At 45.6% G+C, this 72089-nt stretch overlaps 2 protein-coding genes across 3 annotated transcripts in view; both read left to right on the top strand.

The window, feature by feature from the left end:
* The first annotated feature begins 5420 nt into the window (after positions 1 to 5420).
* LOC119449371 (F-box only protein 6) lies at positions 5421 to 48144 on the top strand. 2 transcript variants are annotated; one of them, XR_007466663.1, is made up of 6 exons: positions 5421 to 6037; positions 10698 to 10787; positions 20443 to 20569; positions 22042 to 22177; positions 39130 to 39356; positions 39855 to 48144. XR_007466663.1 is itself a non-coding variant. In XM_037712541.2 (5 exons), exons 1-5 carry the CDS (start codon positions 5695 to 5697, stop codon positions 39301 to 39303), a joined length of 870 nt encoding a protein of 289 aa, XP_037568469.1. In that variant the 5' UTR covers positions 5421 to 5694; the 3' UTR covers positions 39304 to 48144. The 2 variants fall into 2 exon arrangements, 1 of the variants encoding a protein (XP_037568469.1); XM_037712541.2 differs by having other exon boundaries at positions 39130 to 48144.
* A 23412-nt stretch (positions 48145 to 71556) lies between these two features.
* Positions 71557 to 72089, top strand: part of LOC119449372 (uncharacterized) — a 98193-nt gene continuing 97660 nt past the window's right edge. Inside the window, exon 1 of the mRNA XM_049666751.1 lies at positions 71557 to 71648. Coding sequence (XP_049522708.1) covers positions 71634 to 71648 — 15 coding nt within the window. The 5' untranslated portion in view covers positions 71557 to 71633. The remainder of the gene's footprint in view (positions 71649 to 72089) is intronic.

The following is a 72089-nucleotide window of genomic DNA, read 5'->3' on the forward strand; positions in this document are numbered from 1 at the left end:
GTACGATGTCAGTCCGACGACCGAGTGAGGCCACGCTAGAGTCACTCTAGCCACGCTGCGGTCGATCTCGTAGTTTACAGCAGAGATTTTGCGTATGATCGTATACGGTCCTTCCATTATTGCACTGAGTTTACCGCGGTTGGGGTGCCAGGGTGTCTCGTATAGAACACAGTCCCCCACTTGAAGCTCTGAGGGAAGAAATTTCTTGTCATATATGAGCTTGTTTTTCTCGTGATATGCCAGGGAATTACGGACGGCGTTCGCGCGAGCTTCCTGCAGGCTCTCGGTAACGCTGGAGAGGAGCGCTGGGGATAGGATGGTGTGCCATACATAAGGAAGCAAGGTGGGTAGCCCGTGACACGGCCGCTGGGAAAAAAAAAAAAAAAAGTTTTTTTTTTTAATTTTTATTTTTTCTTTTTTCTTTTTGTAATCCATCGGCCGTGCCCGTGACCTCGTGGGGTGTTTTGGCGTCCATGGTTTCGGGGTTCGTCGTTGGTCTTGCAGCGAAGGCCAGTGACTATGGACTGATTAGTGCGCTCATTTAAGCCATTACACTGTGGGCGTTGTGAGCTTGTATAAAGCTGAAGAATGTTGTTATGTTTTAGGAATTGCTTGAATTTGCCAGCAGTGAATTCTGGGCCGTGGTCGGAAAGGAACTTCCGACGCTTTCCAGCAATGAGAAGACTCTTCAGACAGGTAATCTAGGCGTCGCAAGTCACATTTCTGTCTGCAAAAGCCCACACATAACGGGTGGCGTGGTCAACGGCCAAGTGAATGAATCTTTTGCAGGACCCGTAGTTGGCAAAACCTTCGATAGTGTCCATGGCCAGAAGATCAAATGGTTGCTCCGTGGGTGGTAATGACTCGTAAGGAACCAAAACGTTTGGTTTTCGTCTTCTTGCAGCGCTGGCAAGTATCGCAGTGTCGAACGCATTCAGAAACGTCGGTGACGATGTCAGGCCAATAATATTGTGGAGAGAGAAGTCGCAATGTCTTCTTTACTCCGACATGACCGAAAGCGTCATGGGCCTTCCGAAGAAGAGAAGACCGGAGAGCAAAAGGAACGTATAGACTTTTCGTATCCCTCAGCGTGTCACTATGGTCATTCCATTCTCAATAGCATGCTTGCAAGGCGGTTTGTCATGGTGGTGCTCTCGCAGTTGTTCAGCAGATAGGAGCTGAATAATAGGGTTTCTAGACGTTACATCGGCTTCGATGTTGTTAATGCCCTTTTGGTGCTTGATGTTTACGTCGTACATGGAGATCTTTAAGGACCATCGGAACAGACGGCCTCGAGGATTTTTGATGTTCTTAAGCCATTGCAACGCCGCGTGATCGGTGATCACAGTGAAAAGTTTTCCATGTAGATAACAATGCCATTTATCTATGGCATCAATAATTGCTAAACATTCAAGTTCTGTGATGGCGTAATTGATTTCATGATTTAGCAGCTTGCGTGAATGGTATGCAACTGGATGCTCTCGACCTTCATCATCAGCCTGCTTCAAGACAGCGCCGATACCTTTGTTGGACGCATCGCAGTAGAGCACACGAGGTTTGGTGGCATTATAGTTCACTATAGTGGCATCGTAGATGGCAAGGATGGGTTCTTCCGTTACACATTTTTTAAGCCGAGTGAAAGCCAATGCACAGTCAGGGTCCCAGTTCCAGGTGGTGTCTTTGTTGAGTAGGCGTGTCAGTGGATGAGCAATTTCACTGAAGCGGGCGATGTACCGACGGTAAACATTGATGGTGCCCAGAAAACGCTGTAACTCTTTAGGGCGTGATGGCGTGGGAAACCGCAGAATTGCCTCCACGTTGCTTTGTTTCGGAGTGACTGCCATTTGAAACCCTGTGTCCCAGGTACTCAATGGAAGTTTGTGCGAACTGACATTTCTTCAATTTCAGTTTTAACGCATTCGCTTCTAAAAGCGTTTAGAACGGCATCTAGACGCTTCAAATGGTGTGGGAACGTGTCAGAATAGGCGACAATGTCATCGAAGTAGTTCGTGACGTGCGGCAAGTGGTGTTTAGTCAAGATGGACTTGACAGTTCGTTCAAAAGTGGCTGGATTGTTCCGGAGACCAAAAAGCCATGACAAGCCATTCGTGACCGGTACGTGTGACAAAGGCCGTTTTCGGGATGTCTCCCGGATGCATCCTCATGTGCCAGTAACCTGACGTTATGTCTAACGCCGAGAAGTACGTTGATTTTCAGAGAGAGTCAAGAATGTCTCCGATACGAGGGATGGGTTGATAGTCGGGGACCGTCACTGCGTTTAGCTTGCGGTAATCTATGCAGAAACCCGTGCGTCCTTCTCCTTATTTCTCAGCCAGAAGCGCCGGCTCAGCGTACGGTGACGTAGACAGTCGTACAACGCCTTGCGTGAGAAGGTCGTTCATTTGTCTGTCCATTTCGACGCTATCGGCTTCTGAGCATCGATAGGAAGCCCTGCGGATGGGAACATTGTTGGTTAGAGAAATGTGATGCGTTTCGCTAGTGATGCACCCAATGTCAGTCTGTAATTTGGAAAAAAATATTTGTCCTCGTACTTAGGGACAAGCTGCTTCAATGCCATCCTCTGAGTTTCATTTAGATGCACAAAATCACGAACTTCAACTTCCTGCAAACAAGCGTCCATGTTAGCCGTGGAATGGTTTTGTGGGCGAGGGTGGAGGGTGTCACTCCCTTGGCGTAGAGTCATGGTATAAAGATCCAGAGACAAGTTACAGAGGCAGGCACTGTCCAAGCCAAGAAGTAGGTTGCTCTTCATGCCTTGTAGAACATGTGCCTGAATTTCCTTTGTGATTTTCCCCATCTGTATCTTTAGATTGACGCGACCCAAAGTTTTGGTAGATGATGTAACTTGTTGAGCATTGATGCGTGAATCTCATTTTTTTTGTAGGTGAAGAGCCGCCAACACTGCTTCGCTGACACGGGTAATCGTGGCTCCCGTATCAAGAGTAGCACTGACAGGGTACTCGTTAATGAGTGCATCAAATTGAATTAACAGAGTTTTGGGTCGCCCTCCTCGTTTCCCTGTTCTGTAGCGAGGGAGGAAATGCTTGCGCGTCGTGGTCATTCATTGTGCCAGTGCATCTGTCGGGGCAAACCATGCATTGCGCTGTGTCTGCATTCGGACGCGGGTGCTCGCGTATCCGCGTATTAGGTGGACGCTGAGGGGCGCTGCCGCTTGCTGCGTTGATCTGCGTGTTTCGACTTGGTAGAACGCGCTGTGATTTAACTCGCTGCATAGTTGTCTCTACTCGTTGCGCAGCAGAAAGCCACATCGCTGGTGTAGATGGGTTAAGCCCAGCAAGAGCCATCTCCATATCGGCTGGAAGGCCGTCGATGAGCCCTGATATAAGGTGTGCGTTCTTTAGGTGGGCAAGACATCGCAGACACATTTTTTCATTGTCTCTGGCCCGGTTTTTGCTTACAATGAATGAACTGACGGAAAGGATCCGCGATGGTGCTTGTAAAGCGTTGCGTCATGCATTGAGTAAGGGTCTCCCAAGATGCATCAGTGTCAAACACCTCGGTAAGGTACCATCGGAAGGCCTCACCTTCAAGGTAATCGGAGAAATGGCACAGCTTGTCTCGCTCCGTCCATGTAGCGGCCGCAGTCTTCACCTCGAAGAGCCGGAGCCACTTGTCAAAGGAGACGTCCTCGGGTGCTCCCGAGTATATATACTTCGGATTGTTGATGGCTTTCTTGGATGTTGTTATGATGTAGGGCACGGTAAATACTGTCGACTAGTGTAACGCAGGAGACATGGCGGTCGTGATGATGATGATGATGATGAACCTCTGTCATGGCTCGCACCCACTAAGCGGTCGTGAGAAGCTCTGTTTATTGGGAACGTCTTCTTTCTCCTTCACCACCACTTCACCGTCCTTGTGCGGTTCGTCACACACACACACACACACACACACACACACACACACACACACACACACACACACACACACACACACACACACACACACACACACACACACATATATATATATATATATATATATATATATATATATACTATCATGAAAGCATAATATATCATATAGAAACCTCTGCGTCAGCTTACTTCCGGTTATACTGTTTTTTTTGTTTTTTTTTTTGAGCGCCTTGCACTAGATTCACACAGAAACCGCTCTCTAGCTATATACTTGGGATATGCGCCTTTTCGCATTGCGCGTTCGGAAACTTTTGGACCGTAGCTGCTGAAATCCCAGTCCAGCTGCTCTCTGTGTCCATCAGCTGGATCAGCTCCGTCGCTCTACGCGATGCATATGGTTTTGGGAGAGTGCAACGTTTTTACCTCAGACTGTAGAATTACTGTGAGCTGACTTCAGGATTATGAACATTATGCAACGAACAGCCTTTTCAAAGCATTCATTATTTAAATAATCTCTGTTTCAATCAGGGGAAATCAGCAGGAGGCTTGGCCCGGTTCATTTGAACCCTTTCAATCCTAGATAATCCGCCCCTGGTTGGGTGCCTGTGTTTTGACCACCTATATATGTGTACGTGGCGTCGGCTTTCTTTTTTTCTTTTTCTTTTCTTTTTAAATCCACCTAGATATGCAGCCCAATCGACAAAGCCCCTGCACTCCAGGAGCTTTAAATCCACTTCAATCGCAACGCCGTCACAGTATTTTTCGTCGTCGTGCGCCTCGCATGCGCTCCGCCGGCCGCTCCGTCCCCACTCCAAGGTCGATTATCTACCTTGCCCACTCTACCTTTTTCTAATATGCGTTCTACTCACCAATCTAGTAACGGTGCTACTCACCACACTACCCAATACATTCTGCGAGCGAGAGCTTGCGTTATCGCTGGCCTGCACAGTGTAGTTACAGTGTACTAGTACGTACTAGTGTAGTTGTTGTTGCCTCAAAACATGGCTCGTACCCACGAGGGGGATTGGCCACACTGGATAAAATAAAACATACACCCAACAATGAACAAAAGGGGTAAAGGCGAACAATCAAAATTAAGATTTTGGCAGCTCCTTAACACAGATTTTGAGAGGTCCTATGCATAAACTAACTAAATAAAAAATTAAAAGAAAACTAACTTCAAAAATAAACATAAAATAACATGTCCCACGGTCGGTACCCTAGCAGCGTAACCTTCCGGATGCTTCAATGCACAGTGTACGCCGGTCTACACTCGCATTGCTGAAGCCATGGAGGAAGGAATACCTCCATGAAATAAGCTAAGCGTGTGCAGATCGTGTACACCTTTGGACGCCACGAGGAAAGTCTTACTATGCGCGGCATCCCAACCGTGCTCAGTTTTGCACCGCTGACGTTTTAGAACAAACAGGGCGACATTTTGCCAAAACCGAAACTATCCCAGCTGCTCCTTGTGTCATCATCATTACCACTCATGGGGTCACGTCATAACGTCTGTAGCGCACGCCCCAAGCAACGCTCAGCGAATTTATTCCATCATTCTATGAGGTCCCGGCGTCTGCATCGATTACTTGTAGAGCAACATCCCTGCCTTCTTTTTTATTTCTCATTCTCTGATTGCAGTTAGTACTAGTAGACTCTGGTTAGTACGGTTTCGGTGAAAGTCGAGCTTTCAGAGCGTGACAGCCTGAACCTTGCCGTACAACACGAAACGTCACCGCTGGCCTGCCACTGCGCCACTGCGCGTGTTCGCTCGTCCGCCTGTAATCGCTAAATTATGAAGCACATCAAGCGTTTCCTGTTTTCGGCGCCGAGTGCTGAAAGACCGATGGAACCCGTCGATCCTTTTCCTCTGATGAACCTTCCCGAGCAGTTAATCGAATACGTGCTGTCTTTCGTCAGCCACACGGATCTGCTGAAAAGTTGCCGCAATACATGCAAGCTTTTCCGAGACTTGATCGACAGCAACAGTTTCTGGAAGATCAAGTGCCTGCGGGACGGCAAGGGCATTCCCTCGTTCCACCTGGAGGAGCTTCCACCACGCTACTACCAACGCATTTACATCGGGAACCCGTACGGTAGGAATTTGCTTCGGAACGGCCACGGAGATTCCCCCAAAGGTGCGTAGGCGGATGTCCTACCGTGAAATTTCAGTTACTGTGCATTAGCACTTAAACTTACTGTGCCGGGAAAATCTTGCGTGGCCCGTCAAAGGCGTCTTTTTTCAGCACGATGACTCCACTTTGCCGAGCGGTGACAGTACTTTTCCGAGCGGCACCATCCATGGTGTTGACACTACATTTCTTCATCGGATTCGTAGGCGAAACTCCACATCATACTCTGGGGGGACGTAGTCGTCGTCTGACGGGTACCTGAAGTGTGTTGCATCTTATTCGTTCACGAACGCTAGAATGTATGTGCGGGTGATGGCATCATGTGTCGGATAGCCGAACACATGCAGATGTACAAGTCGGTTAACGCAAATATACGTGTTGATTGTTAGCGGGGCAACCGCCCGCGCGGCAGTGCGCGACGACCGCCTTCCGTAGTAATCATGGATTTATTTTTGTTTTGCGCCTGACACGGTGGAAAAAATGAATATATATATATATATATATATATATATATATATATATATATATATATATATATAATAAGGAAGAGGTGCGAGAAAAGGAACAATTTTCACGTTTTAATTTATTGCCTAGTAGGTTTGTCACACTGCCACGAGCTTAACAGCTCTGAATATACACCAGACATTTGGCTACAATAGTACAGTTCTTTCCTTGAGGTTGTTCCGGGAATGTTGAAAAAATTATTTGCAAACAAATTGTGTCCAATTGCACCTTGTTGGGAGGAGTGGGACAGATTACATACGACCTTAAAATTCTGCCTACTTGAGCTTATATATGCGGGCAGGTCGGCATTGAACACAGACAAGGACCTTTGTTTGCCCCTGCCACTTGTGGCTCTGGCGTCTTTGATGCAGCTTTGACGTGCTGTTATTGCTGCGCATATGTCAGGATGGACAGGAAAGAAGAATGCCTCTCCTCTTCTTTTCTTGAGCTTCATAGCTATATCCATGCCATCTGTGGTCTTTATCGTGCCCGTAAAAAATGTAACTGATATATTCCTGCAAAATCGTACAAGCACAATGATACAAAAAGTAATGTTATTTTTAATGAAGTCTCTAGAGCTATGTTGGACGTAAGTGCAAACAATCCAGTTTGTTGCCTTAAACGTATGGCAGATTCATAAGGAGAACGCTCTGCCACAAATGCATACCACGAAGCTTCACACTTCGGAACAGTTGTTTATTAGACTGAGGAGCACAGTGGCAAAGAAGACTTCATAATTGTGCGTTTTGCATATTTTTTTCATCAGCACATCCACCCTGGTGTTTTGGCTTGTGAGCGATAACAACTAAGCTGTTTGTGACTTACTTTTTGCAGTCAAGAAGGCGACTCCTACACAATTGTAGGCAAAGTACTCTTCACGTCACCATTACTAACTTCTTCTTTATTCTCCCCTGACACCCTTTACTACAAATTCTGTCTTTCTTCTTGACTTCAACTGCTTGAGCACGCTTCAACAATGAAGCAGCCATTGATTACATCAAACTATATGTGTCCATCTGCGTAACAACACCATCTGCATAACTTAGATGGTGTTAGAAACATTTGACCCATCCTACTGCTACAACCATACCACTCCTCCGGCCTCTCACCTATATATATAATTCCAGATTCCAAGGTCACAACACTCTTTCTTTTTGAGGACTTCCTCGGTGGTGACCAAGGCTATGGTGCCTTGTTGATGGTTTTTTTTTTTTTTTTTTTTTTTTTTTATGTGTAATGTGGCAGCGCATTCTCTTTTGCCTGAGAGACGCTCCAGTGAAGCCAACAAAGATTGTGTTGTAAACTCATTTTTTGCAGGTGCAAAAGTATTGATCTCCAAAAAGTATGGCTGTTAAAATTGTCCACCTCCACTAACTTTAAAAGAGCTAACTGTCATTGCCCACGCTTTCTTCGAGTGTGGGAGAAGACGTTTATGGTGAGAAAGGGGCAGAGGCTGAACGGGTGTAACATGTTACAACAACACAGGTACTATGCACAAGGCACTGTAGCGACTGGTTACAGAATAATCTTGACCACCTAGGGTTCTTTAATAAGGCTCCGAAAGCTTGGTACATGAATGTTTTTGCATTCCGTCTCTGTCGGAATGCTGGCCCAGAATGGCACACACAAACTCATGCCCCGCAGCGGAATGCCATAGCTACATGGTGGCTTGGTTGATGAAGAGGACTGTATGTATCACTACAGTGTGGGCAGCTGTGTAGTACGCGCTGTGCACACTTGCTTCTCAGTGTCTTTCCATGTGCACAGTGGACTGCAAGTCTATTGTATGGTGCTATAAAGTAGCAGGCACTGTGTCGACAGTGTTCATAATTTGAACAGCCACCTTTGCAGCTGGAGCCTTTAGTCAAGCAAACAGGTGCCTAAGAAGGCTAATTACTATATTTACTTGCATAATGAAGGCACTTTTTTCTCCGAAAAATATGCGCGAAGTTAGGGGGGTGCGATCTTTATGCGGGGTAATATTCTGAGCAATTTTTTTTCCATGGCCACCTCTAAAAAAGTTGCAGTTTCGCCTGAAAGGCAAACCATCTATTGCGATCGCAAATGCGTAGACAGCTATATGAAGTAAGGATAGTAGTTTTATCGGCCATATGAACTCGTAAACATTCGACGGAATGTGGTGTTTCCTCCCCGCTTTCTTTCCTTGAAGGCGGGAGATTGAGCCGCGTCGATCGTTGGCGCCGACAGCAAAGATATGCCTGGAGTGTCCATATAATAGCTATCGCAATAAACGTAGGAGACACTCAGTACGATTAGGCGTCCGATACGGCGTCCAACACAATCATACCCGCCAGGCACCATATCAGACACCGAAGCGTACCGTGTCTCGCCTACTTCACGGCAGCAAGTTCAGCGTGCGATCATTATGCGAGGAAAAGAAAAAAACACACTTCTTGATTGGAAAAGTGGGGGTTGCATTCATTACGCGACTGCGTTCATTATGCAAGTAAATACGGTATTTGTCTCCACCCAGCCTTTGTGTCAGGTTCTGTAGCTGAAGTCTAGCTACCCTGCTGTTGTTTGGGTTTGGCTTTAAGGCTGTTCATTTGTGGCAATAAGTGGCGTTTTTTACTTGGTACTTGATGTGGTGTGGCAAAAACCTGATCGAGTATACTTTCTTTCTTTTCGTTCCACAGTGGCATTGAGCTCTAATGTGAAGTTGTAGGGGCACTATATTTACAGAAGCAACTGGTCTGCACTGAAACACTTGTATGTGAATACTCACATGTGTTAAATATTCATGAATCATAGTTGCTTTAAGGTTCGGCCTTGTTGGTAGGGCAAGTTAAAGAATGCTAAAGTGCATTAGAAGGCATGGATGTGAAAAATAGCATTTCTGGGTGTCCACCCACTTTGTCCATGCCCACTATTGCGCTCAAATTTTTTTACAACTGTGAAATAACAATTTTTTTTCTGCTCACATTTGAAAAACAAACTTGCATTATTTAATTGCTGCTTCAAAGTAAATTTGTTGTATATTCTTCACCTAAGTTTAGCGGTTCAATTACTAAAAATGCCTAATTGAATACATTAATTTGATGTGACAGTCAATTGATTTAACTAAGTGGAGACCCCCCCGAAAAACATACTAGCTTCATGGAGCTCTTCGTAATTGTATTGCTGTGATCTCCCACTAGGTGGGCGTAGGTCAACACTTAGAAGCCAAGCCAACATCACCAAAAAAAGTTTTTACCGGTTTTTGGTAACACTTGTTCCAACTGTTGTTGTGCTACTCTTGTGAAATCATGATGTGTGTTTGTAACAGCCAGTCACCTTCAGGTAGTCTTTTATCCTGGAAAAATGACCACTGAAGCACTTGAAATGCTTCAAACTACGTTTATGGAGGAATTGCTGAGCCGTATACAAGTTTTTGAGTGGTTTGGGTTGTTCCTTGATAAGAAATGTGTGTTAAAGACCATTCTCATTCCAGCCAATGTTCAACCAGTTGTACCCTACAAGATTGCCAGAAAAGTTCAATAAATAATCGAGAGTCATTGCTACACAACTGACAAGATTTCAGAAGCTGCTGGCATGAGTAGAAGCTGTTGTGAGTGGATCTTGGATTTTGAGTATGGAATTAGGCATGTGACATGTTGTAACAGTGTTTGTTCCCCATCTGCTCACAGAGGACAAAAAACAAGGCAAACAAAACTTGTTTGATTATGTGCCAGGGCTTGAAAAGTCATATTGCAAGTGACTCGAAAAAGATTGGCTGGCATTTCCCACATATCCTATTTGTCGGACCACGCTTCGTGCAATTTATTTCTTAATTTTTAGAGAAGAAAATTCAATTAGAAAAGATTTCCCACTGTGTACGAGGGGAAGGCACCTTCCCAGGGGCCACTCAACAGTATGAACATTGAGGAACTCCAAAGATGCTTTGAACAACAGGAGAAAAGGTTGGACAAGTATATTGACTCCCTTGGAGAATATTTTGAAGGGATCCAAGGTCTTTTTGTCTCAAATGAGAATATATTTTTTCTTAAAAAAAAAAGCGGATTTTTTTGGTATGTACGATTAGGAAAAAACAAGTAGGAGCACCTGTAGGTTCGCTCAAATTTAAATGTTTCTATTCATTTTATTCATCAGATGTTGCGTTAGTAGTGTTAGTCCTGACTGCCAGTCTTCTTCTTTTTGTAAGGTGCATTTGCCTCATGGCGTATAATAGAAAACGGCGGTGATGGATGGAAATATGAAGAAACACCAAAAGGTGCTGATCCCTTGCCTTTAGGTAAGCAAAACTTACCTCATTAACATTGTTTTGCATGTTGCTGGTGAGCGTTACACCAAACGCTTTGTTCTATGCACTCCTTTTAATGCATTTGCATTCTTAGGATACTTCAGGCACTGTCTAGGTGCTATATATCTATTTATTATTATCCATCTATCTTTCTTTCTTTCTGTGTTTGTATCTAAAACCGTTTTCCTACCTACCTGGGTCACTGGGTAGTCAGTGGTCGAATGGGTAGCGCATCTGGCTGCTCTGCTGAGGGTTCGAAACCGACCATCGGACCAACTCGCTGAGTAGATGGCAATGTGTAAATACGTGCCATTCTTCAACAAACCTCTATCACATCGACGTGGGTCACTGTAGACGCAGGACTGAGTAGGTACTGTTGTTCGAAGAAACTCTTTGACGCTCACTTGGAGTACTGGGTATCTGTCATGTGCTGGGGGGGGGGGGGGGGGGGTTCTTCAATAAACTTCTTTGATATGAACTTAGTCCACTGTGTGTGTGTGCTGCATTTCAATGAACGCCCTTGACGCCCACTTGGGTAACCATATATGTGGCATTGAGAATGTGCTGCTCTACAATGAAGAGAAAGATCTCTTAAATTTCTCCGATGCTGAGCGGAATCAAACCCACGTCACAAGATCTCTTCAAAGACAGCAATCTGATGGTTTACCAGGTTGCGCCACAAATGCACTGGGTACGCGCCGCTTTTCAATGAACCTCTCGCCAACTTGGATCGCTGAGTATGTGCCACTCGGTGTGCGTCAAGCGAGGGGACATTTCTCAGCATTCGCAGGCATTGGTGTGCATGGAGGAAGAAAAATATAGCAGGGAGCATTACATCACGCAGCCAGCCTTGGCAAGCGAACGCTTTCTGTAGCCAGCAGTGGTTGCCCAAGACGTGACCTCTTGCGTCGAGGTCACGGAGAATCCGAGATTTGCCGAGATGTTTGGTTACTGGTAGTTTTTATTCGGTGCGCGCTCGGCCGGCAGCTGCACACATGCAGGAAGTGACAAGATTTTTCCTTGTTTTGTTTTTTTTTCTTGTTTTTGTTTTTTTTTATTTTAAGAGTTTCTAATGGTTTCGAATGGTTAGGGGAAAAAAAAAAGAAACAACCGGGAGTACTAAAACCTACCGCGCATTCTGTCCATGCTCTTGACGTTTTCATCACGTGTTGGGCCACCACAGTCGGCGACAATCGCGTTGCGGTATGCTCCCTCCTATGTTTTCCTTCCTCTATGCTGGCGTGCCACACGTACTAATTGTCTCAGAGGCAACGCGCGGACTTCTTGACAGTTCCACTAGATGGCGCAGTGTGTTGAGAAAGAAGCACGCGAAAGTAGCCTAGTTGCTGCATGATGCATTCCTCAGTGTTTGCGCCATCCATTTTGGAGGTAACGCGCAGACTTGCAGCGGCGGTGCTAGATGGTGCCGAGTGTTCTCAAGGAAGCACAAAATGGCAGTCCCACTGCAGTGCACGCCTCATTACATAACTCGCTTCGACGTTGGGAGTTCATTCTGTCGCTATATTGATTCAGTGCTAACGCAGTACCGTCGACAGTCGTCGTGAGATGGGTTCTGCTGCTATTTTTACGATTGGTCAATACAAGGTATCTTTATCTACCATCGAGTAACAACGTAGAACATGGCACTGGCAAAGGTGCTGTTGCTTCAGGATGCTGCGCAAAATGGGCTAAAAGGCTCGATTGCTATTGTAAAACAGACGGGATCATTGATTTTGGGCTTTGGCATTTAACCAGTGGACATATCAGATGAGAGGAAGGGATTGAAAACGTTATTTGAAGCCTATTTGCTGGAATAAGGATTAGGCTAGCATACAAGCTATGAAAACAGCTCACTGTGCATGTGAAGCTGCACAATGAGTTAGTATATCACCTCCTCACGTGAGTCTATTGCAGAGTGAAGACATTTTCTGAACACCAGTTCAAGATGTTGATCTCCATTGTGTGCGTGATGTGGCCACGGACTAACGCTAAAGAGACGCGCAGTGGACTTGTTCATGGGGCTGGGTGTTTTCAACACATGTGTTTAAAGAAGGCATCTTTAAAGTAGTGTCAATGTAATCATGGGAATCTATTGCAGCTTTACTATGTTAAATGTGTGCTCTATTTTTTTTTCTTTTTTTTAGAATAATAACAGCACAGAATTTTTTTGAAAGCTTTGCATGAAAGTTACCTTAGCTCTGGGGTACATTAGTCTTATGTCTGAGCCAATTTGAAGGCTTTTAAAAGACTGATAGAAATTAGTGATGATGCCAGCTACTGTGCACATATTTGCTGTGTTGGCATAGAGTGTGCCTTCTCTGTTGGATGCACTGGAAGCAAATTGTTTTTTTACTGCTTTCTGCCCTATTGACTTGAAAAAGAGGCCACTGCCTCTCTTGAGAGTGTTATAGCTGAAAAAAATATATTGCCAGTGTGCAGCTCCAACTGAAGCATGTGACTGCACTCCATCTGAAAATTCAGCATGCTGTAAAATAAAGATGCAAAATATGAGCTTAGCAGCATGAATTAAAAATAGGGGAAGTGCGGTCACTTAAACATAACAAATGTTATTGTTCATGGTCTCCTTTTGTTGGCTTAGTAGCCAATCAGCATTAACTAAAAATGGTGTCCGAGATAATATGGTGAGAATGATACCTGTAACAAAATTCCGCAGTGTGGATTTTAATGAGTGTCTGATGACTGGATTTTAGGTTCCTATGTTGAAGCCATGCAAAAGCCCGATTTTTTTCAACTATTAAATTTTTCATAGAGTGCCTGTACCTTTCTAGTTCTATAACTAGATATTGATATACTTCATTGTGATTTTATTTCAGTACATGTAGTTTATTTCAGTACACAACATTTCTGTAGAAACTAGCAATTGAAGGCTAACTCGTAATTTATCCCATGCTTAAACCATCGAAGAGATGACATCCCTGCATGATGTCACAGATTTCAGTGTTTTCATGAAGTTTTATCCTTTTCCTACGGGAAATACTTCAGAAAGATTAAGCAGTATGAGTGGTTTTAAATACCGTATTTACTCGTGTAAGGTCAGCATTTATTATATCTTTTACAATGTGTGGGCTTTAGATGAGGCAGGCTTATGGCTACTTGCTGATGCCTTGAGGTGGGAACGCGAGGCGGCGTCGAAGAGTGCAACAGCACCCACATCGAGCTCTGCAATATCCATGTTTTCGTTGGTTATAGTTCCAGTAACCGTCTGAAATTGTCTTTCATCGTCACCGTGAACTTGTATGGAAACCAGGAACACCATCTTTCTGGGCCTAGGTAGGTTTTCAGTGGCTCCACGACCTTGAGAAGATACCAGCCATGCGGCGTTGGAGGTAGCCCGAATCAGGGCTAAGGCGCGGCGGCAACGCGCCGCGTGGGAGCAGCATCCGTCATCCGACACCAATGCGTATGTCGTCTCAACACCTCGCCTCTGTTACGGCAGGCGATTCAAACGGTGCGTCGGCCCAACGGAAACTTCCCACAGAGGAAGACGACATGGATTTCTCTGACTCATTGACTTCTCGGAAACATACTACTCCAATGCTTCTCCCAGACGCTGAGTATCTGCGGCGGACTACGAGAGAACCCGACGAAGAGGGATGGCAGACGGTGCTGACACTCCGCCAAAAACGACAGCAAGCGAAGGAACGCCTACAGGCGAAACGGAACGAACCTTCGCAGAAGAAGCAAAACAAATCACCCCCAACTGCCGACGCAGGGTGCGACGGAACAGGCTCCCACCACTGCCGTGGGACGACTTCCATCCATACCATGCCATCCATACCACAAGTTTGCAAGACTTGTCACAGTGTCAGCCATCGCATGGACGTTTGCCCGCAACTGGACACGAAACTGTGTACAATCTGTGGGGCTCGCGAACCTGAAGACAGACACGAGTGCTCACTACGATGATGAGCACTCGTCAGATGCTGCTCCCCGCAGACTGCTGTCGGCAGGGAGCAGCACCTCACGGGCAATTGCAGCTGCCAGAAACGCCTGAAGGGAACGCGACCACAAGGTAGACAGACGAGCGGAAAGCACGGATCTGCTCAACAACACCGTTCACGGTGGTTTGCAAATGAAGAAGAATTGGAGCTCAGCGATTTCCCAGAGCTCTCTCAACGGCAGGAAAGGACCCGCTCTGACCCTAGGCAAACAAGAGAATCGAGATCAAGGTCGAGATCGACGTCAAGCACCAGACGATAAAATCATCAGAGATCTAGATGAACATCCTGGGCGCGCAATGTCAAGCCTTCATCACCCAAACAGGCGAGGGCTCCACAGGCTAAACATCACACAGCGGTCACAGACACACAACAGGTAATCTGGGCGTGAGTAGTGTCTCTGACTGCCGATCCAGTAACACAAGAGTCCAGCATATCAAGAAATTTTAGAGGAGAACAGAATGTTAAAACCTAGTCTTGGAGAAATTCGGAGGGAGCTAGCTGATCTTAAACAAAGGAATGGCTCGCATACAAACAAACGCACACCAGAAACCACGAACGTGATGCCACAGGTGACAGGAAAAGACAATAAGCTGGACAATATCACATGACAAATACAACTTCTTTTTGCGGAGATGTACAAGCTCAAACGACAGTTAGAAGGCTCCTCTGCCCACACGATAAAAGAGGGACCCAACAATGCCAGCCCAGGAACTCCGACGTGCAGGTCCAAAAAGAGAGTGCTGACCGACAGCAAGAGCACTATCGAGGGCTAATCACCACACGAGAGTAGCTGAAAACCTCGAGGTCTGGCAGTGCAATTGTAGAACTCTTAGAACTAGGCATGCAGCACTTTCGCATTTCATAGATGTGACACCTATCCCTCCGGATATTATATGCCTACAAAAACCCGGCAAGGGGATACCGAACCTCATAGGATACAAGGTACACACGCACGCTGACAATCCTCAGATAGCAGCACTAACACGGGTGGACATAGCGGTGAAAGTGGACTACGTCCCTAACTGCAGTGTCCAACACCAAGTCCTCACGGTCTGACCATGTAAACGTGGCAAACCGAAAACAGTTATTGCCAACGTCTACAGCCCACCTAGGGACAGGAAGGCAAAATTAGACATGCTAGTTATGGCCACTTTGCGCAAAGTGAAACAAAACGACCGGGCGATCATCCTAGGTGACTTTAACACACTGCACTCTGATTGGGGCTACGATCGAGATACACCCAAGGGCCAAAGGCTAGTTGACCTCGCGGAGGAGCATGAGCTGGTCTTGCTCACGAGGCCGGGCGAACCAACCAGAATGGGAAACAGTGTAGCAAAGGACACATCACTAGACCTAACTTTCAGCAACAATGGCAGAGGCATCACCTGGACCAACCTAGGGGAAGACCGCGGCAGTGACCATTGTATAATCAGTCTTTCAATGAAAAGTTGTCGCAGTTTCACCTGAAAGGCGAAGCATCAATTGCGATAGCAAACTTGTAGAGAGCTATACGGAGTAATGATATTAGCTTTATCAGCTGTATAAACTTGGACATGCAGCAGCATCGGCAACACGCAGAACTGTTGTCGACACCATCGGCGTTTTGCCCGCGTTCGCTCAAAATGCGTGCGGCGTTGGTGACTGTTGCCGGAGCCTCTGATATAAATAGGCACTGCGTTCCGCAGCTAAACGTCGCCTCCCTTCCCTCCCCCTCCCCCACGGCCTCTCGCTCGTCGGAAGAAGGCGCGTTTGCTCTACATACATGGTGATTGTGAAGGAGAACAGAGACGCCTACTTCTGCAGCCCTTAAGCGAGCACGGCGCAGAACGCGCGTTTGTTCTCCGCCGTGCGTTCACTCCCCGTGAAAGACGCGCCCCTCGCGCCCTTTCACTCGCACATACAGCGTTCGGCGCGCGGCGACGATTTCTTCTCCAAATGACGTCATACGGAACCTCACAGCGACGGCGACGGCAAAAATCTGCTTTTGAGTGTCCATATAATTGCTATCGCAATAATACAATGCGGGTTCAGCATAAATTAGGGAAAGCCACCACAACCGATTGGGTAGCTTACTGAGAGAAGCAGAGGCAACCTGCACCATGTGATAGTACTACAGAATAGACAGAATTCATCACGGCCATACACAGAAGTACTACACGGGAAATTGCGACAACGGTCGAAACACCGGCAGTCGACGTGCACTTACTGCACCTGTGGAAAGCGCGGAGGAGCCTGACCAGATGGTGGAAGGGACAGACACAACAGAAAGCTCAGGATCAGGATAGCCCAGCTTGCGCAGGAATCCAATGAGTATGCATGGCAGCTATAAGACATCAATTGGCTTCAGCTTTGTGATACACTTAAAGGAACGCTTAGCACAGAGCGAATATGGGCTATTCTCCAGAGTATGATAGATCCCGCAGGAACACGGACCACCACAAGCCGAACACTGAAGTTAATCGAACATGAATATGGTGGCACAACTGATGCCCTCATTGAGGACATTAAAAGCATCTACATAGCGCATGACACAAAATCAACGCAATACAGCTATAAGGGACCTGACAACGCCGAGCGTTGTTAACGACAGCAGAGATATATGCAGCAGCACAATATTTCCAGAAAAACACCGCACCGGGTCTGAACCAGGTTACAAATGCGATGCTGTACAACCTGAGCTGGGAATCACTGAAGCAGCTCACGACCTACTTCAACGATAACATATGGTCCGACAACGGGGCGGTACCGGAAGACTGGAAAGAGGCTACAATCATACTCATAACAAAACCGGGTAAACCTAGAGATCTACATAACCTCAGGCCAATATCGCTTATGTCGTGCGTAGGGAAGCTTTTTGAGAAGGTGATCCAAACTAGACTGAGCAACTGCATCGAGCAGCATGGACTTTTTTCTGACTCTATGCTTGGCTTCGGGGCACATGTGTCGGCACAGAACGCCTTCCTCATGCGCCGGGATGAACTCTTCGACCCGCTACACAACAAGGAAGCCAGGGTAGTTGTGGCACTTGATGTCAAGAAAGCGTTTGAAGCGATATCTCATGAAACGATCCTCGAAGGCCTCGAACGCATAGGTTGAGGAAGGAGGGTGTTTTGGTACGTCCTTACCTTCCTTCACAAGAGGAAGGCAACAATTGGTTTGGGCAGCACTTGCTCTGACATCTTTGCAATGCCCAATCGAGGGACTCCACAGGGCTCAATCTTGACACCACTTCTTTTCAACGTTGGAATGAGGCGACTGGCCCTAGAACTTGAACAAGCACGGGACCTCGGATGTACAATCTATGTCGATGATATAACGCTCCTGGCACACTGGGGTTCCTATGGAGAGAAACAAGACCTATTACAGGAGGTGATAGACAAAGTGGTAAACTTCACCAAGCACGCGGGTATGACGTGCGCACCCGAAAAATCGGAGTTCATGAAAGTACGCAGCAAGCGTCGTAAGAAAGTTGCCACCCCAAGAAGCGACCTACATCTGAATGGCTGCGCCATTCGCCAAGTCACCCAAATGAAAGTGCTGGGCTTATTTAAATCCAAGAGAACAGCAACGTCGATGCCACAATTCAGAGATTAAAAATAATCGTTAAGAACGTGGCACGCATGATCTGTCGAATGGGACACAGCCGCAACGGGCTCGCGGAGCACGGAACTATCAGGCTGGTGCAAGCATTTGTGATTAACCGCATCACTTAGAGCCTCCCTTTCCAAAACCTCAACAAAACTGAAATGAGGCAAGTGGGCACCTTTATCAGAACGGCATACAAATCTGCCCTGGGTCTTCCGAACACAGTCAGCATGGATCGCCTGGAGTGGTTGGGTATTTACAACAAATATGAAGAACATGCCGCTGCAGTTCTGATATCGCAAAGAGAAAGCCTGAGCTCTACGCCCCAGGGCTGGTCTGTTCTCCGACGGCTGAGATACGAACCTCGACCCCTATTCTGCGGTGACGACACAGACTTCTTGTCTTGAGATTTGAGGGAGCACCTCTACATCTCACCCATTCCACGAAATATGAATGCTAAGTACCACGCAGGCCACAGACAGGCAAGGACGAGGGTTCTGAAGAAGCGATTCGACAATTATCTGGCCGCCTATGGACGCAAGTGCAACTACTGGCAGAGATTTCTACACGATCACTGCAACCAACCAAGTCACCACGATAACTGCCACGGTGAAGACTACCTCAGTATGCACAGCAGAGGCTGCAGCCATAGCGCTAGAAGAATACGCGGCTCACGCCTCGAGCTGGACCACAGCCTAATGTGGTCGCACAACGGACTAGATGGGAATGAAAGGGCAGACCGCATAGCTCGAGGAAGTAATGACCGAGCGGCAGCCAGAACCCTAGAGGAACCTCTGTCCGCAGTGCGTGACATATTGGAAAATCAGAGAAGGGAGAGACGAACATTCGGCCTTCCGCACTCCAAACTAACCAGAATACAAGCGCAGGACTGGTGTCGCATCTAAACCAACTCATACCCAGACTTAAATCTCCTATGCAAGATGCACACGGCGCATTACACAGACACCTGCATTACACAAGCGTGGACCAGGAGAGCCAATTGGCCCTCCTGGACCAAGCTCAGCCAGCTGCTAGAGCCACTGGAGCTTTGGACTGAGTCAAGCCTCAAACTGTGCTGTGCAGAATGATGTAACTACTGATGCAACCAGCTGTGAACTATTTTATTCAGTCATCCTTGTCTTTAAGGAGCTCGCCTCTTTAGCACATTTCCAAAGCTGGTCGTCCTCCATGCCATTCATACTTGTGTGAGATTCCTGTCATCTTAAAGCTCTTGAGGATGGGCACGAACAAAACTGCAGTAGAACATGTCCAAATGTATGATGCAGTTGTCTAAACAGTGCGCTGCTACCGCTGAAGTGCACTGCCAATACCATTGAAGTGCACTGGACCTATGCTGGGGATCTGATGACAATGATAAGGATGCCGTTGGATCAGTAGGACAGAACAGCGACTAGTTAACTAGTACCATCTAGTAGCTTAGCGGCTTGCAGAAATTAACCAGCATGTGATTATGCACATGATGCTTAACGAAATGTTTATTCCCAAATTTTTGCAATGCAGAGTTGAAGTGTGGGCCTTACATAAGTAAATATGGTAATCATCAATATACAAGCCTTAGCCAGTCATTGCCACTATCTCCAGCATATCATGAAGCTGCTTCTGGAACTTGATGGTTGTGGCAGCATCATCTTTTCTATATTACATTGTTTTCTGCCATACCAAGTACATTCACTCGGTGAAAGTTAAATATTTGCTGTTTTGTGAGCGTAGGACACCATTACAGCAGCCAAAGAATGAAGCATGACTGGTTTATTTCCTAGTCACTTTATAAATTGCACTCTGTGAATCTAGGTGGCATGGCGAAAAGTTCTGCTGGTTTGCATTATTAGTCTTCTGCAGGCTACTTTCATTGTGCAAAGTGATCTTGTGCAAGTGATCATAGTGCACTGATCGCATAGAGTGCATTCTCAATTTTTCCGTAGCATTCTGTGACAGCAGTAGAACCACACTGCTTAGCAAGTTTCTTGACACAAACCATTTTTGCTGCAATTTCTGTTTTTCACCATCGCTTCTCTCTTGTCTCTTTTGTGCAGAATGTTTTAAGCTAATTGAAGGCCTGTGTTATTTTTTCCCAACAGATAAACAGGGATGCTTTTCAACTTCTTACGGTGCATGCACGAAGCAGCAAGTCATCAGTCTTGCGAGCGAGGGCGTGCTTCCTGAAATAATGGACAACTTCAAGCCACACATTGAAGTCTCAGAATGGTGTGTGTGACTGGCAATGAGCCAAGTTGTTCTTTCTCTAAGCACACCTGAATTGCAGTGTAGCGGGGTGCTGTTATTAGCATTTATCCATAAACAACATGAACTTGTTGCTGTTGATTTGGTCTTAGCGCTTGCTGTGACAATTTCGTCACCTTTGCACTGTGTGGACAGGCCTTGATTTTGCAGTGGCTCTAAGTTTGTTTGTGCGAATGGATCTAATGAAACACAATGCATGCAGTGTTTTCCCCTTGGACTGACTTCGAATTTAGTGATAAACTTAAGCCTTTGTGTGGCACACCGTGTATGTCAGACTGATCGCATTCGTCCTTCTTTCATTGGATGCGTAATAGTACACAGGAGAAATGTGTAACTGCAGCCATTCAACCTTTGCAGAAATTATATATCTGGATCTTTCTGCATTTTGGTATGGCTCACTTGAGAAGGAGTGCTGGGACTTCTTTTATTGTTCGTTGTCATTCAGCTGCATTGCATGTTAGCCACACCACATCTCTCTACAGCAGTGGAGCGTTTTATGTTCAAAGCTAATTAATTCTGTCGCATAAATAAGTATCAGTTCCTTTGAGTGCTCTTGTCACTAGTTGGCAGTAACACATACCATGGGCGAACTTATTTTAAATATTTTAAAACACTTTCTTTATTCGCACATTACAACAACATAAATGAGAAGCCAGTTGAGCCAAATCATTGTCATTGCAGATTAGGCTGAAGGGACACTGATGGAAAAGGAAGTGGAGCTGTACTAGTGCCACAAGGAGTGGCTATTGTGGTACAGTTGAAGCGAACGAGGCTTGAATACAGCGAATGCGCGAGAGCAAGGCAGGTGGCGAAGCCATCTTTAAGTTCTTGCACCAGATTGCAGTGACATCATGGATTTTGATGACACCTGCTTCAAGCCTCGTTAATTTTTTTATCAATCAAGATGGACTGCATTGAATTGAAAAGCAGCCAAAGGCTGAATATGGCGATTTTCAAGAACTTTTACTAAGCCACTACAGCCCTGATAGGAGAAAATATTTAAAAATCCATGATGCTGCAATGGGGCATACTGGTGCTCAAGTTACGACCCAATATGTTTTTGATGTTTTTTTAATGGAAGTTTGCCATCGGGTTATAAATCCCTTACTATGGAATTAGCGAAATTAAGAGTCTTGATAGAACACTTTATCAGTCTAAACTGATTTAATGTTTCTCTTTAGTGTTAAATTAAGAAACCTGGAGGCACAGAGAGATAAATCCATGTACTGTTCATCCCAGTGCTGGATGAAATGTTGTACTGGCAGCACGCAGTGGCGCTTGCCTTCTTGCACGTTCACTATTAAAGTCGGTGTTTGGACACATCATTCACAAGTAATTAGGTCTTGTGACAGCATGCGTTTGGCAAACAATTTGTCATTAAATATCTGTTGTTTAAGGTGTCTAATTAACTTTTTGTGTTTTGCATTCTTTTATAGGCATGCAGCTCGATTTGATTGTGGCTGTGAGTACAGATTGACCGTCTCACTGCTCAATGAAAAAAGGAAAGTGCTGCATGAGTTCACTACTGGCCCTATTGTAACCGAACAGTGGCTTGGCCGGGAATGGAGTCAGGCAAGTGCCTGGCATTCAAACACATCTCAGAACAGAAGAGCTTATTTCACAAAGGGGACCCCTTCTCATGTGAAACAGCTTTCAATATCCCAATATATTGGGCTACAGTGCAACTTTGTCACCACTTATAAAACTCATTCAGGACCTTTCATTGACCTTTTCAGTAGTTACTTAGCAGGAGTGTGTGTCTGGGTTGCAACTAACACATCCATTGCCCCCATGTCCGACTATACCGGGTGCATGAGGTATTTGAGGACACTGTTCCTTATCGTCATAGACATTAACAGGCTCATCATATCTATCTAGGCGTGCGGCTTCTTCTTGGTTGACCCCTTATCCTTCATACAGCGTAGTTTGTTCAAAGATGGAAGCGTACAGGTTGATGCAGGAAATGAAACGCCATGCAATACGTCGCCCTGGCAGCACACAACAGTGACTTGGAAATTGCCACCTTTCTGAACATAGCGAAGACTTTCGTTTACAAGGTGGTGGACAGAACTGATGTGTTCTGGCGTTGACGTGGCATCTGTGGCGAAAAGAAAAAGCACAGTCAGCGTTCAGACGTCGTCATAACCCCTGATTTTCTCCTGTGGCTGCAAGTCATCGTGAGTGACGACCAAGGGGAATCAATGCGGGCCATTGCAAAGGAGCTCCAAGTTGCAGAGTTGACTTTCAGGCTCGCTGTGCACGAGGACTTGAGGTACCATTCCTATGTCATGAGGAGGGGGCAATTCATGTACGATAAAACTCGGGAGCATCGTCTGCTCCGGTACAAGCGCTTGCTAAGCAAGCTGAAGAGACCCGAGGAGCCTGGAATGCTCTGTTTTTTTTTTTTTTTTAATATGAAAAGAACTTTGACCAAGACCAAAAAGTTAACCGCCGTAACGACAAGTGGCTTTGTGCAAGCGCTGATGAGGTGCCTACGGTGATGCACACAAAATTTTCATCATCTGTGATGGTGTTAGTTGTCGTTAACAGCGAGGGTGACGTCATGCCGCCACACTTTTTTGCAGAAGGACTTCGCGTTAATGCTGCCGCGTACGGGGAGGTGCTTGCCAGTGGCGTAGCCAAATTTTGTTCAGGGGGGGGGGGCTCACCTTGCAGCGCGGCCTCATCCTTACAGAATTTGTCGAGGGATCAAATATATATGAATAATAACTGCATTGCCATTGGCATTGCCACTGTATATTAGATGCTGCAAACGAATTATTGAACGCTACGCACTGTCATGACAAGTGAAATATGTATTTTTTCATAAAAGAATACATTCTTATGTCCCAAAAATTGTGGCTGAAATAACTGATATCAATGCTTCCGCGTTTTCGTGTCTATTTAATAAGTAAAGAACATAACACGCGAACTTTAAACCTATATCAGTTCGAAACCAGCAAAGCAGTGCATGTAGCTGATATGATATGAAAAACGCAAAGGCCATGAAATTAACAAGTTGAGGAGAAATATTTTGATGAATCTATGTCATTCAAGAACCTTATTTGTACTCACGGCCACGCCGGCCGCATTTCGATGGGGGCGAAATGCGAAAACACCCGTGTATTTAGATTTAGGTGCACGTTAAAGAACCCCAGGTGGCCCAAATTTCTGGAGTTCCCCACTACGGCGTGCCTCATAATCAGATCATGGTTTTGGCACGTAATACCCCATAATTTTTTTAACCTTTTTTGTTGTTTGTACATATGCAACGGCCAATGATGCTGTCCTTCGTTGCAATGGATTGCGCAGGATCAGCTGTTACCGGTCGTGTATTGTGAATAATTGCACTGAAATTATAGTCGCAACAGTGAGTACATATAAAAAGGAGGAGTTCTGCAAAATATACATACGAAATTTGAAGATAGAATGCAATATATAAATGCGAAGGTACAACTTGATAAAGGGCAAAGAAAGTGTCGCTGGAAACAAAGTTCACTGCTTGTATACACAAAATCTCGCAACAAGATATTTAAATACACGTATAAGTCTCCAATAAATCTATGTATCTAAGCAAACGTCACTGTATATGATGCGTCAAATAAGACAAATAAACATGTTGCGCAGTCACGGATAGTAAACTTAACGTATATAAAGAAAGACGATTCAGGCAAGAACAAAACTATGATCGCAGAAATCGTGATATGTACTTGGGCCATCCTGCTCTATACGGGTAGAATAGTAGAGGAAGATGCCGAAATCAGTAGGAAAATGTGTATTTTAACTGCCTGCACAGCGGCAACAATTATTCTGCACCCAAAATTAAAGAAGGGCATTGCTTCGTTTCAAAAAAAGAAAGTAAAATCAGGTTGCTAAAAAGGAAAGAAAAGGACAAACGAAAGTCACACATGATGCGGTTGAGCTACCCAATATCCGAGTGTGTTTGTTGGGAAACGCTGCATGGGTCGGGCTTTCAATGAGCAAGGTTGGTTAAAATCGGCTAACAATGTCCTCGTCATTTTCGTGTTCACATGATAATTTTAATCATGATGCTAACTACGTATTACAATAAACGGCGAAAATTCCTGCGGTTTTAAAAGCTAATGAACAGTCATCAGTTTTCATAATTACGAGCTTATGGACCTGAAGGAACAGAGCCTTTTAGTTGCATTGATTTTTGCGGCTTCGCTATCCAAAGTACAAACTTCACTCGGCGGAGAAGTTTAGCGAAGCGGTCAGTGACTTCACACACGTTGATGCCGACGTTTCTGTGGGCGTATAGAAGCGCCAGCCTAACCATGCGTTGCTCAGACATTGTAGAGCGCAAGTAGTTTTTTAGTAATTTCATGTTTGAAAATATTATCTCTGCGCTGGCAGTGGTCACTGGAAGGGCGACTACAATCTTCAGCAGTTTGTACACATTTACATAGAACCTGCAGTCCCAATGAGAGAGGGCATCTATTCCAGTGCTAAAACCTAAAACATTTCTTCGATGTCATTGGCATCCTTGTTTAGGTACCTTGGACAAACAGTCAGCTGTTCGATTCCAGCAATATACGTCAAAACAAGTACGGAGAAGCAGCCTGCAGTGTTTACTTTTGCATCTAGCCTTTCTGTGATAATTTCACCACCACAATTTTCTATAATTTGGTTTTGTACATCTGGGCTTAAATACGAGGCATTACTGGGGCAACTTTCCAAATGGTTCTTCAGATATGTATCACCACAATGAGCTCACATGCGAAGAAGCGTCTGAAAATATCAGTATTTTCAGCGGGGGCTTTGCTTAAATCCATAAGACCACTGTCGCTATGGCCACGGAGAGCCAGACCTTGTCGCCCCCAAAAAAGAACTGTCTCAATAATAGGCCGTTAACTTTCTTCTGTTTTCTGTTATTTTACTTCGCGTGCCCTGATCCAGCTGATTGATCACATTTGGCGCACTTCCTGAAAATGTTTGGAGAAAATTATGAGCTACAAGCTGGACAGTCAGGGTGATATTTAGTATTTTCGTGTGTGTGGAAGATTGCGAGCGCGTGCTTCCATTTCTGGAACGGCTTGAACACGAGGGTTCTCCAGTGCGTGCATGTTGGCCCAAGTTTAAAGGAAAATTAAACCCATAAAGTTCCAGAATTTTGACATTCTAAAGCACGCCTTTGGAAATGTCAGCACACCTTTCGAGTCAAGAGTTTATGAGAACTTTTTACCCATAAAGTGTTGGAATTGAAATCCATGCGCTCCATAGATTCTGCGATCGCTGCGAGATGCCGCGACGCGCCCGCTCGCTATCGAAAAGCCCTTGAAACTTTGTGCTCGGATGGGGCTTCTTGCGTTATGTGACTCCAGGTGCATGGGCGTTGCCACGAAATCCAGCCCGAGTTCGCAATGTTCGTTCCGAAATGTCTTTTCGACCATGAAAAAGACATTAGATAACATCCAGAATGATTCCCGGCGCCGGTGGTTGTTTTGGTCAGCGGTGCATGTCAGCACGAAAAAATTTCGGGGGGGGGGGGGAGGGGCTGAAGCCCCAACAGCCCCCCCCCCCCCTCCCTGGCTACGCCCCTGGTGCTTGCCACTGTTGTAAAGCCCTGGATAGAGACTGTTTCGAAAGGAAGACCTTACGTCTTTCAGCAAGATTCGGCTCCCACCCATACCGCCTGTGTTACCCAGGAGTGTCTGGCTGACAACTTCTACGACCACGTCACTCCCAATTTGTGGCCTCCTAGTTCTCCAGATTTAAATCCGCTTGACTACTATGTCTGGGGCGTTGTTGAGAGAGAGGCCAACAAAGAGCAACATAATACAAAAGACTTGCTGAAGGCTGCCATTGCTGACTCAGTGGCCAACATCTGATCCACCTGATCCGTGCATGCAGCCATTTCCAAAGCCGAATTGAATCGGTTATTGCTTCGGATGGCGGATTCCGTGAGTAATTGCAGAAATAAACCTTTAGAGAAGTGTTTCTCAATGTTTGGTGAAAATATGTCTATTTTTGCTGGAGATATTCTCTGTCTGAAGCCAACATTGTGTTCTCAAATACCTTGCGCACCCGGCATATCCTCAGGCTCCGATATGTCAAAAGCAGGTGGCGTACGGAAAAACCCAACCTGAATTTCCAGATGCATACTTTACTCACATGAAGGCATAACATTTTTCGCACAGTTTAATATATACAAGAAGTAGTCACAAGAAGTAGTCACTTAGCTCATTTTTGAGCTGATGCCTTTATTTTTGACGTTTTTGCGAGTGCGCCTCGCCGCCCGACCCGCGGGAGTTGGAAGGCGTGACGTCAAGACACCCTCGTCAGATAGGCAGCCGGCCGGCCGTAGTCATTCGCAGCACGCTGCCGCCGCCATCGCGAGCATGGATTCGAGTTCTGGTGCCTCTACCAGCGATGAGTACACGTCTGAAGATGAGGACCATTCCAACTTGGCAAGAAATATTACCGGTTACGGTTACGAGCCTTCCGCGTCAAGCGACGAAGAAGAGCAGGCGGCCGTGGAAGTGCCAGTCAGGTTTTCGCGAACCGTAGCACGAAGATTTCGCTCTGCACCAGATACTTGTGCAAGAATTATTTGTCATTTCCTCTGTAAACTTGCTTTTTCAAGAGCACACGCAGGCAAGGCAGCTGCGGGGTACAGTATAGACCACTTATAACGTAACCGCTTGTAGTGCAGGACCGGATATAGTGCGGTCTTTTCAGACTCCCGTTAATTTTCCCATAGCACTCCATGTATACACGTATTGCTTATAGTGCAGTTGCGGGAAACGAAATACCGGTTACAGTGCGGCTTCCTGGGAGTACGGAAGTCAGCGGAGACGGCAAACGCTACCCTCCAACGGGCGCTACAAGGAGTGCTCGAGGAAGAAAGAGGGATGAAGTGGAGGAGAAGGGCACGTGGTGCGAACGAACAGCCAGTGAGGCTGAAACCAGAATCTTGAGTGCAAGTCATGAAATATCACGGCACGCATAGCGAGCGAGGGCCGCGAAACTGCCAACGCCATCCAACGCTCGCTTCACGATAACGGCAGTAAACGAAACTTCAGGGAGCGGGCGGCGCCAGCACAGCACGGCGAAGGGCGCACACGGAGACCGTGGAATGTGAGGGAGGAGGGCGGCAGGGAAGCGGATTTCGCCTCGACAACTCCGCTGCTTCGGTGGCTCCCCTCGCCCTCCCTTGTAGCTCCCTCACTTTCGACTGGCACCGTGTGCGCCCGCCGCCGTGCAGGCGCCGCCGCTCCAGCAGGCCCGGGCCCAGCTCCCCGAAGTTTTGTTTTCTGCCATTATCGAGAAGCGGGCATTTGCCGGCGTGGGCAGTTTCGTTGGCCGGCCTGGGACAGCGCAGCTGCTTCCCTCTGAGCCGTAGCGGCAGCTTGCAAGGTCAACACTGTGGGGGTCTTCCCCAACCCGTAGCGCGTGTAGTCGCAGCTACGTAGGGTTCGGGCGAATAAGGCAACCAGCGAGTCAACTCAACAACGTTTATTGCTGTCAGCAATAAAACACACTTGTAGAGGGAAGTCCGCTCTGTATAACAACTAATAAAATAGGCTTGCCTCGTCGCGTGTGGTAGTCACGCGAACGAGGTCACTCACGGCTTTCAGCAGGTAAAAATCCGTCCAGGCAGTAGGTCAAGCGAGGTCAGAGAGAGCGGGGGTCTTTCGGTCGCGCTCTTTTATGCCTTTTTGCCTTTCCGCGAGGGGAGTGTCCTCCTCGCCCGCCGGATGCTTTCCCTCTTCCCGCGCGGCACGCGCGTCGCGAGAGGCGAGCGAGAACCGGGAGAGGGCAAAGTGCATTTCTCCCGTGTTCGCCCGGCTCCCGCAGCGCGCGGTGTGCGCGCACGAGATGTCCACCCGGCTGCTGTCGCGGGCGCTCCGTGCGCCGGCGACGGGCGAGCGCCCGCGGGAGAAGGTGGCAGCGTGTGCTCCCCCACAACACGTGACTAGAAAGTAGAGGAAGCAGAAAGGAGAAAGAAGGGTTCACTGCCATTTTCTATGCGTGGCTGAGACGTCGGCACGTACACGCATGTTCCAGCGCAACGCAGAATCGGCGACCTTGCCATTTGAGAGAGGGTGAAATATCCGCCGCGTTTTTTTTTTTCTTCTTTTTTTTGGTTCGCGCGCGACATTGAGGGGTCTCTCCTAAGCTTTTGTTCTATGGCGGTGCCGGAGCAATGCTGGTCGGAAGCGCCGCCGCGTGATTTGGTTCGAATTAACGAGATTCGACTGTAAATTGAATGCAAACGTTCTAGCCGCATTCCTCGACTGTCGCATACGCGTGGCGGCTCAGTGCACATGTTTTGCATATGTGCGGGCCTTGAATATTGTTGCTTTGGTTATAGTGCGGTACCGCTTATAGTGCGGATATTCGCGACTCCGGCGACTTACTTTATAAGCGGTCTACACTGTACTTCAGCACTGCGTGGATGACTGAATAGTAGTTTATGCCATCGGCGTGAGCAACTGCTGTGAGGTACCAGTACCTCTGAGACTCTCACGTCTGCTTTGCCAGCTGCCCGACAGATGGCAGCACTTGTCTGGTGTTCTCCCCAGTTTTTCCTGCTTTTATCCTGTGGAGAAGCAGAGCTGTGTGTGTGTCTGCCCCGTTGCCATGTAGGACTGATCTCGTGAGTCGCGCTCGCGCTCGCTAGCCTTGTATTGTTTTACTATGCCTTGCCAACATTTTTAAAACATTACTGCATTCGTGCCCAGCCTCGGGCATATCGCCCCAGCTTCGCCCTCACACTGCTCAAGAAGGCTGCAAGTGAACGAAAACAGTACCGACATCTTTTTGCGTCCTCTTTTCAAACGCGCCACTGATAATTTCTGCCTTGCGTTTTCGTGAGAAGACCGATGGCATAGCGTCAGGCTTTAGGCGTTGCCTTTCGAGCGGCTTTTCAGCACAGCCGGGCTGGTCACCTAATCACCAACGACGAAGTGGTCCGCGCAAATGGAGTCATTTTTTAGAGGTCTCCAGGCTGGGCGTGATGGCTGACAGGCAGGTATCCAATGTTTACGCAACCTTGTCTCTGGGAAACGTGTGCGATGGCATGTCACGACTGACAATGTTGTTATAACAGCAATGTCTGGGCATTTCTTTCTGCCGTGACTGTCACGAATTTCAGCGCTCCAGAAATGGACAGAGACAGAAAGCAAATACGTAGAAGAACATTTAATCTCAAACAAAAAAAAAATATAAAAGAAAAACAAACAGCAAACTACCCTGACACACTATAAGCACTATACATAGACAAACACTCCAAAAACTAGCTATACATATAAAAACAAACAAGCCCTCAACTATATATTGTTCCTCCGCTCGACTAACCAACGCAAAGTCACGAACAAACGAACATTCTGACTGTCGCCAGTCGTGCTGTCGGACTCCAGCCCAGCGTGGCAAAGGACGTTGGCCTGCGTGGTTCCGGCGCAGCGTGGGCGTCGACCTCCTTCGAGAGCGATGAGGTTGTGCTCTTCCACAGAGACCCGCGTGGCACAGGACGCGGTCTGGGCCAGTCGGCCGTTGTGCCGCTGACGTGGCGTTGACGATTGCCTTCGTGGCAAAGGGCAGCAACTGGTTACGGCAGCGTGGGGCTGGACCGGGGCCGCGGAACACAGCCACGGCGACGCAGTCGGTGCTTAGGAGCTGGAGTTGTCGCTGGCCAACTCGCAAACGTCCCCTCTTCGGTCCATGGTCCCTGAAGCTGCTGCCTCCCGTCTCCAGAGCACAGCTGGAGATGCAACTGCTTGTCGACCACGTCAGCAATGCCAGCTCATCATCGCCTGCGTCCCCTTATTGTTCATTTCTTCTTTTTTCTCTCGCGCTTCACGCGCTTCACGTGCTCCTCGCCTGTGGGTCCCTTCTCTGTTTCTTCGGCCAGCGTCTTCGTCTTTTTTCGCGTTATCATACGTCTTGCCAGTGACTCATGACAGCGACGAACGCGTCAATACCAAGCGACGACCGGGGGAAGGTGCATGTAAGACGCACCACCTGCATGGAGCGCTGACGGGGATAATGTTTCAGACAGACCACGTGCGAAGATCACCGAAAGGGGTTAAACAAACGCTGCAAGGGACCGACACCCCCGGAAACACTGCGACGGCTGTGGCCGACCTTGGCCACGCGATGTTGGGTGTTATGGTGTCAAATTTCAGCTTCTGCCGGCGGCTGCTCGGAGGCAAGGTGCAACAGAAAATCGCAAAAAAAAAAAGATGTTTCTCATTCTTTTTTTCAAAGCAGCTTGTTTTATTCGTCATTTTCAACAGTTCAACTTTTGTTCCGACGCAAAAAACCACCTGCCAACTTTTGTGTCCGTATCCCTTTAATATCAGTTCAGTAGCATCTTTATAAAGGTGACTGGTTCAAGCACACTCAGTTTTAATATATAAGAATGAACACAACATGATTATTCCCCTCCTCCCAAAGAAAAAATTGCGCATAAATTTAATTAACCTCTGTCTTTTTTTGAGTGCTGGCTGTCTGCATTTAACCTCCTCTTATACTAAAGACACTCTGGATAAAACTGGAAATTTCGTTTGGAATATGAAGAGCAGCAGCAATACAGGATTCTTGTCAAGTGGCAGCACAAGCTTGGGTCTGTAAATGAGTGTCATGCTAACAATATACTTAGGGTCCTTCATTTTCGGTCCAACTTGATAATTCCTGATTTTCACACTCTGAATAAAACTTATGAAAATAGGGTTAAACCCGATTTTCCCCAAAGTTTGCCTTTTATAAAAAATAATCATATATATGCAGGTGTTACAAAACTACCACCTTTTGTGAGCAAGTGGTCAAGATATATCATATTATTAACATTATTAATGTGTGAATATAGTATATGGTATATGCCTTGTTTTCTCTTTACACTCATGCTAGAACCAGCATATATAAAAATATATTTAGCTAAGCCTGCCGGCCTTGAGTGAACAAGAGCTTGTTTCTTTTTTAGTTGTAGGCAACAGCACAATAAATTTCCCTGCGAATACCCCATCCCCTGTTTCGAGTTAGCATCGCGCGGCCGTACAGAATAAGCATGATAACAATTACTCTGTGCTGTTCACTAACATCCGCTCCATCATTAATAAGCGCGATGCCCTGTCTGCGCTGATCGACACGTGTAATGCAGATATTGTTGTTTTAGTTGAGACCTGGCTTTCAGATAAAATTGGAAATTCGGAACTTTTCGCCTGCAGTAAGGCTTACAATATATATAGAAATGACCGAATAGGGCGATGTGGCGGTGGGACCTTGATCGCTGTTTCATCTGATATCTCCTCTTTTCATACACACGTGCCTTCGCAGATTGAATTCTTGTGCTGTTGTATTCACATAAATAACAAAGATGTGATATTTGCCGCTTGCTATCGACCACCCGATAGTACATCCACATTTTGCAATGAACTATTTGACTGTCTTAACCAAATCGTTGTTGAATATCCAAAAGCACCAATATTCTTGCTCGGTGATTTCAATTTCCCCGGCATTGACTGGGCTGTTGACTTCCCATCAGTGACTCTATCTTCATCCCAATGTTCATCCTTTCTTGATATATGTTCGACCTTTGGCCTCACCCAGCTTGTTAAAGAGCCTACCCGTGTCACTGCAATTTCTGCCAACATCCTTGACCTCGTCTTGACCACATCTCCTGATTCAATTTCTTCATTATCAATTATACCTGGTTTAAGCGATCATTCCGTGATTCATTTTGCAATCCCCCTGCACTCGCCCCAGCGTCTAAAATACTGTAAGAAAATTCGTGACTACAGTAGAGCAGATTTTTCCTCGATCAATAACGAGTTGGAAAGTTTTGCAGATTTCTTTTTTCCACAGTTCTGGGAAAGGTCTATCGCAGAAAACTGGCTCCTTTTCAAAAACAAGGTTGAAACACTAATTGAAAAATATATTCCGACTCGCCTATTATCTCCATGCAATCGGGCTCCTTGGTTTAACTTGAGTTTAAAACGGCTTCTTAACAAGAAAAAACGCATTTTTCGACGCTTCAAGCTGACTGGGGAAGCCAAAGCAAAAGCTGCCTACGTAGCTATCGCATCAGAATATAAAATGGCCATCCGCTCAGCCAAGAATTACTTTTTTTCTGAAACACTACCACATCTGCTCAGAACTAATCCTAAGAAGTTTTGGAACGTTATCAACATACGCAAACCTAAAGAAATTGTTCTGAAAACTGACGCTGGATTTCCTGTCCCCTGTGAGCTTTGCTCAACGGCCTTTAACAACGCATTTTCGCTATCTTTTTCTGACACTCTAATAAATACTTCACTGTCCGCACGTGCCTTTACGTTCCTTGATATGGAGCCGATTTCGATCGACGTTGATGGCGTATACAGTTTGATAAAAAAAGCTAAACTTTCCTCATCGGCAGGTGTTGATAACATAAATTACAAATTCCTTAAGAGTACTGTAGCGTATTCATCTGCTTTCTTGTCATATATTTTTACTCAGTCTTTGCAGAGCTCAACACTGCCGGACGACTGGAAGATGGCGAAGGTGATTCCAGTCCACAAGTCTGGTGATATTCATAACCCCCTAAACTACCGGCCGATCTCTCTAACTTCCATTCCATGCAAGTTATTAGAGCACATAATCTACTGCAGCCTGATTAGTTTTCTCGAGTTTAATAACTTTTTTGCGTCACAGCAGCATGGTTTTCATAAAAATTATTCTTGTGAGACTCAATTATTAACCTTTACTAATGATTTGTCTTCTGCTTTAGATCGTGCTTCAGTTATTGACTGCATTTTCCTTGACTTCGCGAAAGCTTTTGATACCGTCTCACATCGACTACTATTACTGAAACTTAGCGCACTCCATCTTGATTGTAGCTTGCTTAAATGGATTGAATGTTTCTTGCAGAATAGAACACAGTATGTTTCTGTTAATGATCATGACTCTAAATCCTGCAATGTAACATCCGGTGTTCCTCAGGGGTCAGTCCTAGGGCCTCTTCTTTTTCTAATTTATATTAATGACCTGCCTGATTCTGTTACTTCTAATATAAGGCTCTTTGCGGACGACTGCGTTCTGTACCGCGTAATTTCTAATGAGTCTGACTCCTCCGTTCTTCAATCTCTTCTTGGTGTGATACATGGCTTATGAAACTAAACATTAACAAATGTAAAGCAATGAGGGTGTCTCGAAAAATTAACCAGTCCATTTCTCAGGGCTATGAACTAAACAGTTGCCCTCTTCAGTTCGTCGACAGCTACAAGTATCTAGGCGTCCATATCACTAATAACCTGTCATGGCAGAAACATATCCACCATGTTATTAACAAAGCTAACAGTACCCTTGGTTTTCTTCGGCGGAATTTCCGCCTCACTCCCGTTCCATTGAAACTACTACTATATAAAACACTCGTGCGTTCTAAACTAGAGTACGCTTCACCCATATGGGACCCGTACACTAGCTCGTTAACCCAGGCCTTAGAATCGGTTCAAAACCACTCAGCCAGGTTTATTCTCTCTAACTACTATCGCTTAGCCAGCGTTTCTCGCATGAAGCAATACCTTGACCTACCTCTCCTTTCTACTAGACGTCGAATTTCACGCTTATGCCTGTTTCATAAAATATACTACACTAATAATGACCTAAAAATGACACTTCTTTCGCCTCCGAACCATTTGTCATCCCGTATTGATCATCAAATGAAGGTTGGGGTGCCTTAGTGTAAAAGCAATGCATACCTTGAAGCCTTCATCCCGAAAACAAGTCAAGACTGGAATCGCCTTCCCGCCTCCATCGTCGCTATCACAGATCATGATGTGTTCAAGTCGGCTATCTGTGACCATGTGCTGCATCTTTAGCCATTTTTTCTTTTTCTATTGCCACTCCTCTCTGTAATGCCTGTACGGCCTTGAGAGTAAATAAATGAAATGAAATGAAAAGTAGCTGTGTTGCATGAATATGTCAATGGCACACTGCATCGCATTTGCTGCACGTGGCGCACATGTAGATGATGGTAATGCATGAGGAAGTGAATTAAAACAGCGCTGAAGCTCCTCTGCATTGCCAATGGTAGCCGTGACATTGAGAGGGCATTCACCCAATTATGCTGTGTTTAAAGAAGTGCAGCTGATTCGACTAGCTGGCACCTATTCCATTTTTTGCTGCATGACTGTATTTGGCAACCAGCAAAATGGCATGACAACAGACGAGGACAAAAGTCTCGACAGGTCTAGGCAGGACAGAGAAATGCTACCAATGCATGTGATAATGTACTAAAGTACGTCAAGGACTTGTAAGGTAAAGAAAAGCACCACAACTCCTTCGAAGCATGCCCATGTGCTGTACTTTTTGTAGTTTCTTCCTTTTGTTAAAAAAAGGTGGCAGTAAAGAAGGGATCGCCAAGCCCGTTTCTATTTGTTGTTTATGTTAATGTGGTTTCTTTCAAATGTATTAATAATGCCTGACAACAAACATTATGAGTTCGTCACATGATTTGCGAGCAGCTCTTTTTGCCTTTAAATGTTCCTGTTAGTGATTTCGTTTGTTTAAATAAAATGTTTGTGCCCAAAAGGAGACCATTGCTCGTGTTAATTGTTTGTAAAAGTTGCCAGAAACATCCCAAACTTGAGGCTCACAGGCTACAAAACTCCCAATTTCTCTCTGGTTTTCGTGCGAGACAAACAAAATCCCAATTTCTCCCCGGTTTCCTTCTTTAAGTATAACACCGATTTCTACCCCCTGAATATACTCTGCAGACCATGATTTTTTCTGCCATGTCAAGGGATCTTAGATTTTTTAAATTCTGATAACGTATGAGAAATGGAAATATCTAGTTGAACATCATATAGACCGTTTACAGCAGTTTATAAAGCACAAAAGAGATGGCGCTACCAATTCCAATGCCATGTGATGCCTTCTGAGTGCAGCCAAATACCTGAATCACTGCAAGAAGGGAATGGGCTTGTTGTGCTGACTGTGAACAGTATAGGATAACATATTGCACTATGAAGCAAAGTGGCGTTGTACACCGAAGAGAGTACCCTCTGACACTGCGATCTGTAGTACCAAGGACACACACACGTGAGTTTGCATGTTGTGCAGAGAATGTCCTTTAGCAAATAAATGGTTTTCTATCACAGATGAATGAGTGTATCTAACGATTACCTACTCAGGTTTGAAAAAGAAATGTTCAACTCTGATATGAATGCATTATGAGCAGTTACGAGTGGGAGGAGCAGTTGAGTGCGCTTTTGTTCAGTTTTGATGTTGCCATAATGTTGTTCTTCTTAACAAAGGTTTCACATCTGGTAGCTTCTATAGGTTGGTGAGACAGACTTCTGTTGGAATTCATAGCTCTTAATTCATAAAACACAGAAAAAGAAGTGCCCGCTGGTGATTTCATTCCCATTGCCGTGAACTGTTGCAAGCTACGAGGCAGTAACATGTGTGTGTTTGGTGGCGATTACCGTATTCTCGTCAACTGCAAAGGCATTCAGCGCAGTTGTGTTTCATTTCACTTCCATGTAAGGTGTTCTTACACCAAATTTATATCTGTGAAGCTTTAAAATACACTGCAAAAGTATACAATTTGTTGCACAGCATGCTGATTAATGGCTGTGTCCGAAACTTTATCTTGGCTCCTATCGGTACACTTTGCCGTGGTGTATGGTTCGAAACCTGCATGATGCTTCGACTCTGTTTAAATTGAGCTTGAACCCATGGGATAATCAGCCTTACTGGAAAGGTTTGTGCTAGGGAGCATGCATAATTCCGTGCACTAGAATGAAATGGTTTGTGAACTGGCACCTTTGTAGGTGTGCATTGTGCAGACGTGGCACTTGATGGCCGCCTCCTGTGGGCACTTGGGAGAGGCATTGCTCAAGAGCCATGGGATACTAGTGGGTGAATCCAGATAAGCACGAACAGGTGGTCCTGTTCACCATTCCCGATTTTGATGAAATTTACTTTAGGTGCAGGTTTTAAAATGGCTCTTTAAAATGGCCTTTTTAAGATGGCCTTTTTCAGAAAACGCATTTCGCCCCCATCAAAGGCCACGGCGGCCGCATTTCGATAGGGGCGAAATGCGAAAACACCCGTGTACTTAGATTTAGGTGCACGTTAAAGAACCCCAGGTGGTCCAAATTTCCGGAGTCCCCCACTACGGCGTGCCTCATAATCAGATCATGGTTTTGGCACGTAAAACCCCATAATTTACTTTTTAGAAAAATATTTTCAAATTCTAATGTTTTTGGCAAACTACTTATATTTAAGTGCAATTTTTAAACATAACGATGCTTGACAAAGTAACGAAGATTATTTCTAAAGAATGTGAAGACTTTTAAAAAATTTCATGTGCACCGAGTTTTATTATCCTCACTTTAATTAGTCTAGAGCAATAAATTCCTGAATTACAGGTATTTTGGTCCGTTTACCATGTTAGTGATTTTTTTTCTCAACGTTCCTTCCGTAGCCAAGTGCAATAAAATACTCGTAAGGTAGCATTTTAATTGTTCTTTGTGTGGAAAAAATATTGTGATCGAGAAGTGTACCATTGTTTCTCTATGCGCGCTAAATGTTAAAAAATCGCAAAAGTGGCGGAAAAGCGTTTTCGACAGCCGAAATTTGTGCTTTTTTTTTTTTTTTCAGGCGAAAAAAAATTTTTTTTTTCACAAAACTAAGTTCAGAATCATTGTTCTGGGCCCAAAACCTGCGCCTAAAGTAAATTTCATCAAAATGGGGAATGGTGACCTGTTCGTGCTTATCTGGATTCACCCTAGTGCTGTTTGTGGAGGCTTCTCTGTGTCCGCCCCAATTTTCAGTGATGCCAGCTGGCTAAGCCAGCATAATGAAGCTAAGCCAAAGGCACTTTGTTGCTCTGGTAGCAGCTGCTGTAATAAATATCTCCAGCACCTTGATCACAATTGGGTTTCATCGTGACATCATCAGGAGCTTGTGAAGTACTAATAAGCTTCTTTCAACATACATTTGAATCCACCGTATGGCTCATGAGACACGGTGTAATAAATCTGGGGCTCAGATTTTGTGAATAAACAGTGTGGTTGAACCTCACTATAACTGAGTTGCATCTTACACAAAAATACCTTCTATTTATACAATATTTATTATAGGTGTAAATTCATTGCATGTTAATATTGGTGAGAAAACTTTTAGATTTACTTCATTATATCCAGTAATCTTTTACGCATGTTTGATATATTGAGGTTTGAGACCATCTTTAGTGCTGCTGAAGTTTAATCATCGGCATAATAAAAATGGGTGCCTAGATTCAAGTAAAATGATACCTGTCAATGAAAACTTATCAGCAATAGTGGCACTTGTTTTATTTGTGCCTGTGGTCTCCACAGCACTGGAAACCTAGCAGTGTCAGCCACCAGATGGTTCTGTTGATGCTTGCATGCAGCTTGTGAGGACCCAACACCTTCCAAACACTGTGCCTGCACACACCAGCCTCAGATGATCATCATACCTGAGATGTGTGTTTTAAGCTCCTTTGGCCAGCTTCTGAGCTTTATCTAAATTGGAAAAGGGGCGAGAGAAAGCCAGACATGATAATTCGTCGTCCAGCGTGTTGGCCCCTTCTGCACACTAATGAGGCTCCGAAACTCGCATGGCAGCATTCCTTGAGGTGCACCAGTTGTCATCTCTGCAATGCCAACTGGCTTTACAGATCCATGATGCTTTGTGTTTCAAGTTAAATGACTTGAGCTCAGAAAACATGCCCTTATAATGGCATTCTTTTGCACTAGGCACCCGTTTCAGCTTGTCATAACAAATTAGCTTTGGCTGTTCTCCCTTCACATAATAGTAGTTTTAGAGCAAGCAAGAAAGAAAAAATTTTAAATGTGGTTGAGAAATATTTATGAGGCCTTTGTTGAAAATGCAAATCTAATTGTGAAGCTGGGTCGGAAAAAGAAGTGCTAAAAGTTCAAGCATGTACTCATGTGATGCGCTACTTTTTTGTGTGTGTGTGTGTTTGACACAGTGGCTGGGTGTTTTAAAAATACACTGCACACGGAATGTGCTCCTGTACTGAAAATATTTTAAAGTTAATGCATGGAGTCCACATTCATGATGCAATGAAACTTGCAAAATAATTTAAAACTTCACATTTGGTCTGCTGCTTTCATTTATTTTTTTGATATTGAAGAAGCAAGGAATGTGTTTAAAATGTTGTTTCAGTGAAGAGCATTGGCTTATGAAGGGGATGTACTGCATAGTGCATTGAGCAACAAGTGTGAAATTTTCAAAATGACACAAATTATCAATTTGTAGTTTCTGCACATGTTAAATAATTTTAATAGAAGCACATGCAAATAGAAATGTGCATGGCTCATCATCTTGTAAACATTAGATGTAGAACATTGATTATGCACCACAGTTTCTTCTAACACACACTGTATTGCCATGAAGGTACCTGCAGGCTGTAGCAAGTACCTTTACTAAGAAAAATTCCTAAAAGCTTTCTAGTTTTTTCAGCTATGTCTTATAACCGGTCGCAGAGATCCTTATCTTTGCTTATTTTTTTACTTTATTTGCAGGTCACACATGTCTTTCGTGACTACCCATCAGGGGTGCGTTTTGTGCAGTTCCAGCACTATGGTTGTGACACTCAATTTTGGGCAGGCAACTTTGGATCCAAGATGGCGGGAGGTGTGGTTCGTGTTCGTGGAAACAAGCAGGAACCTGTAGCCACTGAAATCACCACATCGTAATCTTTCCTGGTTCTCTTGCCTCAAGCTGCTTGCAAGAACACACTCATGTACTTGTGCATCTGCTGTTTTGTGCGGGAGTATTTCTCCATAAGTGATATTCCCTTACATATAGATTTGTACAAGTAATGAACGTGGCTCAAATGCACTTGATGATTGATAATATCAAACTTGATTGGTTTGTTGTTCTAATTTCTAATCTGAATTGAATTGAGTTTATTCTGCAACAACAAGGTTGCGTTCATTTGCATGAACCTTTTGAATATATCCCTTGTACCAATGTGCAATTTAGGACCACGTTATGTATGGGCTTCTATGACCAGAAGCAATTGAAAAAAAAAGTTACTCGTTAAGTGTATTGTCAAAACTTAGCTTGCAGAAGCTTCATTAGTGAACAACACTTCTGAAATATCAAAGCAGCCTCGCGTAACTGCTGGAGAAATCTTCGTAAGCCAGGAAAGATTAAAACATGGAAGACAAGTGGCACCATCACCTTGAAGCTCTCACATGATGTCATGAATTTCAACAGTGTCTACTTGGGCCCTTTTTTCTAGAGAAAGACTACGTTTCATTTCAAATGAACCAAGGAATCCACATAAATGTTTTTCAAAACATTTCCTGCTCCAGAACAGTCAGAATGCGAGAAAATAATTTGAAATTCATGACGTCCCACTGATATAGCGGCAGTGAGGTTTCGGCACAGAATTAGGGAAGTGTGTCCCTCATTCCTCCAGTAATAATCAACATTTTCCCACCACATTAATGAAAACAAGCTTTTCAAAAAATTCTTTATACCAATCTAAACTGATTTAGTGTTGCTCTTTAGTATCCTTTTAAATTTTGCATGTTGACAAAGCCATTTCATCTGTAGACAACCTAAAAAACAAATGTTTTTATTATCTTTTGTATTTAGTGTTCAAGGTATTGTAGAAACATGCAGAATAAAGTATAGTGCTTTCAATATTAGGATATAATTTTGTCTGATTACATATTATTCGGTCTAGAATAATTGAAGCCTATATAGCAATGCAGATGAAATAGCATGCTCATGTGAAGTTTACTTAACGTGGGCTTAATGAATTTGTAACAAAAACATTTAATGTTTTGCTTTGGATGACTATGTTTCTTGTTTTGTAAAATATTCAGCCTCTGTAGGATTGCTGCAATAGAGTTTGGCTGGACATACTTTGCACATGTAAGTGCACCCATGAGTGAAAGCATATGGATTACAATTGGCACAAGAAAACTGAATTACTCGCAGCTTAAGGCAATAATTGAGAACTACAGTGTGAAATTGGCAACACCACAATGCACTCATCACATTATGGGCTTGGGTCTCCAAAAATTTAATTTTCTTTTTTGCATTGCATACTTTTTTCTTTATGTTGGAACATAGTTTTGACTTTGATCGCATATTTTTTTCAGTCTGGGATAATAATTTCAGGTGTAATGGAGCAACAAGAAGAGTTCATCTTGTTGTAAAATTTCACTTGTGGGGCCGGAGGTTACATGCAGCTCTTAAGATGAACTTGAGAGAGAGAGAGACTGACTGAGGAGAGGAAGAGGTGCTTTAGGGAGCATGGCTCAGCGCTGAGCCTTGGGGAAAGGGACATAAAGAGGAAAAAAAGAGAGGGGGAGGGGTAGTGGCGGTCACAGGACCCATGAATGCTAGCAGCAGGCAGGCGGCACATTTACAAGTTAGACAACAGCCCCGTACACAGCTATGCATGGTGTGTTTGAGAGAAGTCAGTTTCATGCAATTCCTGTCTGGCTATGCAGTGGACCACGGAAGATTTTTGTAATTTATGCTTTGTCATTTTGTGTGTGCCATGCCTTTTGTGTGTTTGTTATTGGCCATCACTAATGATGATTCCCTCCAGTGATTTCTATCACTGCCTTCAATGTGTGTTTATAACTGCAGCCATATTTTTTGTAATCCATCTTTTTACTGCAGTTTTAGTAAGTAGTTTGAGGGTAGAGGATTCTTGCATACATTTGCAATATAACAGAAGAAAGCTCATGCAGTGAGACACATTTGTAAAACTAATATATGATGTGCATATACATATTAGTTTTACAAATGTGCATATGTGATGTGCATATATGATGGGCATAAGATTATTTGAATGACACTTTAGTGAAAGAAATGTTTGACTTTGTGCACATTACATGCTATGGGCTTGTGTAGCTCTGTTTTAACGCAGGACGTTTTCATGTCGTACACATGTTTGGGGCAATCATAAAATAGCTTGCACATTCTTGGTGAGAGCAACCATAGCAGTATACTTGATGGACGCATGTGGAGCACACTCCAGCAAGTGAAATTCTACCATGAGTAGTGTTGGCACTCAAGGCTGGACAGCTTGCTAAATGTTACCCTGTGTTTTGTTTTTAACAGTACCCTTGCTATGCTGGTGTGATTTCTTTCTGCAGAAGATGTGGTGTGTTTGTGAAATATACCGTATATACTTGCATAATGAACGCACTCACGTAATGAACGCACCCCCCACTTTTCCAATCAAGAAGTGTGTTTTTTCTTTTCCTTGCATAATGAATGCACCCTGAACTTGCTGCCATAAAGTAGTAGAGACACGTCGGCGTCTGATAGGGCGTCCGCTGGGTACAATTGTATTGGACGCCATATCAGACACCGAATCGTACCGTGTGTCTCTTACTTTTATTGCAATAGCAATTATATGGACACTCCAGGCGCATCTTTGCCATCAGCACCGACAATCGTGCCTTAATCTCCTGCGTTTGAGGGAGGAAAGTGGGGAGGAAACGCACTGTATTGCATCGTGTGCATGGCACCAGGGGGAGGGGGGGGGGGGAGCAGCAACTGCACATTGCGCGGTCACGTGCACCTTATCTTGAAAGCGATCTGTGTCGGGGGCTGAGTGTAGCAGTGCGACGGCGGCTTATACCTTTGTGCGTGCTTCGTTCTCGCTGCTCATTGAAGCGATACACAGCACGAAGGTCACTTCGCCCGCTGTTGCTGCCATGCTTGCTCATGCCAACGTTTTGACAGCGAGTGTCCGGAGTCATCGAGTGTGATGTATTCGTGTTTGCATGTGTGCGCTGACACCATGCTTGTTATTTTACATAGTTAGCAAATGTTTGCAAGTTTATACGGCCGATAAAGCTATTATCCTTACGTCATGTAGCTGTCTATGCATTTTTCATCACAATCGATAGTTCGCCTTTCGGGCGAAACTGCGACTGTTTTAGAGGTGGCCACAGAAAAGAAATAGCTCAAAATTTTACCCTGCATAACAAACGTACCCCCCAACTTTGTGTATAACCCTCCGGGGTTGCTTAGTGGCTAAGGTGTTGGGCTTCCGAGCACGAGGTCGCGGGATCAAATCCCGGCCACAGCAGCAGCATTTCGATGAGGGTGAAATGCGAAGACACCCGTGTACTTAGATCTAGGTGCACGTTAAAGAACCCCAGGTGGTCTAAATTATACCGGAGTCTCCCACTACTGCGTGCATCATAATCACATCATGGTTTTGGCACCCCATAATTTAATTTAACTTTGCGTGTACATTTCGGGAAGAAAAATGCGTTCATTATGCGAGTAAATACGGTATAAATACGGTACGGCTGAAGTGCAAGATCACACTTGCCAATTCTCGACGTACTTTACATTAGCACGTGTTGTCAGGGGAGTGCCACAATGTAACTTTGGAGTGACTTTTTATTATGAGAACAACCATTTTGGCAAAGAAGCGTGCACCATGAGTATTAAAAGTTGGCCTTTCTGTCTTATCGTCTGGGGTCTGTTTAAAGCTTAAAATTCTTTCTAGTAGTTGCATCTTTTGACGAGATGGACCCATCTTTATGCGCCACTTTCTCTCCGTCGTCTTCTAGCACGCTCTGCAGGGCTCAGCACAGCAGTGCAGAAGATGTGCGCTATGCATTCGCTTTCTGAATTTGTGGCAATGAAGTGAAACTCCCATTTGCAGGGTGCACTTGTCACCATATGAGTTTTGGCTTTTTTCTTGAAATCCAGAGGCCCTCTGCTTCGAGAATGACATTGTGCACACTTTTTACACCCATTTCTATGGAGTGCTGACAGGACTTGCAGTATTCATGTGACATACCACAGTCATTGGCGTCCAGTCAGCTGTAATTTAACAGTATGGGATTGATGCAAATATTTCTACAGCGTTTGCAGTCCGTGCTAAGTCTATGGCCATGCGATTCCCTCCAAACCTTCATCCACATTTTACAATAAAAGATCTCTGAGAATGAGTTCTACAAGGCCTTGTCTAATAAAATTGTATATTCTTGCTATAACCATGAAGATATTGCTGATGTGTCAGCGTCTTGAAGCAAAACATACACCTAGTCACCTGAACTTACAGGAGGTGGGAAGCCTTAGCTGTGTGCATAGCAAGTTGCAACAGTGCTAGGTCAGTGATAGTGGTTAAAAAGGGCACGTTCAGAGTTTTTAATACCTCAGTGACACATCTACAGAGCTTCTGTGTACGTATAATTGCCACCTATGCAGATGTCACAATTGAAAGGGCTAAGTGACTCTGTTGCAATGTGACTTCGTCTTGAGTTTTGCGTTGTGGATGCCAGCATAACCATCAGCGTTTTCAAGTTATCTTCAGTAGTGCTCTGTGGTGCAAGGCCTGTTCACTCACTGATCCCCTTGTAACACATGCACATAACATGCTATTCTCACAAATGTGGCTTCTGCAAGGCATGCCTTGGTCAGAAAGAAAGTATATTTCATTCTAGTGCATGGCTACCTCCAGACTGAAGGGCTACGCTGATGGTTCTTCTTGTGAGTTTAACCTCCACTAATCACAGTTCAGACACCCCCTTTGTAATACAGTCAAACCTAGATATAACGAACCTCGATTTATTGAAATTCGCGATGTAACAAACTATTTTTACTTTTCATTTTAGTCCTCTTGAATTAACGAAATTCTCGATATATCGAAGTTTTTCGGTGCAAGTACAACTTCGTTATATCGAGGTTTGACTGTAGTTGCTTTTGGCTGTGATAGCTCTAAACGACATAGAACACGGCAAGTAAATAAATAAAGCATAAACTACTAGTTATGGCAGCCTGTTCATAGGAATGAAAGTTTTTGCAATTTCAAAATATTCCCACTTCTGCGGGGTAGCGCTTGAAATAAATGTCATTGGCAAAGAGAGAGAAATGACCAATTAATGCCTGTCAATAATTATAGTGCGTGTTATTTTTCGCATGGCTGATGTCTCTGTCAGTGCCACTTTGGCAAACTGCTGATGTCGTCTTTCAGTGTTGGCTTTGTGAGACACATATACTAAGCAACGCAAAGCAAGAGCAGCTTAAAAATGTGCATAAACAATTCGTTCATGCTACCTGTTCCCTACCCTTGTATGCTGTGCAATTTAAACCAGTGCATTAGTTATACACAATGTGGATGAAATTAAATGATGTTGCTCATTAAAAGTACCCACATTATACAATAGTGTCGTCGTATGTATTCCTAAAAATAACTTACATGCGCTGTCCACATCATAATGTGGGTGATGCATCATGTAAAAAACTGTCTTTCCAAATGCATTATTTCCATGATCAGCAGCCTACGCTATTGCCTCGCATTTTGTGGAGATTATTTGTGTTAGTCATCACCCACTTAATATACTTGTCTGTGATATTCTTTTTCTGGGGCACTATACTGTTGCTAACTCTGTGGTATGTAGAACCACTTTATAGTAAATCACTCCAGACTGGGCCAGTTGCTTACTGCAGTCTTTTTGGAACTTGTATTGCGGTATGCAGGACTACTGCAAAAACTAAATGAATAGTTTATTAGGCCATGAATTTGTGACAAAGCGTTTTTGGCGTCATCAGCATGAATCCTCTGCACAACAACATGCAATCCGGGAACACTATGGCATGAGGGTTCCACTGAAAACTACTGTAGTGTGTTGTGGTGGGTGTTATTAGTGAATGCTTGCAGCTAAATATAACTTGAATTTCAACCTGGCAGTTCCTTCAGTTCACTGTGTTTCTGGTATGTTAAACTACTGCCAAGGCTTCAATGATATAGGGAAGGCTGTTCTGCTGACTAGAGGAAGAATAACAGTCCCATTGAGACTGGTGGTTTCATTGGTTGTCTGTTATACAAGACACGAAATGCAATTGTAATGGGGTTTCCCTCTAGTTGAGCTGTATATGAGTTTTCCGGCTGTAAAGATATTTTTTTGTTATTGGCTGCTCTGAACGTTCATGTTACAACATGAAGAGAAGACATCCACTACGGCTGTAAGCCGTCTCCTGCAGGAACTTGCCTCTGGAAGAGAAAACGAGATTGCAGACGCATTCCAAGGCCAACATCATTGGGTGTCTGATAATATTGTCACGCTGCATGGCGGAACCAAAGGAAGGGAAAGTAGAGGAGTGCGTGAGGAGCTGGCCGCTGCCTGTTGGCCTTGGATGACTGTCCTGTCTCTTGCGCTAAGCTAACCATCTATCATCTTGTAAATAAACCCATCCCATCTGCTACAATATGAGGGGCTGCAATAAAGCATTTCAATTAGTCCAGAAAGCATGACTTCCCTTGTCAGTCTCTTGCTGTTGCACATGTGCTGCCTTGGTCTCAGCTCCCGCACATCGTGACTGTGCCATCTTTGTATTCATGCATACACACCTTGTTGTAAAGCATGGCTGTAATGCGCAGTCTCACACTGACATCATAACTGCCCTCTTGATGTCTTCTGCCATCCCTTGTGCAGGCAGTTGTAGGTTGTTCTCATAAGCTGGCAGTGAGGCAGAATATCGAGCAGCTGAGGAGTGAGCGAGAGTCTGCCACCTTGATTTAAAATGCATGTACGAAGCAGCATCAACACACATGTTGATAAGCAATGCATGTTCACCTGACCAGGAGCCCTGTCGCCTGTGCAGCTTTCCTTGCTTCTGAGTTGCGGAATACGTGTGAAACCCAATTAGAATGTTCATCTTGCTCAATTTGGTTTGAAACTTATTGAGAGCTTGGGCATACTCTTGTGATTGTCTTACTAAATGTTTTCCTTCTTATTGTAAAAAACACATTTTTAAGTAGCACAAGTTATTCCCTTTAACATGTGTGGCTCTAAAGGCCCAAACAGAAGGAAGAAGTTTCCAACTAATTTTCTGCGTCAACACCAGCCAGAGTCGGTCGGCTTTTATGCTTTTCTAGCCACTTAAGGCGTTGGCACTGTTGTCTGGTCTGGACAGACTTTGGCATCGAGTAAGCATCACTTTCAGAGTTGCATTGTTCTTGATGCCGAATGGCGCCTACGCCGAAAATTCATCACAAACTTGTTCTTTGCAGTTGTACCTTAAGGAGCATATTGAGATTGATTCTGTACGCGGAGAACCTTGAGAGGTACTTAAGGAGAGATAGTTACAGGATAGGAAACTGGCTCTCCATCACGCATGTGACTTCACATGCACAGGAATGTGGTGAAAGGTCAATGAGTCGACGTGAGCAGGGCAACATAGTTCACTGGTATTAACTACGAAAATAAGGCTTTCATGGAAAGTGATACACTCCCAGTGTGCCCTAACTGATATGTGTGTCCCCTAATGCCTGGGACTTGGAGGCGATTGAGAGTTGCAATCAATCGTTGTATGCATTCTCATTCTCTCATGGAGCACAGTCCCTATTGCGTACCGCATTTTGCGATGTTCGTGTGTGACCATGGTGTATTTTTTGTTGCGAGTGCTACTTCTCCATGCTTGTGTGTATGCTGTAACCTGCTGTGGTTGCTTAGTGGCTATTGTGTTGGGCTGCTGAGCACAAGGTCGCGGGATCGAATCCCGGCCACGGCGGCTGCATTTCGATGGGGGTGAAATGCGAAAACACCCGTGTACTTAGATTTAGGTGCACATTAACAAGGTGGTCCAAATTTCCGGAGTCTCCCACTACGGCGTGCCTCATAATCAGATCGTGGTTTTGGCACGTAAAACCCCATAGTTTAATTTTAATTTTTTGGTGTATGCTGTAAGGAGCAGGAACAGCACACATTTGTGGACCTGCATTCTTGACCTGTTTCAGCTTGACTTGGCTAACACGCAATCTAATGACCACCACAACAGCATGTAACCTAAGTAGAAAATGTCATTACTACTGCTCATTTGCCTAACCATCTGTAAGCATGAATTGTTTATTTGCTTCATTGGGCCTGTAAATATATATAGTATTGTTGCTTTAGGAGTTCATTTTGGCAGCCGATAAGATAGGGCATTGTCAAAAGTGTTGATACAGTCCCTAGAAGGGACTGTACTAGAATAGTTTTGAAGCCTCTGTGCTCATGACCACAGCACTCTTCTGGCTGCATACTGAAGCCCCCGCAAACCTTTTGATGCTATAAAGCTCTGAATGTAACCAGTTTAATTTTCCGGGCCCTTTTCTTTCTTATGCTCATTTCCATGACAGCGGGACAGTGCTGTTGCCCACTAAAAAGTAAGATGTTTTGTTTTCCCTTATAATTTGCTACTATATTAGCCAGACAGATCTATCCAGCTTTGGAGTGTAAAAATATTTCAGGAGGCCTGCCAGAGGTCCTACTGTGGGTTCTTGTCACTCACACTGTGGCTTTAAAACTTTTCAATGAAGGTGGTGCAGCTGTAAATATGTAGCAGTTGGCTCATTGTAGTGTAGCGGGATATCCAAGCCACTCTATAGAGCCTGCAATATTCATGTGCCTTTGTAAAAAAGCACCAGCCATGCAAATCTTGCAGTGTGCTAGGAACCTGTACTGGTTTTCTAGCTGTATCACAAAAATGTACTGTACTTTTTATTGAGTGAACATGTTGGCTTTGCAAAGAATTAAATAAAGCTGTTGCTGCTTGTATTTGTTAGTTGTTTCTGTACATGTGACTGTCTATGCGACACCGACATTTGAAGGGACCCTAAGCCTGGCACAGTACTTTGAATGAACAAATGCAATGTGTAGAACATGCAGTGGTAATGATGCCTGCCTGTTGATGGAGTCCTCAAACAAACTTTCACAAAAGCATAACTGCTGTCACCTGAGAACGAGACTAAAAGGCCAGCCACAACAATTTCGAAATAAAATTGAAGTTTCATTGCAACTTTGTAATTTAATTACTGGATTTAGGATTTTGCCAATTAGTCATGGTCGGGCAAGTGTCTACACTGGGCCTGCTAACTGTCTGCCTATTTTCAGTGAAAGTGGAAGGACGGGCAAGAGCAATCCTGAGACTATTGATAGCTGAGGACACTCATGCACGAAATTTGGCCCACGAACATTGGTGTTACACAAATAATTTCCCAAAGAGCCATCTACTCACTGTGCGATAAGATGGGGAGCATTAAACTATATTTAATCGCATGTTTTTGGGACGCATGTCTCCTGAGTGGTGGCACCCCATAAGCACTTACCGGCTCCAGTTCTCAAATACATGAGCCAAATTAACAAGGCCTTTAATTATCGTGCAACCCATGATGCACACTGCTGCGAATATTGTATATTGCAGAAGAAACTTTTAAAGGGGCCCTGCAACGAGTTAGGGAAACTTGGTTAAGCGGAACCGATGGCATCGCCTTGATGCGTCAAATTTGTGTACTTCGTAGACAGAACGTGAGGAACGAGACTACCGCCATGATTACCCACCCAATGCGTTTATTTAGGAATACCATCGTTTCTCTCTCGCAGGCGCGAGCACCCGCTTGTCCTCACGCATGCGAGAGAGAAACGATGGTATTCCTAAATAAACGCATCACTGTTGATGATCCAAATATAATCTCACTATCAGGGAGGCAGCAGTCTACCTGACTGGAGCAGTATTTTTTTTATTTGGGGTGTTGCTACGCTGCGCTCCGCAACACCCCAACAACCGCCGTTTCGCGTAGGCGCCCGGCACCGCTGCACCGGGGTACAAACGCGAGCAGTATCCGCTTGTTCACACCACCACAGTTAACCAAGATAAGAAGCCGTCATGCCACACCACCACTGCTGCAAGGATTTCCGCCACTAGAACAAACGCTATAATAATACTGCGCGGCCGGCGTGGCCCAGACACCGCCAGACATTCAACGCGCCCTAAACGATTCGCTCCCTACGCACTTAGGAACTGCGCTCGGCAAGGTCGCTGCGCCCGGTCCCGGAGATAAGAGAGCCACGCTCGGTAACTAGCAGCCGCCGCGCAGGCCAATGCCTCAAAAGCCCCTAAGCGATTCTCCACGATTGCCATGACAACACGTGTCAAGCGGAAGTCACATGACCCTCAGTGCCACGCCCCTGCACAGTCGCGCCCGGGCGGGTGTACGAGGCCTCCCCCATCCCTACCCTCCCCCCGGAGCCTTGCTTGCCAGGCGGGCGCCGCTCGAGGCGCCCTAAATAGAACAACCCTTTCCCCTCCCTACTCTCCCTCCGGAGCGTCGCGCGCGACTGGAAGACTGCGCGCTTCCTTCCCGCTTCGCTCTCGTGCGTGCGCGAGATTAATCGCCGGCTCACCCTCGCACGCTTTCACTCGCACATGCAGAATATGGCGCGCGGAGACGATTTTATCGCCCTTGGACTTTATACGGAACCTGACGACGACGGCGACGGCTGAAATGCGCTTGGAGTATCTATATTAGTGCTATCGGAGTAAGAAGCGGCGAGAGCGAAGAATCGCGAGGAGAAATACGGAGAGAATGAGGCCGAACCCTGAGGCGGAAAGCAGAGGAGGGTATGGCGAAAGCGTGAGATGAAAAGCGTAGTGCGGCGACGATGGTTGGCGCCACAGTAGCGTGCGTCGTCTGGTAGGTCTGTCGGCGGCGGCTGCTGTGAATCGTGCCCGCGCGTCACCCACGCGCTAGCTCTCGCGATCTCCAGATAGCGAGCCAGTCGCGCCACCCTTCGCTTCGTTTGCAACGTTACGTGTACTACAATATGGAGTAGCGTGTTCAGGGAGGACTCACGGCTGCCGCACTTGATGTCGAAAGCCACGAGATGGCGCCACCCGAGCACGGGCTGTCGCATCATGCAACGCTTCCGATGCGCTACGGTACTTTGCATCATCATCATCAGCCTATATTTTATGTCCACTGCAGAACGAAGGCCTCTCCCTGCGATCTCCAATTACCCCTGTCTTGCGCTAGCGTATTCCAACTTGCGCCTGCAAATTTCCTAACTTCATCACCCCATCTGGTTTTCTGCCGACCTCGATTGCGCTTCCCTTCTCTTGGTATCCATTCTGTAGCCCTAATAGTCCACCGGTTATCCATCCTACGCATTACATGGCCTGCCCAGCTCCATTTCTTCCGCGTAATGCCAACTAGAATATCGGCCATCCCCGTTTGTTCTCTGATCCACACCGCTCTCTTCCTGTCTCTTAACGTTAGTCCTAAGATTTTTCGTTCCATCGCTCTTTGTGCGGTCTTTAACTTGTTCTGGAGCTTCTTTGTTAACCTCCAAGTTTCTGCCCCATATGTTAGCACCGGTAGAATGCAATGATTGTACACTTTTCTTTTCAACGACAGTGGTAAGCTCCCAGTCAGGATTTGGCAATGCCTGCCGTATGCACTCCAACCCAATTTTATTCTGTGAATTTCTCATGATCAGGGTCCCCTGTGAGTAATTGACCTAGATAAACGTACTCCTTAAGTTTACAGACTCTAGAGGCTGACTGGCGATCCTGAATTCTTGTTCCCTTACCAGGCTATTGAACATTATCTTTGTCTTCTGCATATTCATCTTCAGCCCAATTCTAACCTAGGATCTGTTAGGGAAATTCTTGGAAATGCACATGCATTTGTTAAAATTACTTGAAAAAAAATGTATCAAGGAAAACCTACTTATTCGTATGCAGATATCACTCGAACAGTACATTAATAATATGTAGACACTGGCTATTTCATTTCTAAAAGTCACAGGATCAACAATCTATTGGAATAGTAAAAGTAATTCACTACAATATGATTACCTAATTACTCAATATTTAGGTAATATCAGTAAATAATGCAAGGAACCAGTTAAATTATTTTTAAATAATTATCTATTTAATAGACATGGTCTCTAACTAAGTTAATTTTAACTTGGATAATTAAATGAATTCAAAAATTAAGTAATTAATTAGACGCATTCAGCTCTTTATATTGCGGTGGCAACCACTGTATAATTCAAACTGGAATACCTCGGGGAAAATCCATTGGGGGTTCCATTGTACGAATTCGCACAGCGTGTGCCTCCAGAGACGGCTGTTGCGTGAAGTTTGCTATCACAGACGATATGCTAAGCAGGTTTCGTTCAGACATCTACGATGCTCCAAGTGATGATTAAAGGCACCTCATCATGACTAAATTTGTAAATAATAAAGTGAGTACTTGACGAATGTTAGTTTTGTAGTCCAGAGTTCGACGCGCCCACTTTACGCGCACATTTCTTGCGAATAAACAAACACTCGCTAAAGTTGCAACAAAAAAATTTAAAAAAACTTGAGCGAGTGTGTGTTTATTCACAAGAAATGATGATTTTTAGTAATTTTTCGGCAATTTTAGTTTCTGGTGAAATCTGGGGAAATTTTAGCGAGTTTCTGGTGTCGTCCCTACTGTCCAATCTGGCAACGCTGGTGTTGCCTGTTCGGTCTGGACTGTGTGCTTGCCTTGCGCTTGCATTGCGGAGTGGTAGCTTTCCTTCGATGTTTCCGTTTATTTTTGTCACGAATGACTTACGCTCGTAAATAATGGCATATATACTCATCAAAAGGCTACAGGCCAGCACTGTGCAGTTTATGGGTGCACAAACAACCAGCGGAAAATAACGATTTTGGGTGACTAAGTGTGTCCACAACACAGCACTCTGCGAGACCACTGCCGCGATGTGGTTCACGCTTCGCCGGTTTCCTGCATCACGTGAGGACTTGGCATTTCAGTCTAATGTGAACCAATGCACACATCAGTAAAATAACGCATTTTGGTAAACTCTTTTCGGCACATTTCCCAACAGGTTGCGAGAATTGTCAGCTATTCGATGCAATATTTTCTCTTATGTAGTGGCAGAGGCTACATTTGTTATTCTTTCAAACACGACTTCATTCCAGTGCCTAATACGGGGGTCACACGGCGCACTTTTGATCGTGATCGAGCCCGATATGGGTCGAATTTCTTGGTCGCGATTGGCTTCTTTGCTCAATATGCGGAAGGGAGCCAATCGCGGTCGAACATTCCGATCCAGATCGGTCTCGATCGCTATCAAAAGTGGCCGTGTGACACCGGTATAAGACAAACTGGAGCACTCTGCGAGAGAACTAGTCGGTAAATACACTTCGCAACGATCTGGAAAAATCGTGTCCTATGGAAGATGTATGCAGACCCTGTGTCCACCAAAACATTGTCTCTGCGTTCACACGCACCCTACGCGGCCCTGCCCATAAAGGTAATTAACTTCAACAGTGTGGTGCTGTATCGAGCTCACCCATCTTTGAGCGTTGTCTATGTGCTTGGGCAGCAAGAGAATGCAAAAACAAACGTGTCAACCTCATCAGCGCGGCCTAGCGCCAGTGCTATGGGCATCTTGCGCTGGAGTTTGAGGTATAGTAGCGGCGCCTGGTGGCGGCGAAAAACGTCATCTGGGTAGTACCAGCTTGGATAGTATTGAGCCCTGGCTGTGGCGAAGCACGTTTCTAGCCCGCGTTTTGCGTCGATTCGCACTTTTTTCTGCCCTGTTTCGAGTGCGAAAAGGCTCGTCGCTTCTCACAGACCATGGCGACCAGGCTGCGAGCTGGCCACAGCCTATAGTAGTATAGTTATACGAAAACGGACTCTCCGTGTGCCGTGGGACGTAATGCTGGAAGCAGAAGACATCAGCGACGCCGATCCGGAGAGACCTAGCTCAGCCTCGAAAAAGCGTCACCGTCGTTACTGCTGCGTCGTGGGCTGCCATGAACAAGAAGGCCTGAATCCCAACTTCAGATTCTACCGTTTTCCTTCAAGGCTTCACGAAGTGGAGCGTCGGGCGTGCTGTATAACTGCAGTTCGTCGCGCCGGGTAAGCGAAATGGAAGACCGACATAGCAGCAGGCATGGCTGGTGATTCACGATTCGAGACCCGGCCACAGCGACAGTTAACAATTCGACTGGTGCGAAGTGGTGAAGTGACCAGGTGTGTGCAAATGACCACAAATGGTCGGGCTGATTCGGTGACAATTCACTACCCCCACTAGGAGCAGCACAGGTTAGAGAGTTGAATGTGCTCATCCTTGACCTCAAGCCAGCACGTTGAGGCAGCACAGCAAGGTAGTATTGATTACAGCACATTGATGTTCGAGCGCTGTCATTAAAAGCTACATCAAGCGAGCAGCGCACGAGCTCGCGCTAAAGCGCGATTTGCACGTATGTACCTACGTTACTGCGAGCTTATATGCATTGCATCAGTTATTTATCAATTGCTAAAGGGACAGATGGCCGCTACTACAGCGCAGGCATAATTACTTGTCTACGGCATGCAGTCAACAAAGATTACAGGAGACCCGCCGTTTCGCGGCATGTCGAAAAACCGCTGCCGTCGCGGCGCGTACGATCGTGCGCTCGAGCAGTTCGTACACCGCGGCATGCTGAAAGACCGCTGCCGTCGCGGCGCGTACCGTCGTGCGCTCGAGCAGTTCCGTACACATGTCTGCTTATCGCTGCTGTGAATTCATTTATAGAAAGCATTTCCTCGCGTTTGTGCGCCTGAATCTAGCAGCGTGCAAACCTTACCTGAAGTTCAACTTCGCACGTGCGTGACTCGCTTCACTTGCGATTGACACCGCGCTAAAACTTCGCCACTTATTTCTTGAACGGCGTAGACGTATTCGGCGTTGCATAATTTCTTGCCTTTACGCAGCATGCCACCCATGGAAAAATCTTCGGCGCCCGATATTCGCTGCAAGCCGTGGTACAACACAACCGAAAGTGGCGGGTCCATATTGTAAACGTGCTTCCCGAAGCAGACGACCGAGCTTGGTACTACCCAGTTTCGGATTGAGGGCGCTTTTTAGCACCATTTTTGCAGCGCCCCCTGGGCAACGCAAGAGCCCCATAGTTCGGGAACCGTAATGCGCTAGCTGTACGTGGCGCAGAAACGCGCTAAATGAGCCCGCGCAAGTAAGAACGTAAAAAAATGTGGTTGATCCCTCTTATATAGGAATCGGTATAGAACACGAAAGTGAAACGTGTCTTCACAGAAGTAGTGTAATGTTTATTGCACATTGATATATAATGTCTATTGGTGTTTTGTGGCTAAAGCGCCCTTAGGCGTTGATGCACCCACGCTGACGCCTGGTGGCACGTCTCCTCCATCACGACTACCAACGTCGATGACCATGAGCAACCGTCGTGCATATGGAAGCTGCACTACGCTGCACACGCTAGCACAACGCGAAAGACGAAGCACGTAACTGACACACTAATACAACGCGCAAGACAAAGCACGTAACTGAATCGTCACCGAGTCAAATCAGCGCGTACAGCGCGTCGTAATTGCAGCCTCCGCGATCAACTTCAGAAACATTTTCAGAGCTAATAGACAGTTTTAGCAGAGCGTTCACGGTCCGCTCCGCTCAGACCATCGTGACCGATTCACGCAGAGCCGCTCAGCGGAACGCTAGCGGGAACGCTAATGCGCGTGCGCACAACGCTCATATCGGCAGCGGAACGAAGAACGCGGCCCACGGTCCGCTACGAAGCCATTTGAGCGGAGCGTTTGGGTGCGTCTACTGGTTGCTTTGCCGTTTTACAGTCGCGCTGAGCGCGCGTGGCCGGCGTCTCTGGCAGACGCACTTGTCAAACAAGCCAAATCAACGCAGTTCACGCAGCCAGCGGTGTGCGTGAAACGTTAGCGGAGCGGAGCGTAAGCAACGCTTTGCTAAAACTGTCTAATTGCGGAGGCCACGCACCGCTGTGCTGAGTACGGTGAACGCCACCTAGGTGGCGTTGCCAACCAACGCCAGCACTACCAACGCCACCTAGGTGGCGTTGGTAGTGCTTCTTGATGCCAGCGTCCCTTCGAATGCTGGCATCGAGGCGTCGTAGTGCTGAGACCACCGAAGCGTTCACTGTCGGTGCGCGTTAGTGTCATAATGCAGTACTTCTCTTTTCTGCTCGTAGGCGGCGGCACCGCCCCGAGCAAGAGCGCGGGTACACGGAGGAGTGTTAGATATATAAGGCGCGTCTGTGTAGCCCTCTGCAAATGCGTTTGTGGCGCAATGGGTTAAACGCTCGGCGATCTATCGTCGCGGACTGAGAGGTCGTGGGTTCGATTTCCAAATTTTGCATGTTTGTGGAACTTTTTCTTCTGGTTTCTTTCTTTGTATTATGTTCTATGACGTATTTCCGTGACGGAAATACGTCAGTGAAGTCTTGGTGGACCCCGGCATAAAACACTTTCGTGTTAAAAAAAAAAACGGTATTCGCATGGGTACGCGGACAATAGCATCATGCTTGCAAGAATAACAGTAACGAAAAAAAATGTGGTTGATCCCTCTTATATAGGAATCGGTATAGAACACGAAAGTGAAACGTGTCTTCACAGAAGTAGTGTAATGTTTATTGCACATTGATATATAATGTCTATTGGTGTTTTGTGGCTAAAGCGCCCTTAGGCGTTGATGCACCCACGCTGACGCCTGGTGGCACGTCTCCTCCATCACGACTACCAACGTCGATGACCATGAGCAACCGTCGTGCATATGGAAGCTGCACTACGCTGCACACGCTAGCACAACGCGAAAGACGAAGCACGTAACTGACACACTAATACAACGCGCAAGACAAAGCACGTAACTGAATCGTCACCGAGTCAAATCAGCGCGTACAGCGCGTCGTAATTGCAGCCTCCGCGATCAACTTCAGAATCAGAAACATTTTCAGAGCTAATAGACAGTTTTAGCAGAGCGTTCACGGTCCGCTCCGCTCAGACCATCGTGACCGATTCACGCAGAGCCGCTCAGCGGAACGCTAGCGGGAACGCTAATGCGCGTGCGCACAACGCTCATATCGGCAGCGGAACGAAGAACGCGGCCCACGGTCCGCTACGAAGCCATTTGAGCGGAGCGTTTGGGTGCGTCTACTGGTTGCTTTGCCGTTTTACAGTCGCGCTGAGCGCGCGTGGCCGGCGTCTCTGGCAGACGCACTTGTCAAACAAGCCAAATCAACGCAGTTCACGCAGCCAGCGGTGTGCGTGAAACGTTAGCGGAGCGGAGCGTAAGCAACGCTTTGCTAAAACTGTCTAATTGCGGAGGCCACGCACCGCTGTGCTGAGTACGGTGAACGCCACCTAGGTGGCGTTGCCAACCAACGCCAGCACTACCAACGCCACCTAGGTGGCGTTGGTAGTGCTTCTTGATGCCAGCGTCCCTTCGAATGCTGGCATCGAGGCGTCGTAGTGCTGAGACCACCGAAGCGTTCACTGTCGGTGCGCGTTAGTGTCATAATGCAGTACTTCTCTTTTCTGCTCGTAGGCGGCGGCACCGCCCCGAGCAAGAGCGCGGGTACACGGAGGAGTGTTAGATATATAAGGCGCGTCTGTGTAGGCCTCTGCAAATGCGTTTGTGGCGCAATGGGTTAAACGCTCGGCGATCTATCGTCGCGGACTGAGAGGTCGTGGGTTCGATTTCCAAATTTTGCATGTTTGTGGAACTTTTTCTTCTGGTTTCTTTCTTTGTATTATGTTCTATGACGTATTTCCGTGACGGAAATACGTCAGTGAAGTCTTGGTGGACCCCGGCATAAAACACTTTCGTGTTAAAAAAAAAAACGGTATTCGCATGGGTACGCGGACAATAGCATCATGCTTGCAAGAATAACAGTAACGAAAAAAAATGTGGTTGATCCCTCTTATATAGGAATCGGTATAGAACACGAAAGTGAAACGTGTCTTCACAGAAGTAGTGTAATGTTTATTGCACATTGATATATAATGTCTATTGGTGTTTTGTGGCTAAAGCGCCCTTAGGCGTTGATGCACCCACGCTGACGCCTGGTGGCACGTCTCCTCCATCACGACTACCAACGTCGATGACCATGAGCAACCGTCGTGCATATGGAAGCTGCACTACGCTGCACACGCTAGCACAACGCGAAAGACGAAGCACGTAACTGACACACTAATACAACGCGCAAGACAAAGCACGTAACTGAATCGTCACCGAGTCAAATCAGCGCGTACAGCGCGTCGTAATTGCAGCCTCCGCGATCAACTTCAGAATCAGAAACATTTTCAGAGCTAATAGACAGTTTTAGCAGAGCGTTCACGGTCCGCTCCGCTCAGACCATCGTGACCGATTCACGCAGAGCCGCTCAGCGGAACGCTAGCGGGAACGCTAATGCGCGTGCGCACAACGCTCATATCGGCAGCGGAACGAAGAACGCGGCCCACGGTCCGCTACGAAGCCATTTGAGCGGAGCGTTTGGGTGCGTCTACTGGTTGCTTTGCCGTTTTACAGTCGCGCTGAGCGCGCGTGGCCGGCGTCTCTGGCAGACGCACTTGTCAAACAAGCCAAATCAACGCAGTTCACGCAGCCAGCGGTGTGCGTGAAACGTTAGCGGAGCGGAGCGTAAGCAACGCTTTGCTAAAACTGTCTAATTGCGGAGGCCACGCACCGCTGTGCTGAGTACGGTGAACGCCACCTAGGTGGCGTTGCCAACCAACGCCAGCACTACCAACGCCACCTAGGTGGCATCTTCGGCGCCCGATATTCGCTGCAAGCCGTGGTACAACACAACCGAAAGTGGCGGGTCCATATTGTAAACGTGCTTCCCGAAGCAGACGACCGAGCTTGGTACTACCCAGTTTCGGATTGAGGGCGCTTTTTAGCACCATTTTTGCAGCGCCCCCTGGGCAACGCAAGAGCCCCATAGTTCGGGAACCGTAATGCGCTAGCTGTACGTGGCGCAGAAACGCGCTAAATGAGCCCGCGCAAGTAAGAACGTAAAAAAAAAAAAACGGTATTCGCATGGGTACGCGGACAATAGCATCATGCTTGCAAGAATAACAGTAACGAAAAAAAAAAAAAAAACAAATTCGCACAGTCCATCAAGTGAAATACTTACGTTCGTGCAGAGACTGCTTCGCTGACCACTGAGCGCTTTTCACTCACGGTCAGTAGTGGTTTAGAGTCATATGCATATGTATTTATTCGACAATTGTTAAGACTCGACATTATTGTGAACATAGGACAGTGAGACGGTGCATAGCCTCCTCGATAAACTCTGTGCCTGTCAAGACGCCGAGAGAACAATAGGGAGGCGCCGTCGGCAGAGTTGCAAACTGCCGCCGCTCATTTCGCTGAGGGCGCCACCGACGTAGAGTGCCGCCGCGTCTCCCGTCTGCGCGGCGGGCGCGACGCCGACTGTTTTAATTGCTGCGATGGTGGAACAACGATCCACTGGGTGACCAGAGCCTTGTTTATAACGCTGTAGAGCACCATGGTAGTGTCTCGAATACAGTCTGTGAAAGTGCGAGCGCACTTGCAGCAACTGCAGCGTCAAAGTGGATTTCGCGTCGCACGTAGCAAAAAAAAAAAAAAAAAAAAAAAAAAAAAAAAGAAAAAAAAAGAAAAAAAAAGCCCGAGTTTGTTTATTGTGGTTAATACGCTCTTAGTTATCGTAGTAAAGTGCAGAGAATACGCAAGTCGCAAGCGTTCTTACAGCTATATCTTGTCAAAAACTGCTTGCGACGCTGCTCTATAGTGAGCCGTCCTTCTTCTTCCTTCGCTCTTATAGTGAGCCGTCCTTCGGGCCTCGGCGCACGTTAATAGCATACTATTTATACGACTTTCAGACAAGTTTTCCCCAAGTTCTTTTGCACCAGATGAGTGTTGTGGCCGACGTCAATATTTATACCCAGAAACCTTTGCACTTTCTACCACGTCCGTGTGCCTTGGCGACCAGGAAAAATAGAAACAAATATTTGAGGACCTATAGAAAAAGCGCCGCATGCCTTGAATAAGCAATATGCGAGCAAATATTTTATTGCAAACGCTTTGTTGAACGATGCATGCAGCTCAGACATACAAAATCCCGAGATGCAAACAGTTCAGACATACAAAATCCCGAGGGCGCTTCTGTCACTATATATGCGTTGCTCGAAGCCACATATGTATCCACGTGAATAAGTTCACGGTGCTTTACCCGCACATGATGTCTGTGAAAGAGCGTGGCCTCTTCGAAGGTTTTTTCTTTTTTTTTCTTTTTTTTAATAACGTGATCGCACGTCAAAAGCATCTAGCAATCCCGGTCGCTCAGCGTTAAGCGCAGGTCCACGATCACCCAAGAAGGTTTAAAATGCGTGGACCGCACCAACGTTGCGAGGTTTGACCATACTGCACGAGAAAAACCGACAAAAACAATGCACCCGACTTGCGATCCCAGCGGAGGTAACGGAGAGACGGAGACGCGGGCACACGGCAGGAGCCATGAGCTAGTCAACGTCGGTGGCGGCATCTCTCGGTGGAAACGACCAATAGGGAGAGGGGAGAGCGACGGCCGATCGAGCTCCGTTTGACAGGCACAGAGTTATCGAGGAGGCTATGGACGGTGTAAGGGAAACAAGAGAAAGAGTAGACATGGCCCTAACGCTGCAATATTATTGGCTTATTTCGCTTCAGAGATAGCGCACACGAACAATTCTTGCTGTACGCGATATCTTCAATACAAACTTCGCGCACGATCTACGTTAAGGTTCACCGTGAGCGAAGCTTGTTCCAAATTCAGACATTCGAAAGAAAAGCCATTCCAAGTAAACAAACGTAAAAAATAGGTAAACAAATATATCTTTATAACAAGACCTGTTATAATCCCTATTGGGATTGACAGTATGTATAAATAAATAAATACTAAAAATAAAAATCTAGCACCTGGGCTGTATCAGTCGCGCTGGCATCTGCAGTGTGATCACTGCCGCGCGTCGGTTCGCTGCAGGTACCGCGCTGCTCGATCGCCACGCTTTATGCTTTGACATTTGGTTATAAGCACCCTGCACCGCACTAGATCCAATAAATTTTGAATGATTGAGCTGTTCAGTTGCGTCGGAAGCGTATGGAGTAACCACCGCATATCTACCAACCACTGACACGCGTCGTCGGGCCGCCGGCGCCTGGTTCTATAAGCATTGCCCGACAGCTACGTACGCGCCTGGTTTCGCTAAATGAGGCAACCCTCAATCGCGAAAAGTAATGGTGATCAGATTCAATCGACGATACGGTCACATGTGCCCAGCAATAACAATGAAATATACCGCTGATTAGCACGCCAGGTCTCGACGAAGCAGACGCGGCTGCCGCCGCTACCGACGAAGAAACACCACATCCACTGGCTGGGCTTGCTGTTGTCATGGCACACCACACTGAGCGCTCACGCGAGCACGTGAAACATGTAACAAGTCAGGCGGCACAAGACAAGCGAAGCGGAAGAAAACAATCGAAATAATGCGCGGCGAAGATCACACAACCGAAGTGCGGCCGGTCTGCTCTCGCAAGGCGCACAGTCCAAAATGGCGGCGACGCTAGACGTCGCTCGTGTCGGCCAATGGCGCTGCTCAAACGTCGGTTTGTGAAAAGTAGAGTGTACTAGAATATGGTCGAGTGGGACGAGCGGCTGGGGCGGCGCATGCTTTGCAGTGAGGCGCCCGACGTGGAAAAATACTGGGGCGGCGCTGCGGTCGAACTGGATTGGGCCGCATCAAGGTCGCGCCGTTGGAAACTGCTGGCGATACTGCTCGGCAGGGTCATTCGTACTACTTCGCGCGCTGGTATTTGCGTTCAGATCGCTCAAATAGGGTTCATAATTGCATATGACATGTATTTATGCCTCAAGAATAAATTCCTTTCTTTCTCTTCTTTATTTATTTTTTATTATATTTTAATACCGCTCGGTGATTGCGCGTGCATTGCGGCCGCAGTGTCGGCTTTCATTCTACCATGTTATTGTACGGTTCCCTTCGGAGAAAAAATATTTTTCTCGTTCTTCAAGCAGCATGTATCTCTCGTGTGTATTGTTGCGCATAAAGTTTTTCATCAGTAGATCCTGCGAAACGCAGAAGGAGAAACATATGCAACCTTCCTGCTTGCCGCTTCAAACAAATAAAACATAGCTGCCCCATCCGGCGCCTTGTCCTCAGATTTACGGGAAGTATTGTTACAGAAAAAAAAAAAGCTGCAGCGCAACATTTCATTCAAATTTCCGCCTTTCTCGCGTAACAGAATGCGGAGTAATTGGTACGGAGTCATTTATTGCCGTCGGACCTCGAGCATCGAAAACGGTTTGAGTTAATTAGATCAAATCAAAGGGGAATTTTATTAGACAATAATATAAAAAATGCGTACGTAAAGATATTTGGTCCCATAGCCTAAAGCGGCCATTCTATATGCTAATCTTTGGCCGTAAGCCGTACGTGGAATTTTTTTCCAGTCTATACTTCAAAAAAAGAAAAGAAAAAGAAAAGAAAGCCTGCGCGGTAGCCTAATTAGTGACTATATAGTATAGTGGATACGGTCTTGAGCTCGCGGGTTCAATCCAGGTCGCGGAATTCGATGGGAACGAAATGGAAAAAGACTCGTGTATTTCTATTTAGGTGCACGTTAAAGAAGTCCAGGTGGCAAAAACTATATAAACCGGGTGCCTTAATCATATCGTGGTTTTGCCACGTAAAACCGAAGAACTTGCTTATATTAAAAAAAGAAAAAAAGCAGGTGGCTGCGTTCTTCGGCTTATTTCTGGGGGTGTCAACAACATAAATTATTCTTGATTTCCGAGAAAAACACGTTACGCTTATCCTACATTTCATGCATAAATGTAATGCCGTTCCCAAATGTATGACCGCTTAACTCAACAGTTTGAATATTATAAACGGCTGCTTTCATATATTCGGTGCACTATCATAACGACCATAATGAAACAATTAAAGGAACGGCATGTCTCACATACACGTAGAGATCTATATGTGCATATCTGTTGCGTTCGTTGAAGAAGATAAGTGTGGCACCACACGGGGCATCCAGTTTTAATGGGTTGAAAACATGGTGAGACTGTCAAAAATCCTTGTCTGAATCAAGTTAGCAGATTTACAGGCTGCCCTAAAACGGGGCGTTTATATTGATTGAGAGCTATTAACTTGTTAAGCAGGACTTATGACCACCCGTCCGTTAATTCTCTCAGGAACTAACCTTTGAGACTTCAATGTGCTGTTATGCGTTACATTCGAACGGAAACGACTATTCGGCGTCGTACACACTTGCTCACACACACACACACACACACACACACACACACACACACACACACACACACACACACACACACACACACACACACACACACACACACACACACACACACACACACACACACACACATGTATATATATATATATATATATATATATATATATATATATATATATATATATATATGTGCATTCTTTCTGCGAATGCGAGTTTTATTTACAGTATTCACTAGTAAGTGTGTTTGTTACTGCAAACACGTGCGCTTATTCCGGTCGGGAGTTCTCACTTTTTCAATTATTGCATTTAGAAGACTTGTTATTTTTTCCCTTACATATCTATCGTGAATATATCTGTCTATGTAACCTTTGATTTAATTACCTAGAAACACATTGGTCATTCTTCGCGCCACGCAGTTAACAAACCTGGTTTATTTCACTCTAATATTGTTTCTTCAATCATTGTCCTGTCCAATATCCAGCAACAAGAAGCGCGCGTAAAATGACACGGTATCAGTAATAAAATTTTCAACGTAGCCTTAATTCATGGTGCGGAGATACCAGTTACTTTTCGAGGACAGTGGTAAAAACAGCAGTTCACCTGGCTAAAACTACATTTGGTACCGGGCGTCAAGAGTCATGGGCACACAGAAGCAACTAAAACATTAAAAAAAATGTACTGCACAGAGGTTCTGCGAGAAAAACGGGGCATCCCGTGCTCGCTAGCAGACGACGCGCTTGACAACGACAGCAAAATTGAAGACGTCGCGTTGTATAATCCATGCCTCAAATATATATGTTTGGCAAAATGGTGTAAACATAAATTTGCAGTTGAAATAAAGCACTATTTTAAGAGCGTACTATGCGCAATCGGCCTCGGCGCCCGCAGCGAAATATACGTTGAATATGCCGCGGAGCGCGTCTCCTCCCCAACCAGTTCGCTCGCAGCGCCCTCGCACTATTTTTCCACACGCGGCGCCTCAGCGGCAGAGCGCCGTTCGGCCCACTCAACCATTGTCTAGTACACTCTACCGGAAGTAGAGTGACCTAGAATATGGGAGAGTGTCCAAAGCGCCGGCTCCGGCGAGGGCCTTTTTCTGTGAACTGCCGCGCCGCGCCGCTGCTGCTCCGGACCCGTGGGCTTGTCACGCTCGCGAAGCGCGCGCGAAGCGAGGGTCCTCTGCTACACGCTGTAGTTTTTTTCGTTCATTTTCCACGCAAAGCACTTAAACTCTATTTAACTTCAACAGTGTGGTGCTGCATGGAGCTTACCCATCTTTGAGCGTTTCTTTGTGCTTGGGCAGCAAGATAATGCAAAAACTAACGTATCAAACTCATCTACGCGGCCTAGCTGCGGTGCTGGAGTTCGGCAACGGTATTACGGTAACTGTGCGTGCGTAGAAACGTGCTAAATGAGCCCGCGCAAGGAAAGAACGTAAAAAAGAAACGTTATTCGGATGGGTACGGGGGCAATAGCACCATGCTTGCAAGAATAAGAGTAAGAAAAAAGTAAATTACTCGCGCAGTCAAGTGAAACGCGTGCGTGCAGTGACCGCTTCGCTCACCATTACGCGCTTTTCGCTCACGGTCAATAGTGGTTTACAGTTATATGCATATGTATTTATTGGAATATTTTTTAGCCACGACAATATTTTATTATGAACAGAGCAGAGTGAGAAGGTGTAACGGAAGCAAGAGAATGAGCAAAAACGACCCTAACGCCGCAATATTGTTGGCTTTTTTTTTTTTTTTTTTCGCTTCAGAGATTGCGTACAGAAACAATTCTTACTGTACGCTATCTCTTCAATACAAACTTCGCGAATGATGCACTAAGGGTCACCGTGAGCGATGCTTTTTTCAAATTCAGGCATTCGAAAGAAAAGGCATTCGATCCAGCCAAAATAGCTAAACATTTTTTTCTACATTGAAATGAATAGATAGCTACTACTGGCCTAGCAATTTACTAATTTGTTATGTAAAAGTTATCACTGCAATAGCCTTGTTTTAATAATCCGTGAATCCTCTCTGAAATTACCAACATGTAACTCCTCATTATATCATAGTTATTGCGTAACGTGTGATTTTCTTACGTAAACTAACAAGCAGTCATGGCGCGTGACGATGTTTGTGCTTGCATTATATTGAGTGGAAAATCGTCTTGAAAATTACTGTCTTTGATGCACTACAAATATCGCTATTGATTCTACATATCCCTAAAATAGTTACCTTCAATAACAGAAAAAAATGAAAAGTTTATGTTCTGGTGATTTGTTGCCTCTTTCATTACGTAACTACAAGTACGTGGTTATTGATCAGTAAGTATATTTGCTGTGTACGAACCAGCCAGCATACGCAATAAATATTCCTAAAGTTACTTTCATGTTAAAATTCGCTTAGTGTTTGCGCTCTTGCAACACAAGAAGGCGAAAGACGAGCTGCACATACGTAATCCATCATGTTCGTTTTCTGACGTTTGCTCGTAATTAGGAAATGAGGCATACGTATACAATGTTGCACTGTTAGCGTTCCATTTATTTTGGTTTGTCTTGTTTTTTGTCGTGTATATTTCTCGCGTACCCTTTACCTATACACGCCGTGCGATAGCTTAGTGGCTTTGGTAGGTTGTACTGCTAAGCTCGAGGACGCTGGTTCGATTCCCGGCCACGGCGGCTTACATTTCGATGGAGACGAAATGCATAAAACACCCGTGTACATAGATTTAGGTGAACGTTAAAGAACCCCAGGTGGTCGAAATTAACGGAGCCCTCCACTGCGGCGTCTCTCAATGCCATATTGTGATTTTTGGGTGTAAAACCCCAGAAATTATCATTACTATTATTACCCTTTACCTGTGCTCTCCATTCTTCATGATATATGGGTAAGTTCGACACGTTGAGATCGAGATTGGCATTCAACACGTTTTTATCGTCACACCCACAGCATCAGAGGGATTTCTGGCCGTCGTCTTATGACCACACGTCATATATTGTTATCGGTAATCGTGACGTGAGTGCAAGTATGTCAAGTTACTAATGCCATGACCCATCAGTCAAGAATTGACCCATCAGTCAACAGCAAGAATTGTCACACATTTGTGCCTTTCCACACTATACTTCGGTATATATGTACCAAATGAACGAGCCGCGAGAGTTACGCGGTTTGTATTTACTTTTGGTACCGCGGCATCGGCCAACAGGCACATTCCGCTTCCCAAGAGCCCAGTTAAGGATTTCGCTTTAATAAAGAAACACCCGAGCGCGGGACGCAGTCTTGTAAAGCAAATCGAATGCATGAAATAAAAGAAAAGAAACGATAGGGTATAAAAAGCGTTAGCATGAGCTAGCCATATCTGCTACGTTCTCTTGGTTATTATCGCGGTCTCCAGATTATTTTCTTCTGCAGCAAGTTCACGTTGCTCATTCCACGCATAACTATAAATGAAGTAAGCGTGCGGAATGCGGTACTCAAACAGCCGCGTATGCGCGGACCAAGCGAGCTAGAAGGAAATAGACAAAATACCCGTATTCTCAGCGGGCAAACGCGTTCTCTGTGCAGTGAGTCACTGCGGTATTACCTTGCGGTGACGTCGTACTTAATATATCCCAAATGATCGCGATGTTGGCTAACAGCAAACAAAATAACAGGCTCGTAGCAGACGCCCGCTGCCTGGGCGCGGCTTTCGCAGCGGAGAAAGCACGATGGATGGATGGATGGATGAGGCTGAACCCTTTAAACCGGGCGGTGGCATACGCCACCTAGCCATGACTATTAACATATTTTGTACTTTGTGGTGGGTGAAATTTCACCTCTGCCTTGATTTTATCCACCAATCAGATAACCTCTGTTTGGTTATTTCTACCCGCTTAAAGTCTATTTTGCCTTCACTGTCCCTAAACCCCAATGCTTTGAAAAAATCAGCCCCGTTGCCTTGCACTGTATGGTTAAGCCCTTTACAGAAAAGTATGAGGTGTTCAGCCGTTTCCTCTTCTTCTCCACACGCACAGCACAACGTGTCTATATCTTGGTACTTGACTCGGTACATCTTAGTCCGCAATACTCCCGTCCTGGCTTCAAACAACAAAGAGCTTCCCCTATAGAATTATCGTAGATATTTTCTTTGGCAATTTCTTGCTTGAAAGTTCGGTATGTTCCCAGTGATGATTTCGTCTGCATCCCTGTTTTCCACAGCCCCCTCTCTGTTTCCTTAACCTTTTTCTTAACCGCTGTTTCCTGGTTTGCACCCCTCCTGCAGTCCAAATATTTGATTGACAGTTTTCTGGTCAGCTTCCTCCATTTTGTATCAACATTCCTCATGTACAAATAACTGAAAACTCTCCTTGCCCACCGCTTTTCTGCCATTTCTCTCAATCGCTCCTCAAATTCTATCTTGCTGCTGGCTTCCCTGCCCTCGAATGACGTCCATCCCATGTCACCCTGTACCCCCTGACTTGGTGTATTCCCGTGTGCTCCCAGAGCCAGTCTACCTACCCCTCGCTGCTTAACTTCCAACCTTGCTCGAACCTCCGATCTCATGCACAGGACCGCATTGCCGAAAGTCAAACTAGGGACCATCACCCCTTTCCAAACCCCTCTCACCACTTCGTACCTATTGTAATTCCACAGTGCCCTATTTTTCATCACAGCTGCATTTCTGCTACCTTTAGCCGTCACATATTTTTCATGTTCCGTTAGGTACTCAGCCCCATTGTTTATCCACACTCCAAGATATTTGTACTTATCCACCACCTCCAGCGTAACCCCCTGTATCCTATGCTCGCTGCCCTGATTATCATTAAAAGTCATGACTGCCGATTTTTCTTTACTAAACTTCAAACCTAAGCTATCTCCCTCTTTACCACAGATGTCCATTAATCTCTGCAAGTCTTCCTTGCTGTCAGCCATAAGTACAATGTCATCCGCGTACATCAGTCCTGGTAATGACTGTTTAATCCATTCTCCTTGCTTGAAATAGGAAAGGTTGAAGCCAAGTCCGCTCCTCTCTAATTTTTTCTCTAATCCTTGTAAATACAGCATGAACAACAGAGGTGACAGAGGGCACCCCTGCCTAAGCCCCTGCTGTATCTCTATAGGCCCAGATACCTTGTTTTCCCATTTTATAAGCACCTTGTTACTTTTATAGATATCTTTTAAAAGATTTCTTACTCCATCTTCCACCTCTAGAGTGCCCAGTATGTCCCACAAATCCTTTTGGATTACACTGTCATAGGCTCCCTTGATATCCAGAAAGGCAAGCCATAGGGGCCTGTGTTCCTTTTCTGCTATTTCAATACACTGTGTCAATGAGAACAGATTATCTTCTAACCTTCTTTGTTTTCGGAACCCATTTTGTAGTTCCCCCAGCACCTCCTCGCTCTCCGCCCATGCCTGCAGTCTGTCCTTTATAATCTGCATCACCACCCTGTAAACCACTGACGTCACGGTTATGGGACGGTAGTTGTTTATGTCGGCTTTGTCCCCCTTTCCCTTATATATCATGCTCATCCTGCTCAGTCTCCACCCGTCGGGGGCTTTACCGTCCATTATCATTTTGCTCACTGCCTCTCTTAATGCTTTCTTAGATTTTGGGCCCAATGTCTTTATCAACATAATTGGGATGCCATCAGGACCTGTCGACGTGCTACTAGGAACCCTCTTCTCTACCCTTTCCTACTCGCTTTGTGCCAGTGGAGCCACTGCACTGACTAGTCCATCCTCACCTGATTGAGCACATGCTATGTTTCGTTATTTAAATTTTTCTGTCATCATTGTTCTTATATGTTCCATTGCCTCATCTCCCTCTAGTCGAACACCTTGAGCTGTAACTATAGACCTAACTATAACCAGGGGTCCGGTTCAGCAGCGCCGCGACGCGGGAGTTCACACAAAAAGGTCCTCGCTCCTCCCATGCATTCGCGCGGCGCTTTGGACACTCTCCCATATTCTAGGTCACTCTACCGGAAGTAGGCAGCGTTTTGAGAAGCGCGTTGGCGATGACGTATGTCACGTGACCTTTCGAGACGCACTCGGCGAGGAGGGGCGACCAGCCGATGAGGCGAGTAGCGAGGGCCGTTTTTCGATCATCAAACGCGTGTAACTCCGCTATTCCGGCACCATTTCGAAACATTCTCGCGGCTACGTGTTCGTCGTAGACTCGTGCACAATTGCAACACCACAACTAAATGTCGACCTCTGGGGGGTTTAGGGGGCCCTTTAAAAGCTTAAGCGTCCTCTAAGTTCTATATTACCGCAGTAGTGCCTTTTGCGGGGTTATTCAAGTTCTCCAATTTTGCGAATAGTGAATATATATATATATATATATTCCTGTTAATATTGTGCTTCAATGCATAAACCGACGTTTTCCTAAGAAACTAACTGCAACGCCAATGAATTTCTCCGCAAAGTTGGGGAATTAATCGCTCGAAACTGGTGTCATCCCGAGAATTCGTTCCAAGTGGATCCGCCCATGCGAACTCCACGGCTACAATTTGTAAATTGCTATATGGGCCATCAGGTAATTAGTTAAAAACTTAATTAGGGAATTTTTGTTGATTAGTCGATTATGCATTTCAAGTTTTTGTGCAAGTAATGTCCGCCTCTTCGAGTAAACCAGCTCATGAACTAGAATTGTGCTATCTGCACACAGGCAACCTTTAAGAATTTTTGAAAGTGTTCGCTGAAACACCTTGTATATATATATATATATATATATATATATATATATATATATATGAGCGTGTGTGAGTGCGCGCGCTATGCTGGTCACCGCTCTATGAGGGCCTCCCCTTCACTGAGGGGAGACTTTAAGCCCTGGTGAGATCATGCAGCTGACTTCCCGCCTCCCGTACTTTTGCTAGCACTTCACCATGAGGGCCCGCATCAGCACCGCGCGAAGCATACTTTTGTCAAAGCCGGAGGTCCGTCCGAGGCTAAACAGGAGCAAACAATCCTTGGACGTTTCAATATCACTATTTCTCAAGTTGCATCGCACTGTATGTTTATCGGCCGTCTCAGCGAGCAATTTCCCGCTGCTTCTTAATCCAGTACATTCGTTGTTGGTGCTTACACAAACATGAGCACATATGCCTGCCTGTTCCCTTTCCATTCCAGTGAACTTGCCAGTATCTAGCATCAACAAGTTCATAGACCAAAGCTTCGTAACATTAGTCGGGCAGCGCACGCGGGCGAGCGTCTCAGTGCGCGCTTTCTGCTGCTCACCGAACATCGCGGCCCCGACGCAGTAGCAGAAATCTTCCTCGCGGAAGCTGCTTGCTGCACACCCGAGTTGTAGCCAATGGCGCCGCCACTGCGATCGGCGCGACACGCGGGATGCGGCGCGGCCGCTTCGTCCGCTCCACTCCACGAGTCCGGTGTCAGCACGTACCCGCGCAAAATATCCGCGCGACTGGCCACTCGAGGCACTTTGCGTGTATTCGTGGGCTTCTTTCACGCTCGAAAAAACGCTCTTATGTAGCACGTACGTATGAGAAACAGAAAGCTGTAGCGGGAGTTTTTCATGTTGCTCATTGACACTTTTCCTCTAAATAGAATATTTTTTATTTATTTTTATTATTTTTTTATTTACAGATACTGCAATCCCTAAAGGGATTTTAGCAGGGTGGAAGTACAATATATCAGCGTACAAATGCAGGCAACAAAACAAAGCAATACGGAGTGCATTGCCTATACAAACAACATCGGTTTAAATAAACGCGGCAAAAAGAAATGAACGAGGTCACATTTGATCTTGAGGCCTAATCAACAGATGTTAGCAGCAAATAAAGACAACGAAGGCTGGGTAACTTCTATATTAGTCAAATTATTCCATTCTATCACAGTCCTAGGAAAAAAGGAATATTTAAAACAATTATTTTTTACGCGGAATGGTGTCACTGTTAGTTGATGCCTTTGTCTTGTGGCATACCCGGAAGAAAATGTAATTATATCAGTGATGTTAATGTTGTAGTGTTCATTTACAAGCTGATAGAAGAATTTTAGTCGGGAAACTCGATTGCGCTCTGTTAGTGCAGGCAAGTTGGCTTGTTTTAGGAGTTCTGTTACTGAGGTACGGGAGAAGTTATTATAAATGAAGCGAACTGCCTTTCTCTGCACCGTTCGAGCTTTTTGATGTTAGTTTGCGTAAACGGATCCCAGATAATAGCTGCATAATCTAGTACTGGGCGTATAATTGTTTTATACGCTAATAAGCGAACGGGACACGTGGACAGCTTTAATGCTCTCCTAAGAAAGAACAATTTACGATAGGCATTAGTGGTTACCTTATCGATGTGCCGATTCCATTTGAGGTTGTTAGTTATCCACATGCCAAGGTACTTGTATTCTGTTACTTCAGATAGAAAAATATTATTAGCCGAGTAATTGAAACTAAGCTTTTTCTTTTTGTGAGTAATGCACATAAAAACAGTTTTCTCAAAGTTCACTGACATCTGCCAATCTTCACACCAGGCAACTACCTTCTGAAACGCATCATTTAGTAATACTTGATCCGAGGGGTTGTCTATTACTGAATATAAAACACAGTCGTCTGCATATAATTTGATTGTTGATTATAATTTGATAATAATAATTTTGATAATAAAATATAATTTGAGAAGTTGATTAATTAATTAAGACTAATTATTTAATTAGGTGGAATGCAAAAATAATCTGAGTATCTCCAAGTGACGGCAAACGATATTACCTTGGTTCTTTCCAGCTACGTGACATTTGCATATTTTTAAATCTTGGTGCGAGTGTATTGTTAGAACACCGTGCGTGAGGAGCTCTAGCGCAAAGCATTGCTCAATGCTTTGTCCTCCGGCAAAACTGCGCAACATTTTTTTTTTTTTTTTTTTTTGACAGAAGCTTGCTTTGGCGATATGAGACACTTCCTGTTGAAGGCGGCGTCCGGGTTCTGCGGCGCCGACGCGGAGATTGTGACAAAAGCTCGACCAAAGCGGTAATCCCTCTAACGACCTCGTATCCGACTTTGGTCGCCGCGTTCTCGCACCGGTGATAAGCATCCAGCCCATGAGAAATAAAATCAGAAAGGGGCGCCGCTGTTCTGATAGCGACGGAGAAGCAGCGGGCACCGCGTCGATCGCGCGGCCCGAGGTGCTTCGCTGGACATCGTTCTTTGTGATGGCCGTAACGCAGGTAACCTTTCACTCATTCCAGTGTCAGCGCGGTATAACATGTGTGTCATCGTATTATGCCAGCAGTCAATGGTGAGTGGAGAAGCGCACATGTGCTGCTTGTTTAGAGACCCGTTCTTTGTTGTGTAGAGCGGGGTCTGAGCATGGTGCAACATATGTGGCTGCGTTACCTCGAACTGCAAGTAGCCGCCGCCAGGCGTCTACGTACCTGAGCTGGCAGCTCGTGCGCTCTAACGAAGCTGTACAAAGCATTTTACTATACATGTGTAAATTTGCGTGCTGTAAGAGAGCTCCACACACATTAAGTCGTAGAGCGAGAAGTCTCGATCGAAGACTTACTGCGAGGCACTATAGAGTAATTTACCATTTATAAACGTTCTACTGTTTTCGCTTCCTTCCGAGTGCACATACGGGGTAATCCGCCTTTTTCATTGCGCTGTGG

The sequence above is a fragment of the Dermacentor silvarum genome, chromosome 4 (assembly GCF_013339745.2).
Source record: "Dermacentor silvarum isolate Dsil-2018 chromosome 4, BIME_Dsil_1.4, whole genome shotgun sequence".
In the NCBI taxonomy this organism is placed as follows: Eukaryota; Metazoa; Arthropoda; class Arachnida; order Ixodida; family Ixodidae; genus Dermacentor; species Dermacentor silvarum.

Coding starts and splice junctions, on each gene's coding strand:
- LOC119449371 (XM_037712541.2), top strand. CDS start 5,695: ATGAAGCACATCAAGCGTTTCCTGTTTTCGGCGCCGAGTGCTGAAAGA. Junction 6,038..10,697: donor CCACGGAGATTCCCCCAAAG/GTGCGTAGGCGG, acceptor TCTTTTTGTAAG/GTGCATTTGCCTCATGGCGT. Junction 22,178..39,129: donor TTGGCCGGGAATGGAGTCAG/GCAAGTGCCTGG, acceptor CTTTATTTGCAG/GTCACACATGTCTTTCGTGA.